The 72,089-nt window shown below is 38.3% G+C and overlaps 4 pseudogenes; all 4 read left to right on the top strand.

The window, feature by feature from the left end:
* Window positions 1–38,522: 38,522 nt before the first annotated feature.
* Window positions 38,523–39,237, top strand: LOC149146806 (uncharacterized; annotated as a pseudogene).
* Window positions 39,238–39,552: 315 nt separating this feature from the next.
* On the top strand, window positions 39,553–39,975 carry LOC149146805 (casein kinase II subunit alpha pseudogene; annotated as a pseudogene).
* A 3,705-nt stretch (window positions 39,976–43,680) lies between these two features.
* Window positions 43,681–44,395, top strand: LOC149146804 (uncharacterized; annotated as a pseudogene).
* Window positions 44,396–44,710: 315 nt separating this feature from the next.
* LOC149146803 (casein kinase II subunit alpha pseudogene) lies at window positions 44,711–45,133 on the top strand (annotated as a pseudogene).
* Window positions 45,134–72,089: the final 26,956 nt, after the last annotated feature.

Below are 72,089 nucleotides of genomic sequence, written 5' to 3'. Positions count from 1 at the left end.
CTCCCCCATTACAAATTGTCGTTCACCAGGGATCAGAAGCCTCAATATCCCAACCTATTCACTCCTCATCTTTAATCCCTTCCCATACATCCGGAATCCCAGCAGTAGTCTCAACCACTGTTGCTATCATAATGGCAGATCCATGGACTAGGCCAGGAGCAGTCAACATGCCTGGACCATTGCATGATCTACCTGATTATCCCGAAAAATGGCTGCCTAAATTCAATCCAGATGATGGGACCCAGGCTGAAGAACACATCAACAACTTTATGTTAGCAGTTAACCTAAAAGGAGTGACAGAGCAAGATGTTGTTGTAAGACTTTTCCCTTACACTTTACAAGGATCAGCAGGATCCTGGTATTTTTCTTTACCTTCTGGTTCCATTACCAGTTGGAACACATGCCAAGAGTAGTTTCTCACCAAATATGGAGATGATAGGTCCCTAGCAACTTTAATAAACGACCTCTCCAATTTGAGAATAGAGAACAGGGAACCAATAAAGGAGTTTAATGCCAGATTTAATAAACTACTGAATAAAATCCCTACCGCTTCTAAACCAAGTGAACAAATCCGAAGCGAATGGTATATCACTGCCCTACCTGCCAACATAGCCATTTTTGTAGACAGGGCTGGGAAACCTACCTTAGCTGAAAACATGAGAGAGGCACTTGCTGTTGAAAAGCGCATCAATGCTCTAGAAAAGAAAGCTGCTCTAGAGGATAGAAAAGCTAAAAAAGTCTCGTTTAAAGAAGATTCCAAGAAGAAAACCCCAAAGGACTCGTATGACATGGAAGGTTTACAAAAGGTCCTTAAAACAATGTCTAACGAAATGGTTGAGATAAAGAAGCAGGTGGCCGAAACTTCAAGCAAAAGACCATTTAGAACTTTTAAGAAAACTGAATCAAAGCCGCCCAATGTTATATCTAACGTTGATTCAGACCAAGAAGAAGAGGAAGAGGAAACATCTTCACAGACCGATGATGAAGAAGAAGTAGCTGAATGCCACGGAATGTGGGATTTTATACTCCCAAACTCTGATACGGAGAATGAAGAAGAAGCCTTTCCGGTTACTACAAGAAGTAAAAGCACTCCTGAACCCGCCCAGGCAACTTCAAAGAAGAGGAGCGCAGGCGCTACTACAGCAAAGGAAAGAGTTCCCCCAAAGAAGTCACCTGTAGTAGTTCCTCAAAATCAGCCTTCAACTTCTAGTTCTCCTTCAACATCCAAGACTCTAGTGGTATCTGATTCAATGGAATATAACATTGTTGATGACATGAAGAAAACTAAGGCAAATATAACCATGTTTGAACTTAGTAAACTGAAACATCAACAAAAGCTACTTCTCAAAGAATTAAATTTTGTTCCCTCTACTCCCCTTCCCAGTGCAAGAGCTGCCAACGATTCAGGCCAGCCTCCTGCAGGTATGGTTGAAATTACCGATTCAGTTTTAATCGGAGATAAATCAAATTCTCACACTCCACCCTTCCTGCTCACTTATGAGATTTATAATAGAAACCTGCACAACTGTTTAATTGATTCAGGGGCCTCATCTAATATAATGCCAGCTTCAGTTTGCTCTAAGCTGAACATTGAACCCCAGAAGTCTGCCATTCATATAGTGCAGTTGGATAGGACTAAGGTACAGGTTGTGGGAGAAATTAATTCTGTAACTATCAGGTTGTCAGCCGACCCCAGAATTGTTCAAAGGATTGACATCTTAATTGCCGACATACCTGAATTTTATGGTTTGATTTTAAGCAGAGATTGGTCCGAAAAACTGCATGGGTATATTTCCACAGATTGGTCACATATGTGGCTTCCCTACAAGGGAAAGCCGAATCAAATAAGGATCGATCGGGAGAAGCATATGACCCACACAGTTACTGAATTTGAGCAAGAAAACCAACCTGTGGCATTCAACAACAATATTTTGGGGAACTATTCGTCCGAATCATTCTTTGGCAACTTTGTTGCCCAACCATCTCCTTTTTCAGTCAATCATTTTACATCTCAAATTGAAAATTTCTCACAAACAGATAAGTCCAGATGTTTTAATGATGCTGAGAAAAATGTAGATATTTTTGTTAATACTCCTTTATTTTGGTCTTTATATTTTGATGGCTCTAAGTCCAGTGAAGGCTCAGGAGCAGGTTGCATTTTGGTTAGCCCGCAAGGAGAAAAGACAATGCTGTCTTGTAGGTTAGAATTTGAGTGTACTAATAACACAGCTGAATATGAAGCTTTGGTCCAGGGTTTATATAAAGCGATCGGCCTTGAAGTGCGATATCTAAAAGTGTTTGGTGATTTGGAAATCATTGTTAAACAAGTCAGAAATGCAATTCATTGCCTTTCGACTCACCTTAAGCATTATCAATCGCTAGTGCAGGATCTTACCTCACACTTTTCAGCCTTCAACATTTCTTCCATTCCTAGGTCACAAAATTCAGCAGCCGACCTACTAGCCAATGTAGCTTCTAAGCTTCTACCTTCCGAAGACTACAGCCTTGATAGATTTTCTGTAGAATTACTTTTTAGGCCTTCAATTCCTGACAATGTCACTAATTGGAGAGTATTTAACCATGACGAAGATATCTTGCAGTTTCTAACTTCGGAAAAATCCTATGACAATCAAGTCATTGAGGAAGATGATCACGATCTACAGATGAAACAAGCCCCTCAAGAAAATTCAATTCCCAAACCCGTGGTGAAGCTTGAAGACCTTTATGATATCAAAGACAGGTTTAAACCTGTAATTAATGCAAAGCTTCAAAGTTCCACCCTTAGGTTTGAATTAATAAATCTAGGCACTGACAATGCTCCTCAAAACATCAACTTAGGAATAGGACTTTCCAAAGAAGAAAAGGAAGCATTTATTAAACTATTGAGAAAAAACAAACAGGTCTTTGCTTGGAAATATGATGACTTAAAGACATATGATACATCTATTATCCAGCATACCATCCCTATGCTTCCTGATCAGAAACCAATTCAGCAAAAATTAAGAAAAATACATCCAAATTTGGAGACCCAGATAAAGTCGGAGCTTAATAAGCTTTTAAAAGCCAAAATTATCTTTCCGGTCCGACATTCAAATTGGGTCTCTAATATGGTGCCAGTCAGGAAGAAGAATGGCGACATTCGAATCTGTATTGATTTCAGGAACCTCAATAAAGCAAGCTTGAAAGATAATTTCTCGTTACCTACTATGGAGCAAATTCTCCAATCAGTAGCAGGCTCTCAATTGATGTCCTTTCTTGATGGATTCTCCGGATATAACCAAGTTTTGGTTCATCCTGATGACCAACTTAAAACCACGTTCAGAACAAAATGGGGAACGTATGCATATCAGAAAATGCCTTTTGGACTCATAAATGCGGGAGCGACATTCCAGAGAGCCATGGATATAGCCTTAAAAGGGTTGATTAATCGATCAGTAGTCGTCTACCTAGACGATATTACTATATATTCTAAAAAGAGATATAATCATTTGCATGACTTAAATCAAATCTTTCAGCGTTGCAAAAGATATGGTATTTCTCTAAACCCAAAGAAGTCTTTCTTTGCTCTTGACCAAGGAAAACTCTTAGGCTTTATAGTATCCAAAGATGGCATCTATATTGATCCTGAACGGATTAAAGAAATTTCTGAAATCCCTTTCCCACACAATAAAAAATCGATGCAGTCATTCTTGGGTCAGATTAATTTTGTCAAACGATTTGTTCCAGATTTCTCTCAAATTGTGTTACCACTTCAGGCAATGATCAAGAAGAATTAAGTCTTCAAATGGGGACCAGAAGAAAAGCAAGCTTTTGATGTTATCAAGCAATCAATAATCAATGCCCCAGCCTTGAATACTCCCAATTTTTCTAATCATTTTACATTGTATACCGTTGCGTCCGATGTATCCTATGCTGCAGTTCTCACGCAGCTAAATACTCACAACTTGAAAGCACCCATTTCATTTTTTAGCTCAAATCTTCAGGGTGCTGAACTAAATTATTCCGATGTGGAGAAACAAGCCTTTGCTGTGTTCAAAGCAGTTAAACATTACAGACCCTTTCTTTTGAAAACTCACACGAAAGTTATAGTCCCTTTCCCAGCGGTAAGGCAACTATTAATTCAAAAAGAACTGGGTGAAAGAAGAGCCAATTGGGTCACAACACTTCAAGAATATAACCTAGAAATAAAGCCAGCAAAGATTTTTAGGGGCCAAGGTTTTTGCAGGATATTGGCAGGAGCATCAAACATTCCTGAATCAAGCGACATGGACCAGACTCAATCAATCAATCAGATAAGTGTCACTGATTCCGAATCTCAATATGCAGATTTAATATTTTATTTGAAAAATGGTTATGCTCCTCCGAATTTATCGTACAAAAATAAAAGGGCCATTAGGTTAAAAGAGAAGAATTTCACTCTCATTGATGATGTGCTTTTTAGACAAAATTATGATTCTATCCTGTTAAGATGTCTTGAGAGACCTGAAGCTCAAAAAGTTTTACAGGAGCTACATGATGGGCCAGCGGGAGGACATTTTGGAGCGGACACAACAGCCCACAAAGTTATTCATGCTGGATATTATTGGCCTACTCTGTTTAGAGATGCTCATGAATACGTAAGAAAATGCTTCAATTGCCAAACTGCTAGTGGAAGACAACGGAAATCAGCTTTCCCCCTGCAACCTGTCAACATTGAACAGCCATTTGAACAATGGGGATTAGATATCATTGGAGAGATTACTCCACCATCTTCCAAACAACACAGGTATATCCTCACTGCTACCGATTATTTTACCAAATGGGTAGAGGCTATTCCTTTGAAGGCAGCGAATTCAGAAGCAATCATCGAGTTCACAGACCAATTCATCATTACCAGGTTTGGTGTCCCCAACGCTCTCGTTTTTGATAATGCTTCCTATTTCTCAGGAAATGCTATATATGATTTTGCTATTAAGAGGGGGTTTAAACTGAAATATTCTGCTAATTATTATCCCCAGGGAAATGGTTTAGCAGAATCTACTAATAAAAATCTCATCAAAATCATTAAGCGAACTGTTGAACAAAATCATAGAAACTGGCACAAATCTCTAGTGTTTGCATTATGGGCTGATAGGGTTACACAAAAGGCTTCTATAGGTTCCTCCCCATTTAATCTAGTTTATGGAAAAGAAGCAGTATTGCCTACCAATCTTGTTCTACCCTCTTTAGCCCTAGTACAGTACATCAAAGTGACTCCTTCTTCCTCTATTCAATTTAGACATGACCAGATTCTCAAATTAGAAGAAGAAAGAGAGAAAGCCAGAATCACCCACGCCAAACATCAACAAATGATCAAAGCATCCTTTGACTTAACCTCATCCGATTCCAAACACTTCCAAGTTGGTGATTTAGTTCTCAAATGGGACAAGGCCCATGAAGATAAGGGTAAGCATACCAAATTTCAGAAAATGTGGCTTGGACCATTTCAGATCTGTGACAAGATAGGCCATTCGACCTTTATATTGCAAGATTTATCAGGGTTGAGAGATTCTCTCCCTGTTAATGGCCTGGTCTTGAAGAAATTCTTTAATTGAGAAGGTGATCCCTTCTCCTCTTTGTAGATTTGTGTAGTTTGTAGGATCGATAGGAAATAAAACTGTAGAGTATCTCCATTGACCTTTAGCTTGGTTTGAAAAAGTTGTCTCACAAAATAATACAAATATTTTCTTTTAGATAGTAGAACCTTCAACCAAAAGGAATAATTTCTAGGGAACTAGATATATGTTTGTTCTGAAATCACCACCTAATGTTTTGAAGACTCTTCTCGAAAGGTAAAAGTTCTGTAAATCATTCTCGGTTTTCAAAAAATGGTCTCCAAAGGTTATTCATTTTAAGATGAAAACTAACCCATTTTCAGCATCTTCAACTCTTCACCTGTCATCCATTTACTCTTAAGGAGAAAATTGTTCACCCCATTCACTAAAGTTTATGGTTACTCAGAGTGTAATTCTAAAATATAGAAGATTAAAGATAAGAGGTCTTATTACAAGCCTGCTTACCATGTTCATAGGAAAGTAGTTTGACTGACATTACCAATACTGCCTATCATAACAGGGTAATGGCTTGAAATTTCAAGACAAGAGGTCTCATCACGAGCCGGCTTGTTCAGTTAAATTATTACCAGTGAATGGCATTGTCAACAGCTGGCCACCAAACCAGGAGAATGGCTTCTTATCTTATCAATGACAAAGAACAAAAAACAGATAAAAAATAAAATATGGGAACATATTTTAGTTTCATTCTGTTAACTACAATCTTATGTGAATGGAAAAGTGAATAATACTATGGTTAAAAAGGTATCCCTGTCGAGACTATAAACGTTTGCTGGCAACAGAGGCTCTACCTATGACAAAGGGGTTAATTATAAAAGCTGATTTGGGAAAATTTTTGTTTTATCATTATAAACCAATGAAGGCCTATTTTAAGACTTAGAATGTATTTATTTTTCTTGAAACCAAAAGGAAAGAAGTTAACAGAATTCACTTGGTTCAGAACGCGCAGATATCCAGTTAAATTACAAGTTTTTCCCTTCTGATTGAGTTTCTAGTTTTGAAAAGCTTAAGTATTTGGATTACTTTCAGAGATAACTGGTTCTTCCAGCGAATCGCCAATTGTTGTGCCCTACAACAACCCCCCATTTCATATCATTCTTATTTTTCAAAAAATTAACATATGGAATGGGTCCCTTTTAAAATTTTGGCATCAATGCTTGCATGTTCAAAAAAGGCCGCATAATCAAATGAGCTTTCATGTATTTAAGCCTTTTTGGGATATTAATGTTTCAAATAATAAATAATCTTTTATTATTGCGATAAAGCGATCGCAAGATCGCATATCGCAACAACATGAGAGATGCATTCAAATGGCATTTTGGTCTCCGCCGATGCGATATCGCTATCGGCGATCGGCAATGTTACATGCACACCACTAACGGCACATAACTCATGTCCCGACGCGACGCGATATCGGCGATCGGCTATCGGCGATACCTCATGTGAAACCGCTTTGTGATTTAAATCCCAACCCGATGCGATATCGCTATCGGCCGTCGCGAACTTCAGTAAGGCACTCGGTTCCTACCCCCGATGCGATGCGATATCGCAATCGGTAACCCCAAACCATTTTATATGCACCTAGCTCTGTTTCCATGCGCTAGCCCGATGCGATATCGCTTATCGGCTGTCGGCACGATCATTTGGTGATAATTGTGCAGCACCTATTCCCCGAAGCGATGCGATATCGCTCATCGGTGGTCGGCAGTCTTAAAAGCCATCACTTAAAGCTTTAATTTTATATTCATATCCGGTTGACAAAGCGCGAATCCCAAAATGCCGTTAATGCAAGGGATAAGGTAATGCATGTGTATTTAAAAGATTTTGCCCCTTCGATTAATGAAAACCTGCGTTTAACCGCCAGAATATCTGTTGCACGCTTAAGTGAGTCATTCACCCGGATAACGGTGTAATCATCACATTTAATGGGTAGCAGGCCTCAAATCACCATTAATGCATCTGCAATATCCTCTCAGCAATTGGATCCGCAGCCACTTTTGAAAATTAATCTTGGCACGCTTCAAATGATATATCTATCTCGCTATGAAGCGTCATTGTTATTGTGATTTTACGATTTCTCTTGCAATTGTGTAGAATTCGTCTTTTGAGAGAAGCTTAAGCATGATGGGGAAAAGATCCAAGAGGGCTACGGGCTCTACTGTTACACCTGTAGCAGGTCAAGCTGCTGCAAATAGCAAGAAAGGCCTCGTTTCAGACACTACATGCACTGGTCTTAACAAGACTACATGGCAGGGCACATATAATTTACTAGAAGCTGAGCAACCAAAAGTTTCAGGGACGGTGGCTACTGCGGACCCACTCAAAAAGTCCGATGCAACTCTTAAAGAGTTGGCCGATTCCTTTCTTCACAGAATTGCGGCCAGAGAGAAAGTTCTTCCCTACACAGATGTAGTGCGATGGGCAATCGAGGAAATTCCAATTATTGACAGAACGTTCCACACCAAGGAAATTGTGGAAGTCCTCTTACAAGGACCATTTGTATCAAATTTGCAATGGTTTTATGGTTCCCATTCATTATTCCATTTTTGATCGGCCTATTCCCAAAATCTCCTATCTCGCTTCCTTCGACTTACCTCCTGTCGCAAGTTGGTTTGGAGAAGAGCACTTTACCTATATTAGGGTTTATGGAAGCCAAGCCAAGCCGCATGTTCTCCCTCTATATGTTCCAGACAAACTGTTAGCCCGAGAGATAGCCTACCAAATTATGGTCGAGAGTGTAACTCAAACTCTCAAGAAAGAGAAGAAGAGGGGCTGGCCCTCTTTTCCCTTGAGGATGGGTGTTTTTACTCTGCATAATATTCAGCATGCAGAAAAAGAGGCTATAAAGATGCAAGCTTTATCCCTGCCCACCATGCCAGCCAGACTCTATGATCCACATAAAAGTGCCTACAATGCCCTAGAACAGGCCAAACTGACTAAGATTGACCATCAAGAGGATGAGTTTGATGACCTGTTCAGAGCTGCCGATTCAATAAGCCAAACCAAGCAGCTTGCCAAGATGAGATACAATGATGAGAATTTAACTGAGTTCAATAAACTTAGAGAGCAGAGGTTGCAAACTCTGCCTCTGGATTTATCGACATTAACATCAGCGTCCTCCTCAAGCGAGCCCGGTTAGAAACAGACAAGCCAACCTCCTGTTGTAAATAAAGAACATAACAAACAACATGAGGAAAGGCAAGGGAAGCAGCAGGCAGAGAAGCAGAGAAAGGAGCAAATGGATAAGCAGCAGAAAGAGTAGAAGGAACAAGAACAGAGAAAGCAGAAGCAGATGGAGGAACAGCGGAAGAAGGAAGAAGAAGAAAAACAAAAGAAAGAACTGGCAGATAGGAAGAAAAAGGAATTAGCAGATAAGCAAAGAAGAGAAGAAGAAGAGAAACAGAGAAAGGAGTTAGAAGAACAACAGCAGAAAGAGTTGGAGGAGCAAAAGAGGTTGGAACAAGAAAAGGAGAAGAATAAATCACAGACCTCCATAGATCCTGAATTGCTGAAACAATGGAATCAATTCGATTCCATTATCAGTGGAAAGGAAGGCTCCAAAGACGCACCAGACACCACTTCTTCTCAGGTTCTAAGTGGAACCAGCGGCCCACCCATTTCAAAGGATCTCGAGGTAATCACCAAAGACCCTTCCAATCAGATTGTGCTCCAGGTGGAAGATATTCCTCCTCTGGACGTTTTCTACAGCCCTAGGCACAAAGCAGTTGTTAAGCGCTCGAGGAAGAGACGAAGGCTTGATCAACCTTCCATCTTTCCTGAGCAGACAGTCACGGGGAATGTAGTCTGGAAGGAAGAATTGGACCCCTCTGATGATCTAACCAAGCTATCGCAGTATGCGGGAGCTTATTCTGCAGCAACTATCGATAAAGCATCGGAGGTAAGTCTTTTGTTAAAGACTAAGGACCAGGAAGCATAACCAATACTTGGGAGAAGCCTGATTTTGAGTTTTGAGCCTCCAAAAGCTCAAAATACACCTAAAAAATGACTTTCTGCCCACTTTTTGAGTTGCAGAAAGTGACCTTGGGAGAAATGGTTTTTGAGGGGTCAAATCAACACCAAATTCAGAAATTCCACTTGGGATGGAAAGTAGACAGGCCAAGCTTTCTAATGAGCCATCTTGCACCTGATTTGGACCAGTGGAACCCACTCAAAAATAGCTGTAAAGGGGCGCGACCAGAACTTCCAGGGGCACGACCAGAACTTCCAGATTTGCCAGAATTGCCATTTTCGGTCAAAAAACACTGTTTTGACTATGGTTGACCATTTTTACTTGTAGATGATGGATGAATGTAATATTTTCATGGCACTTTGATAGGCTTTATCTTTCTTTACTCTTCTAGAAGCTTCTTTGATGTAAATAGTTAATATTTAATGCATGGATAGGCTTCCTAACTTTTAGAGGCAAGTTGTTGTGCTGGCCTATTATCTAGTGACTGATTTAGAATTAGTTGTAACTGCTCCTAGGAAGCTGAGCTCGACCCCTAGAGGTGGGGAAAGGAGTTATATGGTCTATATTATGCCTTCTCTTACTCATTTTTCAAGGTTGGAGGTTGGACTCTTGTGTAAGGAAGCTTCATTGTATATTGTGCATCTATTTCTGCAATTGAAGGCAAGGAAAGCCAGGGTTTTACAGACATCTTTGAGGATTCTTGTGGATCTGATTGTTGATGGTGTGTTCTCTACATGTTCTTGTAAGTTTGTTTATGTGTTTCAAATCTCTCTTATGCTTCTAAATTGGACAGATGAAGTGGTAAAGTTTGAACTCATGTTTTGACATGCTCAGCTTTTTAGTTTGTTCAATTTTAATGTTTTCTACTGTCTAGAGAGGATTCGAATTGTGTGTTTGCCCTCTTTAGCTTCTCCTCTATCATCTCTGATCATCCATTTTAGATTAAGACATCAGCACTCATTCCTACCTTGCCCCTTAGATCCCCCTGTGAAAACTGTGCTCAATCCCCGCACCTTGAATTGCACTTCCACCAATTGCCACCAAAACCCCCACAAATCATCAAATCAAACCCCCTATCAATTTACTAGCCTAAAATCTTTATTCTTAATTGGTCAGCCTAATCATATTGAAAGATCTACCGAATCTGACCCGAGAGAGCCTTCTCATACCTCGTAGGGCTAGCTACGAGGTGAAATGGTTTGATGTAGCCTTGAAGATTTACTTTTCTCAGCCTAGGGTGAAATCTCAAGCGCTAACATATTGGCGACCATACTGGGGAGAACAAACTTGTTTGTGTGTTGATGTGTTTGTTTCATAAGTCTTAGACGGAGCCTGAAGTTACGCCAGAAGCCTTCGAAAACGCTCTTGTTTTACATCAGCGTTAGTAGATAAACGCTGCTTCAGTCAATCTCCGTGAGCTTGTGAATACGACCACTTCATTTGCATTTCACCCCAGTACATGTATCAAGTTCAGATCTGATTGTTGATAGTGGACAACGATCAGACACTTGAAAGGCTGAAATCATTCACTGGCGACTCCTTTCACTGAAGAATCCAGCAACCTATGCTTCATGGTGACTTCACTGCAGGAAGATCAGTAGCTGTGAGATTTTCAAGATGGACCTAATCGCAAGAAGATATGCTCCCTTGAGCCGAGATCACATCCCTGGTTTTCCAAATAAGATTCCAAAGATTGATTGGTCAAGGAATTTGCCTATATTTAATGATGATGGTAAGAAGGATGCTGCTCTACATCTAGTTAGATTTCACATGCATATTCGCAAGTTGAAGGTTGATTTTCCTGAGGATTGCTTGATGAAGATATTCTTGGCCTCTCTGGAAGGTAAAGCCCAATCATGGTATGAAAGTTTGTCGCCTGCTTGTATTTACTGTTTAAAGGATTTTCATGCTATGTTCATTGAAAGATATAAGGGCTCATATCCATCATTAAATTTAGTTCAAGACTATTGCAAGCATGCCTATAGTTTTATTGAAAGCCTTGAGAAGTTTTATGAAGATGATAATTTCATGGATGAAGAGATCATGGAAGCTCTGTATGAGAATCCATTTCAGCAACACACCGAAATCTTAGAGGATACTTGCCAAGATCATCAGGCTGAAGATTTCAATATGGTTGAAAATGGGGAAAGAGCAAATGTTGTTTCAGATCTGCCCACAGAAGACAGCAGCAAGCAACCCATCAAAGAGAGATCTACTGTTGAGATCATAGACAGAGTTTTGGATTCAGATGTTCATGAACAGCAAGGTGAGATCTTTGTGCAAGTTAGTGATGAATCTCCTTTCAATAACTCAGTAATAAATGATAGTTTCAATGCCTTGTCATATGAAGATAATTATTGTTTAAGCAGAAGAAAACAAAAGCCATTGTCTCCTTTGTCTGAAGAGGAGATAGATCAGCTCTTGAAAGGTCTTGTTACAGCCCAAGCTACAGCAGATTTGCAATGCACACATAGTCAGGAAAGTGTTGGGGAAACTTCTTCCTTTGTTGAAAAAGATGGTTGTCTTGTAGATCAGCAAATAGATAATGTTTTCTTTCACAAAGATGATAATCCGGCTGTCATATCATTTGAAGATGACCTACCATACTGTCAAACTACCGCAGATCATAGCATTCAGGATTCCATTTCAGATTCTTCCTCATATGTTTCATGTGCTGAAATGTTTTTCCAAGAAGAGATCTGCTCATCCGTTTGTTCAGAGATTTTTGAAGCCCATGAGCATACTTTTACCGAAGCACATGATGAAGGCAGATCAGAGTTTGAAACAAAGGATACCTTGTTCTTTCAGCAGGAAGTGACAGTGGCAAATCTTCATGTTTTTCACGATCCTCTAGCAAGTTTGTTGCAGCCAGCAGTGATAGTGTTTATTACAGTGTTCAGTGATGAAGGAGATCATGGTCAGCTATGTCTTTGGATGCCCAGTGATAGGTTTGTATTGTTGATCATGAGATCTCATAGAAAGAATCAGTCAAGAAGCCATCTTCTTGATTGGTTGCATTGGCATTATGATATAGTTTGATGTATATAGTCTTGTAAGAAATACCGGTGGTTGTCATCATGATTCCAAATCTTGATGGACTGCTGCCCTTCAAAAAGCTTTGTAAAGTTCTGTTTTAAGTCGGTCATGAGTCATTTGTGTTTGGTCTGTTGAGTAAGTTTTTCAAGTTATTTCAGTTTGCCATCGAGTCAGTTTGAGTCAAGCATCAGTTAAGTTTCAGTCAATTGTCTAAGTCAAATAAAGTTGTTTTTGAGTTGGTCACATGTGAATAAATTGACTCCATTGCCCAATGAATAAGGCACTGGTCTGCTCTCCTAGATGTCTAAGGTTCTTGGCACCTCCAAGGAGCTACCATCCCCATTGGAGCCAATGTTAGTGTCAGTCTTTCCAGCCTTCCTACAGTGATCAAATATGCTCTTACAAAGTGATTTTGAAGTGTCAAGGTCAAATTTTGTCATTTCAGTGAGTCTTCAAGCAAAATTTGGTCACTAAGCATTAGGTCTAGGGTTTGCTTTCACTCTGTTTAAAGTTGCCCAAATGTCAGTCTATGTCATCATTCAGCTGAGTATATCATCATTCAGAGGGTTGTCATTATCATGTCAGTGTCTAATGAGTCATTTGACACCTTGTTCTTGCTTCAGTTGCCACCCAGGCAAGGTCATTTCCCTCTCCTAGGGTTTTGAAGGCAATTTTTCTTGGATGGTCAAATCATCGGCAAAACTTGTTTCCTGATGTTCATACACCTTACCCTACCCTTCACCTACCTTATCAAACACTTCCCAACACTCAGATCCCCCAAATTCCTCATTTTTGCACAAACCCTAGTTTCTAGCTACAACCTGACAATTTTCTAGGTTGGGCCTGTGTTTCGTCCTTTTCGACCCCTTCCCCTCACTCAATCTCTGAGATTCCACTTTCCCCTGCTTCCTAACATCCCTCCCCACTCCCAAAAATTTCCCCAAGAATTTAGAAGCCCTCTATCCCCTTCATTTCGCTCCATTTCGACAAAATTCCTTGTTTCACACATCGGGACAAGTTTCACTCAAAAGCTGTTTCTGAGCAATCAAAGATGAATTTTGCAAAACTGAGAGAGGTTTTTGTCCATAACATGCCAAAGAAGAAAAACATCCTTCACTTTTTACACAGGTGTCATGGTTTGAGAGAAATGTCAAAAATACCGGCGAGAACGAAGGTGCTCCAAGGACGGTTGGCCAAAGCACAAAAACGAAGGAAAACGCCCGATCCACTCCAAATTTTGGTCAAAGCCTCTTTGAATGAGCATGGTACTTTATTGGGGACTCCCAGCCCAAATTTCAAGAAATTTGGATAAAATTTTGTCATTTGTGAATTTTTTGTGCAATTTACAGGTTTTTCCCAAGAACTGGTCTCACCCCGGGTGAGACCAGTTTGAAGGGCTGCTTGGAATTTTGCAAACTTGGCATTTTTGGAAAGGGCATTCAAAAAGAAAAATTACCAATACTTGGGAGAAGCCTGATTTTGAGTTTTGAGCCTCCAAAAGCTCAAAATACACCTAAAAATGACTTTCTGCCCACTTTTTGAGTTGCAGAAAGTGACCTTGGGAGAAATGGTTTTTGAGGGGTCAAATCAACACCAAATTCAGAAATTCCACTTGGGATGGAAAGTAGACAGGCCAAGCTTTCCAATGAGCCATCTTGCACCTGATTGAGACCAATGGAACCCACTCAAAAACAGCTGTAAAGGGGCGCGACCAGAACTTCCAGGGGCGCGACCAGAACTTCCAGATTTGCCAGAATTGCCATTTTCGGTCAAAAAACACTGTTTTGACTATGGTTGACCATTTTTACTTGTAGATGATGGATGAATGTAATATTTTCATGGCACTTTGATAGGCTTTATCTTTCTTTACTCTTCTAGAAGCTTCTTTGATGTAAATAGTTAATATTTAATGCATGGATAGGCTTCCTAACTTTTAGAGGCAAGTTGTTGTGCTGGCCTATTATCTAGTGACTGATTTAGAATTAGTTGTAACTGCTCCTAGGAAGCTGAGCTCGACCCCTAGAGGTGGGGAAAGGAGTTATATGGTCTATATTATGCCTTCTCTTACTCATTTTTCAAGGTTGGAGGTTGGACTCTTGTGTAAGGAAGCTTCATTGTATATTGTGCATCTATTTCTGCAATTGAAGGCAAGGAAAGCCAGGGTTTTACATACATCTTTGAGGATTCTTGTGGATCTGATTGTTGATGGTGTGTTCTCTACATGTTCTTGTAAGTTTGTTTATGTGTTTCAAATCTCTCTTATGCTTCTAAATTGGACAGATGAAGTGGTAAAGTTTGAACTCATGTTTTGACATGCTCAGCTTTTTAGTTTGTTCAATTTTAATGTTTTCTACTGTCTAGAGAGGATTCGAATTGTGTGTTTGCCCTCTTTAGCTTCTCCTCTATCATCTCTGATCATCCATCTTAGATTAAGACATCAGCACTCATTCCTACCTTGCCCCTTAGATCCCCCTGTGAAAACTGTGCTCAATCCCCGCACCTTGAATTGCACTTCCACCAATTGCCACCAAAACCCCCACAAATCATCAAATCAAACCCCCTATCAATTTACTAGCCTAAAATCTTTATTCTTAATTGGTCAGCCTAATCATATTGAAAGATCTACCGAATCTGATCCGAGAGAGCCTTCTCATACCTCGTAGGGCTAGCTACGAGGTGAAATGGTTTGATGTAGCCTTGAAGATTTACTTTCCTCAGCCTAGGGTGAAATCTCAAGCGCTAACATATTGGCGACCATACTGGGGAGAACAAACTTGTTTGTGTGTTGATGTGTTTGTTTCATAAGTCTTAGACGGAGCCTGAAGTTATGCCAGAAGCCTTCGAAAACGCTCTTGTTTTACATCAGCGTTAGTAGATAAACGCTGCTTCAGTCAATCTCTGTGAGCTTGTGAATACGACCACTTCATTTGCATTTCACCCCAGTACATGTATCAAGTTCAGATCTGATTGTTGATAGTGGACAACGATCAGACACTTGAAAGGCTGAAATCATTCACTGGCGACTCCTTTCACTAAAGAATCCAGCAACCTATGCTTCATGGTGACTTCACTGCAGGAAGATCAGTAGCTGTGAGATTTTCAAGATGGACCTAATCGCAAGAAGATATGCTCCCTTGAGCCGAGATCACATCCCTGGTTTTCCAAATAAGATTCCAAAGGTAGATTGGTCAAGGAATTTGCCTATATTTAATGATGATGGTAAGAAGGATGCTGCTCTACATCTAGTTAGATTTCACATGCATATTCGCAAGTTGAAGGTTGATTTTCCTGAGGATTGCTTGATGAAGATATTCTTGGTCTCTCTGGAAGGTAAAGCCCAATCATGGTATGAAAGTTTGCCGCCTGCTTGTATTTACTGTTTAAAGGATTTTCATGCTATGTTCATTGAAAGATATAAGGGCTCATATCCATCATTAAATTTAGTTCAAGACTATTGCAAGCATGCCTATAGTTTTATTGAAAGCCTTGAGAAGTTTTATGAAGATGATAATTTCATGGATGAAGAGATCATGGAAGCTCTGTATGAGAATCCATTTCAGCAACACACCGAAATCTTAGAGGATACTTGCCAAGATCATCAGGCTGAAGATTTCAATATGGTTGAAAATGAGGAAAGAGCAAATGTTGTTTCAGATCTGCCCACAGAAGACAGCAGCAAGCAACCCATCAAAGAGAGATCTATTGTTGAGATCATAGACAGAGTTTTGGATTCAGATGTTCATGAACAGCAAGGTGAGATCTTTGTGCAAGTTAGTGATGAATCTCCTTTCAATAACTCAGTAATAAATGATAGTTTCAATGCCTTGTCATATGAAGATAATTATTGTTTAAGCAGAAGAAAACAAAAGCCATTGTCTCCTTTGTCTGAAGAGGAGATAGATCAGCTCTTGAAAGGTCTTGTTACAGCCCAAGCTACAGCAGATTTGCAATGCACACATAGTCAGGAAAGTGTTGGGGAAACTTCTTCCTTTGTTGAAAAAGATGATTGTCTTGTAGATCAGCAAATAGATAATGTTTTCTTTCACAAAGATGATAATCCGGCTGTCATATCATTTGAAGATGACCTACCATACTGTCAAACTACCGCAGATCATAGCATTCAGGATTCCATTTCAGATTCTTCCTCATATGTTTCATGTGCTGAAATGTTTTTCCAAGAAGAGATCTGCTCATCCGTTTGTTCAGAGATTTTTGAAGCCCATGAGCATACTTTTACCGAAGCACATGATGAAGGCAGATCAGAGTTTGAAACAAAGGATACGTTATTCTTTCAGCAGGAAGTGACAGTGGCAAATCTTCATGTTTTTCACGATCCTCTAGCAAGTTTGTTGCAGCCAGCAGTGATAGTGTTTATTACAGTGTTCAGTGATGAAGGAGATCATGGTCAGCTATGTCTTTGGATGCCCAGTGATAGGTTTGTATTGTTGATCATGAGATCTCATAGAAAGAATCAGTCAAGAAGCCATCTTCTTGATTGGTTGCATTGGCATTATGATATAGTTTGATGTATATAGTCTTGTAAGAAATACCGGTGGTTGTCATCATGATTCCAAATCTTGATGGACTGCTGCCCTTCAAAAAGCTTTGTAAAGTTCTGTTTTAAGTCGGTCATGAGTCATTTGTGTTTGGTCTGTTGAGTAAGTTTTTCAAGTTATTTCAGTTTGCCATCGAGTCGGTTTGAGTCAAGCATCAGTTAAGTTTCAGTCAATTGTCTAAGTCAAATAAAGTTGTTTTTGAGTTGGTCACATGTGAATAAATTGACTCCATTGCCCAATGAATAAGGCACTGGTCTGCTCTCCTAGATGTCTAAGGTTCTTGGCACCTCCAAGGAGCTACCATCCCCATTGGAGCCAATGTTAGTGTCAGTCTTTCCAGCCTTCCTACAGTGATCAAATATGCTCTTACAAAGTGATTTTGAAGTGTCAAGGTCAAATTTTGTCATTTCAGTGAGTCTTCAAGCAAAATTTGGTCACTAAGCATTAGGTCTAGGGTTTGCTTTCACTCTGTTTAAAGTTGCCCAAATGTCAGTCTATGTCATCATTCAGCTGAGTGTATCATCATTCAGAGGGTTGTCATTATCATGTCAGTGTCTAATGAGTCATTTGACACCTTGTTCTTGCTTCAGTTGCCACCCAGGCAAGGTCATTTCCCTCTCCTAGGGTTTTGAAGGCAATTTTTCTTGGATGGTCAAATCATCGTCAAAACTTGTTTCCTGATGTTCATACACCTTACCCTACCCTTCACCTACCTTATCAAACACTTCCCAACACTCAGATCCCCCAAATTCCTCATTTTTGCACAAACCCTAGTTTCTAGCTACAACCTGACAATTTTCTAGGTTGGGCCTGTGTTTCGTCCTTTTCGACCCCTTCCCCTCACTCAATCTCTGAGATTCCACTTTCCCCTGCTTCCTAACATCCCTCCCCACTCCCAAAAATTTCCCCAAGAATTTAGAAGCCCTCTATCCCCTTCATTTCGCTCCATTTCGACAAAATTCCTTGTTTCACACATCGGGACAAGTTTCACTCAAAAGCTGTTTCTGAGAATTCAAAGATGAATTTTGCAAAACTGAGAGAGGTTTTTGTCCATAACATGCCAAAGAAGAAAAACCTCCTTCACTTTTTACACAGGTGTCATGGTTTGAGAGAAATGTCAAAAATACCGGCGAGAACGAAGGTGCTCCAAGGACGGTTGGCCAAAGCACAAAAACGAAGGAAAACGCCCGATCCACTCCAAATTTTGGTCAAAGCCTCTTTGAATGAGCATGGTACTTTATTGGGGACTCCCAGCCCAAATTTCAAGAAATTTGGATAAAATTTTGTCATTTGTGAATTTTTTGTGCAATTTACAGGTTTTTCCCAAGAACTGGTCTCACCCCGGGTGAGACCAGTTTGAAGGGCTGCTCGGAATTTTGCAAACTTGGCATTTTTGGAAAGGGCATTCAAAAATAAAAATTACCAATACTTGGGAGAAGCCTGATTTTGAGTTTTGAGCCTCCAAAAGCTCAAAATACACCTAAAAATGACTTTCTGCCCACTTTTTGAGTTGCAGAAAGTGACCTTGGGAGAAATGGTTTTTGAGGGGTCAAATCAACACCAAATTCAGAAATTCCACTTGGGATGGAAAGTAGACAGGCCAAGCTTTCCAATGAGCCATCTTGCACCTGATTGGGACCAATGGAACCCACTCAAAAACAGCTGTAAAGGGGCGCGACCAGAACTTCCAGGGGCGCGACCAGAACTTCCAGATTTGCCAGAATTGCCATTTTCGGTCAAAAAACACTGTTTTGACTATGGTTGACCATTTTTACTTGTAGATGATGGATGAATGTAATATTTTCATGGCACTTTGATAGGCTTTATCTTTCTTTACTCTTCTAGAAGCTTCTTTGATGTAAATAGTTAATATTTAATGCATGGATAGGCTTCCTAACTTTTAGAGGCAAGTTGTTGTGCTGGCCTATTATCTAGTGACTGATTTAGAATTAGTTGTAACTGCTCCTAGGAAGCTGAGCTCGACCCCTAGAGGTGGGGAAAGGAGTTATATGGTCTATATTATGCCTTCTCTTACTCATTTTTCAAGGTTGGAGGTTGGACTCTTGTGTAAGGAAGCTTCATTGTATATTGTGCATCTATTTCTGCAATTGAAGGCAAGGAAAGCCAGGGTTTTACAGACATCTTTGAGGATTCTTGTGGATCTGATTGTTGATGGTGTGTTCTCTACATGTTCTTGTAAGTTTGTTTATGTGTTTCAAATCTCTCTTATGCTTCTAAATTGGACAGATGAAGTGGTAAAGTTTGAACTCATGTTTTGACATGCTCAGCTTTTTAGTTTGTTCAATTTTAATGTTTTCTACTGTCTAGAGAGGATTCGAATTGTGTGTTTGCCCTCTTTAGCTTCTCCTCTATCATCTCTGATCATCCATCTTAGATTAAGACATCAGCACTCATTCCTACCTTGCCCCTTAGATCCCCCTGTGAAAACTGTGCTCAATCCCCGCACCTTGAATTGCACTTCCACCAATTGCCACCAAAACCCCCACAAATCATCAAATCAAACCCCCTATCAATTTACTAGCCTAAAATCTTTATTCTTAATTGGTCAGCCTAATCATATTGAAAGATCTACCGAATCTGATCCGAGAGAGCCTTCTCATACCTCGTAGGGCTAGCTACGAGGTGAAATGGTTTGATGTAGCCTTGAAGATTTACTTTTCTCAGCCTAGGGTGAAATCTCAAGCGCTAACATATTGGCGACCATACTGGGGAGAACAAACTTGTTTGTGTGTTGATGTGTTTGTTTCATAAGTCTTAGACGGAGCCTGAAGTTATGCCAGAAGCCTTCGAAAACGCTCTTGTTTTACATCAGCGTTAGTAGATAAACGCTGCTTCAGTCAATCTCTGTGAGCTTGTGAATACGACCACTTCATTTGCATTTCACCCCAGTACATCTATCAAGTTCAGATCTGATTGTTGATAGTGGACAACGATCAGACACTTGAAAGGCTGAAATCATTCACTGGCGACTCCTTTCACTAAAGAATCCAGCAACCTATGCTTCATGGTGACTTCACTGCAGGAAGATCAGTAGCTGTGAGATTTTCAAGATGGACCTAATCGCAAGAAGATATGCTCCCTTGAGCCGAGATCACATCCCTGGTTTTCCAAATAAGATTCCAAAGGTAGATTGGTCAAGGAATTTGCCTATATTTAATGATGATGGTAAGAAGGATGCTGCTCTACATCTAGTTAGATTTCACATGCATATTCGCAAGTTGAAGGTTGATTTTCCTGAGGATTGCTTGATGAAGATATTCTTGGCCTCTCTGGAAGGTAAAGCCCAATCATGGTATGAAAGCTTGCCGCCTGCTTGTATTTACTGTTTAAAGGATTTTCATGCTATGTTCATTGAAAGATATAAGGGCTCATATCCATCATTAAATTTAGTTCAAGACTGTTGCAAGCATGCCTATAGTTTTATTGAAAGCCTTGAGAAGTTTTATGAAGATGATAATTTCATGGATGAAGAGATCATGGAAGCTCTGTATGAGAATCCATTTCAGCAACACACCGAAATCTTAGAGGATACTTGCCAAGATCATCAGGCTGAAGATTTCAATATGGTTGAAAATGAGGAAAGAGCAAATGTTGTTTCAGATCTGCCCACAGAAGACAGCAGCAAGCAACCCATCAAAGAGAGATCTACTGTTGAGATCATAGACAGAGTTTTGGATTCAGATGTTCATGAACAGCAAGGTGAGATCTTTGTGCAAGTTAGTGATGAATCTCCTTTCAATAACTCAGTAATAAATGATAGTTTCAATGCCTTGTCATATGAAGATAATTATTGTTTAAGCAGAAGAAAACAAAAGCCATTGTCTCCTTTGTCTGAAGAGGAGATAGATCAGCTCTTGAAAGGTCTTGTTACAGCCCAAGCTACAGCAGATTTGCAATGCACACATAGTCAGGAAAGTGTTGGGGAAACTTCTTCCTTTGTTGAAAAAGATGATTGTCTTGTAGATCAGCAAATAGATAATGTTTTCTTTCACAAAGATGATAATCCGGCTGTCATATCATTTGAAGATGACCTACCATACTGTCAAACTACCGCAGATCATAGCATTCAGGATTCCATTTCAGATTCTTCCTCATATGTTTCATGTGCTGAAATGTTTTTCCAAGAAGAGATCTGCTCATCCGTTTGTTCAGAGATTTTTGAAGCCCATGAGCATACTTTTACCGAAGCACATGATGAAGGCAGATCAGAGTTTGAAACAAAGGATACCTTATTCTTTCAGCAGGAAGTGACAGTGGCAAATCTTCATGTTTTTCACGATCCTCTAGCAAGTTTGTTGCAGCCAGCAGTGATAGTGTTTATTACAGTGTTCAGTGATGAAGGAGATCATGGTCAGCTATGTCTTTGGATGCCCAGTGATAGGTTTGTATTGTTGATCATGAGATCTCATAGAAAGAATCAGTCAAGAAGCCATCTTCTTGATTGGTTGCATTGGCATTATGATATAGTTTGATGTATATAGTCTTGTAAGAAATACCGGTGGTTGTCATCATGATTCCAAATCTTGATGGACTGCTGCCCTTCAAAAAGCTTTGTAAAGTTCTGTTTTAAGTCGGTCATGAGTCATTTGTGTTTGGTCTGTTGAGTAAGTTTTTCAAGTTATTTCAGTTTGCCATCGAGTCGGTTTGAGTCAAGCATCAGTTAAGTTTCAGTCAATTGTCTAAGTCAAATAAAGTTGTTTTTGAGTTGGTCACATGTGAATAAATTGACTCCATTGCCCAATGAATAAGGCACTAGTCTGCTCTCCTAGATGTCTAAGGTTCTTGGCACCTCCAAGGAGCTACCATCCCCATTGGAGCCAATGTTAGTGTCAGTCTTTCCAGCCTTCCTAAAGTGATCAAATATGCTCTTACAAAGTGATTTTGAAGTGTCAAGGTCAAATTTTGTCATTTCAGTGAGTCTTCAAGCAAAATTTGGTCACTAAGCATTAGGTCTAGGGTTTGCTTTCACTCTGTTTAAAGTTGCCCAAATGTCAGTCTATGTCATCATTCAGCTGAGTGTATCATCATTCAGAGGGTTTTCATTATCATGTCAGTGTCTAATGAGTCATTTGACACCTTGTTCATGCTTCAGTTGCCACCCAGGCAAGGTCATTTCCCTCTCCTAGGGTTTTGAAGGCAATTTTTCTTGGATGGTCAAATCATCGGCAAAACTTGTTTCCTGATGTTCATACACCTTCCCCTACCCTTCACCTACCTTATCAAACACTTCCCAACACTCAGATCCCCCAAATTCCTCATTTTTGCACAAACCCTAGTTTCTAGCTACAACCTGACAATTTTCTAGGTTGGGCCTGTGTTTCGTCCTTTTCGACCCCTTCCCCTCACTCAATCTCTGAGATTCCACTTTCCCCTGCTTCCTAACATCCCTCCCCACTCCCAAAAATTTCCCCAAGAATTTAGAAGCCCTCTATCCCCTTCATTTCGCTCCATTTCGACAAAATTCCTTGTTTCACACATCGGGACAAGTTTCACTCAAAAGCTGTTTCTGAGCAATCAAAGATGAATTTTGCAAAACTGAGAGAGGTTTTTGTCCATAACATGCCAGAGAAGAAAAACCTCCTTCACTTTTTACACAGGTGTCATGGTTTGAGAGAAATGTCAAAAATACCGGCGAGAACGAAGGTGCTCCAAGGACGATTGGCCAAAGCACAAAAACGAAGGAAAACGCCCGATCCACTCCAAATTTTGGTCAAAGCCTCTTTGAATGAGCATGGTACTTTATTGGGGACTCTCAGCCCAAATTTCAAGAAATTTGGAGAAAATTTTGTCATTTGTGAATTTTTTGTGCAATTTACAGGTTTTTCCCAAGAACTGGTCTCACCCCGGGTGAGACCAGTTTGAAGGGCTGCTCGGAATTTTGCAAACTTGGCATTTTTGGAAAGGGCATTCAAAAAGAAAAATTACCAATACTTGGGAGAAGCCTGATTTTGAGTTTTGAGCCTCCAAAAGCTCAAAATACACCTAAAAAATGACTTTCTGCCCACTTTTTGAGTTGCAGAAAGTGACCTTGGGAGAAATGGTTTTTGAGGGGTCGAATCAACACCAAATTCAGAAATTCCACTTGGGATGGAAAGTAGACAGGCCAAGCTTTCCAATGAGCCATCTTGCACCTGATTTGAACCAGTGGAACCCACTCAAAAACAGCTGGAAAGGGGCGCGACCAGAACTTCCAGGGGCGCGACCAGAACTTCCAGATTTGCCAGAATTGCCATTTTCGGTCAAAAAACACTGTTTTGACTATGGTTGACCATTTTTACTTGTAGATGATGGATGAATGTAATATTTTCATGGCACTTTGATAGGCTTTATCTTTCTTTACTCTTCTAGAAGCTTATTTGATGTAAATAGTTAATATTTAATGCATGGATAGGCTTCCTAACTTTTAGAGGCAAGTTGTTGTGTTGGCCTATTATCTAGTGACTGATTTAGAATTAGTTGTAACTGCTCCTAGGAAGCTGAGCTCGACCCCTAGAGGTGGGGAAAGGAGTTATATGGTCTATATTATGCCTTCTCTTACTCATTTTTCAAGGTTGGAGGTTGGACTCTTGTGTAAGGAAGCTTCATTGTATATTGTGCATCTATTTCTGCAATTGAAGGCAAGGAAAGCCAGGGTTTTACAGACATCTTTGAGGATTCTTGTGGATCTGATTGTTGATGGTGTGTTCTCTACATGTTCTTGTAAGTTTGTTTATGTGTTTCAAATCTCTCTTATGCTTCTAAATTGGACAGATGAAGTGGTAAAGTTTGAACTCATGTTTTGACATGCTCAGCTTTTTAGTTTGTTCAATTTTAATGTTTTCTACTGTCTAGAGAGGATTCGAATTGTGTGTTTGCCCTCTTTAGCTTCTCCTCTATCATCTCTGATCATCCATCTTAGATTAAGACATCAGCACTCATTCCTACCTTACCCCTTAGATCCCCCTATGAAAACTGTGCTCAATCCCCGCACCTTGAATTGCACTTCCACCAATTGCCACCAAAACCCCCACAAATCATCAAATCAAACCCCCTATCAATTTACTAGCCTAAAATCTTTATTCTTAATTGGTCAGCCTAATCATATTGAAAGATCTACCGAATCTGACCCGAGAGAGCCTTCTCATACCTCGTAGGGCTAGCTACGAGGTGAAATGGTTTGATGTAGCCTTGAAGATTTACTTTTCTCAGCCTAGGGTGGAATCTCAAGCGCTAACAGGTACTAAAGACTATCACAAGGATCAATCAAATCATTTGTGGATCTAGTTTAAATCATAGACAAGTCCAACATACTGGATCAAAGCAGCAACTTTTACTTTGCATCCGGGAAAGATGCAGTTCAAGAGTTGCTGTCAAGTCTATGAAGTAAACAAATGATGGAAACACAAATGAAATGAATAAACAAGTTCTTCCCCAGTGGAGTCGCCAATTTGTTGCGGGGAAAAATGCCTATTTAGGACGATCCTATCCACCTAAGGTGTGACAGCGCCTTAGCAACAAACGAATGCAGCTATCATGACTTCTTCCTTTATGAAATATGAAAGAGAGGAGATCGGCAGACTTACCGTTATCTTCCGGTTGTCCCTCGAACTAGATCCTCTTCTCTTTGTGTGTCCACAGCTACTTGCCTCCTCGCTTAATCAAGAGAACAGCTACTTGAATCCCACGAGATCACAAGAGAACAGCTACCTGTGACAAGAGAACAGCTACTTGCAACAAGAGAAGAACACAATACAAAGGCAAATATACATATTCATAAATGATTTAGGATTAGAAGTAAATCAAATATACTAATGCAATTGTACAAAATACACCAGCATATAGGAAAGAATCAAGATAGCTTTATTGAAAGTAACAGTGTTCAGGAAGAGATACAACCCATAGGGCTCCAACCTAGCATCTCCTTCCCAGCAGAATAGACTTCCTTCTTCAGCTCCTTTCAAAGCATAACACACCCAATATTTCTAGCCACAAACCAACAACAATTCTTTGCAAATACTAAATTCCAGCCCCCCCAGACCTCATGAGAGAGATCTATATATAGGAGTTTTGGAGAAAAGATGAGTCAGCTTGATGCTGGTATGAAGCTGACTAGTGTCCTCTCCCACTTCAGTTCTTGAGTCCACTTCGAGGTTCTTGCTTCCACTTGGAGATTTGGAACCTCTTACTCATCACCAGTCGAATTCTCTGATCCAAGTGTCATTTTGGAAGCTTCCTGGGCATTGACACCTTGAGGAATGACTCTGCCACATGTCCAAACTCGCCCAGCGCAGGTAGCCTTCTTTGCAGTTGACATTCAACGCAGGTAGACAGTGGAGCACTTGACATTCAGCGCAGATGCTCAGTGGAGCAGTTGACATGATCCAGAATTTCCTTGTTTTTGAGTGTTTTCAGGTGGAGAACTTTTGTTCAGTGTTGTGGTTTGCTGGCCTTGTTCCTCTAGGGGTAGGAACAACATGTTTCGGGACTTTGGATCCCTTGATTATTGACATTTCATGCTCAGTGATGCAAGGCACAAAAATGTCTATAACACTAGAGAAAAATTGAACTCCCTCAATTAATTCATTTTAATTAATCATTTTTCTTAAATTAGACTTAGAAAATATTTAATTATTGGCTAACTAATTTAATTGAGGTGTCTCCAAGTCTTTTCTCACGAAACATTTTCTAGGTTTTGGAGATTTCGTGTTAGTTAGCCTCTTAGACACCATAAATACTAGATCACATGTCTGTTGCTACCCCAAACAAAAACTAAGAGGAAGGATTAGTTTAATTCTATTGGCTATCACCTTGGATAATATCTTGAATATAATGTTGCAATGGAAAATTGAATGAAAGCCACTAAGATCATTCATTTTACCTTTGATTCAAGCTATCTATGGAATGAGAATAAATATTGAGAAAAGAAAACATCACAAGTGCATAAAAGAAATAACGTAGAGACAAAAATAATATGAAAAGAGATAAATTATTTTTATTTAATGATAAATATGTAATAAGACTACATCATGAGAAACTTCATGGCTTTTACAATGGGAAAGGAGCATATTTATATTATTTATGATGTCTTTTCACCTAGAGTCATGCACTTTTTTTATATGTAAAATAACATGGATAAATACCACAGGTTACAAAAAACCATGGATGAATACCATAAATAATTATGGTAAAAACTAACGAATGGTCCTCTATAGTAAAATCTAGTTGTGTGATTAGTTTTTTTTATTTTGTTTTCTTCCTCCTTTCAAATACCATGGGTGGATAACATGGTTTAACCAAAACTGGCTTGTAAACCATCAACAATAGTAAACAATTATTAATCATGGATTCGTAATGATTCATTGACATCCACCTATATCAATCCTCCCCCTTAGGAAGTAATGTTCTTGATTGCATCAAGTTCCCTCATCACCCCGCTTAAAACCCTCTATCGGGATTATTTACCTCCTCAGAACCTTCGTTAAACCTTTTTATAAAGCCTTCCATTAGTTCTTCCCTATCAGGACTAAAACCACTTCACAACCCTTTATAAAACCCATAATACTCATGGGCATATCCTCTCCCTCTCAAACCTTGGTTGATATATATATTTATCGCATAAATGCTTTATCAGCTCTTTTCTTCATAAAACCCATTAACAAAGAAAAATGCTCCCAAACATACCTTTTTCCACCCTTCCTATGGATTCTGCATGGATTCCGAGGCTATACCTCCATTGCAATCACCATTGACTCTTCATGGGTTGTATATGCCTCATCATCCCTTTTCTTCCGATCCGTGACTATCGAAACACATGTATTGGCCCTTTTACCTTAAAACCCTGAAAAGGGATCTACAAAGGAAAATCCCGCCAGAATGCATAAGCCAGAACTCAAATCCATTATACCTGCGACTATGAATATCGTCGGGTCTGGGTCCATCAATACTTCTAACAGTGCTGCGACCTCCAATCATCGGATACCTCCGATCTCTGAACCTGGCGATATACAATGGCCGATTTACTCACGACCTTCGATCAGGTTCACGATCCGACGGTCGACGATTAATCGCCCGATTGCAATCGCTGAACCATTGCGCTCAACTCCTCCATTTAAAAGCTCCGACCAGACTTTGGTTTACGGACCCGATATGGATATAGGCCATTCCCTATAAAGTTTCAAGTCTGGATTTTCATTTCAACTGTGTTTTTAACCGTTTCTTAGTGTAATTGGGTTTTCCCGTTGTTTCTTCAATATTGTTAGACTTACACTTTTCACAAGTTTCCTCTGTCTGCTTTGAAGCGACTCAGCTACTATTATAACGATAAGGACCTGATTATACATTAACACTGCAATTCATGATTTAAAGCATAAAAACAGAGAAGAATTGCCTGATCCGTTCCACAAGAAAACATGCAAAAGTAAGCGAAGGATTTCAATAAAATGACACATTCACACACACTAAATCATTTTACTCAATACAATAAGTTTACAGAGTCTCGGCCCTCTGCTCAGTTACAAAATTAAAAGTCTCTATTCAATCTGGAAATCCTTGCTCCCTTTTTCTCGATTCAAACCTATCTAACCAATAGATCCTTCTTCACGCTAACCTATCCAACCTCAATGTATGCCAAAAGATCACATTTTATACAAGAATGGATTCATGAACCAATTCTGGTTCAGAACCAAAAATCTCTCACTCTCTCCTAAAAAGTCTCCTCAAACCCACTCTTTTCTAAACCAAAGATAAATCAAGCTTTTAAAATTCCTCATATCCTATTCAAGCCAAATAAATCTAACTGTTTGGCCTGATCTCCACACAGGGAGGATCAATCAGCCACATATACTATTTTTCTCATATTTGATAATAAATAAACACTCTCACACATTTAAACAGATAAAATTAACTAAACTCTTGTCTTCCAACCCCTTGTTAGTCACAACATGTGATCATGCTATCACATTGCTGACTAGGCCTAAATGCTCCTGCATCAGACTCCCAAAGTTGAAAGTTTCCATGACCTCCTGGTCATGTGTTCCTTCTGCTGTCTATCCAGTATCCCAAACTTTACTTTGTATCTGGTCATCACTTCCATCATGCTGCTGATTCATTTCTTTTGCCACTATCGCTTCTATTATTCCAGGATTCCAAATCTTATGTTTTTTTTGTCCTCTGTTCTTGCTTATACGAATTCTTGTGGTTAATTTATCCTTCTTTCTGTCCCTTTTCTCATCTGATTTTATCTTCCATAATTTGTCAACTTCCTCTTTACAATTTGTTCCCAACTGAACTCTAATGACATCTGCCTGTTGTACATTTCTTTCCACCATAGAAATTATGAAATTTCTGTCCAATTCTTCTTCATCTTTGCCATTTACAAACTTTTGTTTGTACTCTACAGCCTCTCTTTCATTATCATTAAAGATAATCCTCTCCTCTGTGTTATCAGGTTCATTTAATAACATTTCCAGAAAAATACAATTCCCTTTATATTCAATAAGCATGTCATTTGTATATGACTCTTCCTTCCTGTATAAGACAGATTCTCCATCACAATTGTCAAATTTAAAATAACTATGGGTTTCAGTCTTCATATGTAATTCTGTCATCAAATCTTTATATTGTCATACAAATGTTATGAAACTGTCATTATTTCTCTTTCCAATGCTTTCCTCTGCACTATACAGTATTTCTTGTTCTATCACGAGATTATCATCCAATAATTCAATAGCTAGGATTTCTTGGAACATATCATTATGAAGTATCTTTTTATCCTCTATACTTAGACCATTGCAACAAAATGATGTTGTTTTATCTTTTCCTACAACAGAAGAAAAATTCTGGTTTTCTAAAGCTTCTTCATGGTTTATAGATTCATAAAAATGATCTACTTTCAAATCAAAAAATTCTTGAACTTCTGTATTTGTCAACATCATCTTATATTCCTTCATATTTCCCATAATAATTTCATTTTGATTCTCCACTGAAGATATTGCATTCTGGTTGTCATCACAAACTTTCATTTGCTTATCTTCAGCATATTTAATCATGACAATCTCCCTGTCAATACCATCTTTCTCAAAATTATTAAATATATGCTCAAAATATCTTTTTGTTTTAGCCATCTCTTCTAGTAATCTCACTTCTTCATCAACATGCATAAGCACATTGTCTAATTGTTGTCCATCACCTATCAAACCTAAAAACATACACAACAAGTCAGTTTCAAAGTTACAAGGCTCTTCATTTGAAGCCTCAGTGATCAGCTCCTCATGCTTCTCTGAACTATTCTGATAGTTCACTAAGTTTTTGAGAAATTTTTCCTCAACATCTCTGATTTCTTCCTCCTTAAAGAAAACTTTTGGGACTGCAACTTCTTGACTATGCTTGGCAACTTCATCAAAAGTTTGTAGAATACCTTCCCATTCTACACAATCTCTTCCAACACTTAGTTTGTCCAAATAAGATAACAATGCCTCCTCCTCTTCTCTGATAAGACTTTGATCTTTTAAATATTTCCTTGGCTTAACTTCTTCAGCTAAGTTCTCTGTGTCAGCTTTCCTTCTCTTCATTCCACAAATCTGCGATGCATTTGTTTCCTTACCTATTTCCATTTCCCATTAATCTTCTATCCATGCTAAAATTACTTCAAATATGATCCAATAAGTTTTCACTAAGAGAAGACACAACCATTTAGTTATACCTTTTAATTTCTTCCACTAGTTGAAGTCTTGAAAGTCCTTATCCATCTCCTCTTGTGTTTGTCTTTCCTCTTCCTCCTTCACTCTTTTATACACAGGTTCAAATTCATTAAGCTGCATACCTGCAATTTTACATTCACAAAAATAACTAATCCCAAAAATATGAGATCCTCTTGTCTGTGAGGATGCCATCAGTACATTCTTCTCATTCTAATTTGCATAAATCAGTTATTCTTTACTATCATCACTGTCTCCTTCCCCAAGGAGAGATCCTTTCTCTGGTTCACAGATGTATTCTATTCCATCATTCTTAACTATTTGAAGTATTAATTTCTCAGCAAACTATTCCATGACAGGCCATTTAACTCTTATTCCCAATAAAATCCTTGTTTCCATTTTTCTCTAATCCCTTTCAATACCAGCTTCTCCAAATGACTGAGTTCTGCCTTCATCTCAGCCAAGTCTGTGTCCCTTTCTTCTTTACTCATTCCTTTGAGTCTAATTGCTTCAACATCCCTTTCCCTCTGTCTATGACTTTCCTCTATACCCCTGTCATGCTTATTAATAATCAATTCCTTTCCTACCTCTAGTGAACTTTCCTTCTTCACTAGTGAGCTGCAGCTAACCTTTTCCATTTCACCTGTAACAAGTCTCCCTCATGCCTCACCAAACTTTCCTGAGTTTAGCCTTTTGGCATATATTGGTTCTTGCCTTGAACCTTTCACTGACTAACAATTCTACCCAGCACTCCTCTTGCTGGAATTGTTATCTCCTCTTGAATACTCCTTGCTTTAGGATATGCATCTCCAATTGCTCACTTCCTTCTTTCCTTTCGTAAATTCATTTACTGTTGGGTACTATTACCTTTTCTCATCTAAGATCTCTTCTTGCTCTATCCTCTTTACATAGCTCCTATGCTATCATGCTGGTACACTTCATTCCACCTTTCAGCAATTCCACTGCTTCTATTGACCTGCACAATATTATCTCAAGATACATCAAAGTATCTTTCAAACCTACAATATTTCCTTCAAATATGTCTTAAAACTAATTTCCATTCCATCAGTCAAAGGATTCATTTGTTCACTATTTCATTTAGTCTTTCCATTCAAAAGACTCCATACAGCCAACAACTATTTCTCATTCTACTTTTCGTAATAGACTCTTCAGCTTTCAAGATCAATTAAGATTAGATTTGAGTTTCAATTATATTTGCCAATTTATGACAGACACTATCAATTCCTTCTGATAACCTGTTTGTAAGCAAATCCTATTTTGCCTCTACAATTTCCAAAACTCATTTCCTGTAGTGGTTCTTCTTTCAGTCCTATTAAACCCAATCTCTGTTTTTTTTCAATCATCAATATCATTGCCTTAAACAATACTTCAAGCAATCCTCAATCATTCTCAGTTTTCACAAAACTCTTCAAATCATTTAAATGACTTCAATACCATAGAAAACCACTCTTCTATTCCACTTTAGCTTCTAAATCTTTCATCTCAATCAAATCAAACATGCAATCAACTTACCCAGAAATTTCATTTTCCTAAAAGGAAAACATCTTCACCTTTGAAATTTCAGTCCCTTGTCATTCTTCAGACATTCAAACAAATCTCTGTAAATTTATCAAATTTAAACATTCTTACCAGGTCTTCTTCATAAGTTCACTAGTTCCCCATTCTGATCTCAGTGTTCTTTGTAGTCTAATCCCCATCTGCATCAAATTCTTTTCAGTGCAAATATACATATGCTGAGGCTACAATTCAATTTCCAAACCATTCTTTACAGAGCGTTGAGCTAGCTCTAATACCAAAATGAAGTAGGGTTACCCTTGCACATACCCGCAGTATGCCTATAAATGCTCTCACTTAATAATCCTAGGTATTTGACTCCCTAAGGAGTCAAATCTTTAGCTATCAATGGTTAAGGCCTTATATAACAGTTCCTTGTTATCGGAACTCAATCACCCCACTTAAAACCCTCTATCGGGACTATTTACCTCCTCAGAACCTTCAATAAACCTTTTTATAAAGCCTTCCATTAGTTCTTCTCTATCGGGACTAAAACCACCTCACAACCCTTTATAAAACCCATAATACTCATGTATATAACCTCTCCCTTTCAAACCTTGGTTAATATATATATTTATCGCATAAATGCTTTATCGGCGCTTTTCTTCATAAAACCCATTAACAAAGAAAAATTCTCCCAAACATACCTTTTTCCGCCCTTCCATACAGCTTCTGCATGGATTCCGAGGCTATACCTCCATCGCAATCGCCATCTGCTCTTTATGGGTCATATATGCCTCATCATCCCTTTTCTTCCGATTTGCGACTATTGGAACACATGTATTGGCCCTTTTACCTTAAAACCATGAAAAAGGATTTACAAAGGAAAATCCCACCGGAATGCATAAGCTGTAACTCAAATCCATTATACCCGCGACTATGAATATCTTCACCTCTGGGTCCATCAATACTTCTAACAGTGCTACGACCTCCGATCTTCGAACCCACCGATATGCGATGGCCGATTTAATCATGACCATCGATCAGGTTCATGATCCAACAATCGACGATTAATCACCCGATCTAAATCACTGAACCATTGCGCTCAACTCGTCCGTTTAAAAGCTCCGACCCAACTTTGGTTTACGGACCCGATATGGATATAGGCCATTCCTTATAACGTTTCAAGTCCAGATTTTCATTCCAACTGTGTTTTTCACCGTTTCTTAGCGTAATTGGGTTTTCTCGTTGTTTCTTCAATATTGTTAGACTTACACTTTTCATAGGTTTCCTCTGTCTGCTTTGAAGCGGCTCAGCTACTATTATAATGATAACGACCTTATTATATGTTAATGTTGCAATTCATGATTTAAAGCATAAAAACATAGAAGAATTTCCTGATCCGTTCCGCAAGCAAAGATGCAAAAGTAAGCGAAGGATTTCAATAAAAGGACACATTCATGCACACTAAATCATTTTATTCAATACAATAAGTTTACAGAGTCTCGGCCCTCTGCTCAGTTATAACAATAAAAGACTCTATTCAATCTGGAAATCCTTGCTCCCTTTTTCTCGATTCAAACCTATCTAACCAATCTATCCTTCTTCACGCTAACCTATCCAACCCTGATTTATGCCAAAAGATCACATTTTATACAAGAATGGATTCATGAACCAATTCTAGTTCAGAACCAAAAATCTCTCACTCTCTCCTAAAAAGTCTCCTCAAACCCACTCTTTTCTAAACTAATGCTAAATCAAGATTTTAAAATTCCTCATATCCTATTCAAGCCAAATAAATCTAACTGTTTGGCCTGATCTCCACACAGGGAGGATCAATCAGCCACATATACCCTTTTCCTCATATTTGATAATAAATAAACACTCTCACACATTTAAATAGATAAAATTAACTAAACTCTTGTCTTCCAACCCCTTGTTAGTCACAACATGTGATCATGCTATCACATTGCTGACTAGGCCTGAATGCTCCTACATTAGACTCCCAAAGTTGACATTTTCCATGACCTCTTAGTCATGTGTTCCTTCTATTGTCCATCCAGTATCCCAAACTTTACTTTGTATCTGGTCATCACTTCCATCATGCTACTGATTCATTTCTTTTGCCACTATCGCTTCTATTATTCCGGGATTCCAAATCTTATGTTGTTGTTGTCCTCTGTTCTTGCTGATACGAATTCCTGTGGTTAATTTCTCCTTCTTGCTGTCCCTTTTCTCATCTAATTTTATCTTCCACAATTTCTCAACTTCCTCTTTATAATTTGTTCCCAACTGAACTCTACTAACATCTGCCTGTTGTACATTTCTTTCCACCATAGAAATTATGAAATTTATGTCCAATTATTCTTCATATTTACCATTTACAAACTGTTGTTTGTACTCTACAACCTCTCTTTCATTATCATTAAAGATAATCCTTTCCTTTGTGTTCTCAGGTTCATTTAATAACCTTTCCAGAAAAATACAATTCCCTTTATATTCAATAAGCATGTCATTTGTATATGACTCTTCCTTCCTGTATAAGACAGATTCTCCATCACAATTGTCAGATTTAAAATAACTATGGGTTTCATAGGTAATTATGTCATCAAATCTTTATACTGTCCTACAAATGTTATGAAAATGTCATTATTTCTCTTTCCAATGCTTTCCTCTACACTATACAATATTTCTTGTTCTATCACGAGATTATCATCCAATGATTCAATAGCTAGGATTTCTTGGAACATATCATTATGAAGTATCTTTTTATCCTCTATACTTAGACCATTGCAACAAAATAATGTTGTTTTATCTTTTCCTACAACAGAAGAAAAATTCTGGTTTTCTAAAGCTTCTTCATGGTTTACAGATTCATAAAAATGATATACTTTCAAATCAAAAAGTTCCTGAACTTCTGTATCTGTCAACATCATCTTATATTCTTTCATATTTCCCATAATACTTTCATTTTGATTCTCCACTGAAGATATTGCATTTTGGTTATCATCACAAACTTTCATTTGCTTATCTTCAGCTTCTTTAATCATGACAATTTCCCTATCAATACCATCTTTCTCAAAATTATTAAATATATGCTCAAAATATCTTTTTGTTTTAGCCATCTCTTCTAGTAATCTCACTTCTTCATCAACATCCATAAGCACATTGTCCAATTGTTATTCATCACCTATCAAACCTGAAAACATACACAATAAGTCGGTTTCAAAATTACAAGGCTCTTCATTTGAAGCCTCAGTGATCAGCTCCTCATGCTTCTCTGAACTATTCTGATAGTTCACTAAGTTTTTGAGAAATTATTCCTCAACATCTCTGATTTCTTCCTCCTTAAATAAAACTTATGGGACTGCAACTTCTTGACTATGCTTGGTAACTTCATCATAAGTTTGTAGAATACCTTCTTATTCTACACAATCTCTTCCAACACTCAGTTTGTCCAAATAAGATAACAATGCCTCCTCCTCTTCTCTGATAAGACTTTGATCTTTTAAAAATTTCCTTGGCTTAACTTCTTCAGCTAAGTTCTCTGTGTCAGCTTTCCTTCTCTTCATTCCACAAATCTGCAATGCATTTGTTTCCTTACCTATTTCCATTTCCCATTAATCTTCTATCCATGCTAAAATTACTTCAAATATGATCCAATAAGTTTTCACTAAGAGAAGACACAACCATTTAGTTATACCTTTTAATTTCTTCCACTAGTTGAAGTCTTGAAAGTCCTTATCCATCTCCTCTTGTGTTTGTCTTTCCTCTTCCTCCTTCACTCTTTTATACACAGGTTCAAATTCATTAAGCTGCATACCTGCGATTTTACATTCACAAAAAATAATTAATCCCAAAAATATGATATCCTCTTGTCTGTGAGGATGCCACCAATACATTCCTCTCATTCTAATCTGCATAGATCAGTTCTTCTTTACTGTCATCACTGTCTCCTTCCCTAAGGAGAGATCCTTTCTCTGGTTCACAGATGTATTCTATTCCTTCATTCTCAACTGTTTGAAGTATTAATTTCTCAGCAAACAATTCTCTAACAGGCCATTTAACTCTTCTTCCCACATAAAATCCTTGTTTCCATTTTTCTCTAATCCCTTTCAATACTAGCTTCTCCAAATGAATGAGTTCTGCCTTCATCTCAGCCAACTCTATGTCCCTTTCTTCTTTACTCATTCCTTTGAGTCCAACTGCTTCAACACTCCTTTCCCTCTGTCTGTGACTTTCCTCTGTACCCCTATCATGACTATCAATAGTCAATTCCTTTCCTACCTCTGGTGAACTTTCCTTGTTCACTAGTGAGTTGCAACTAACCTTTTCCATTTCACCTGTAACAAGTCTCCTTCATGCCTCACCAAACTTTCCTGAGTTTAGCCTTTTGGCATCTATTGGTTCTTTCCTCGAACCTTTCATTGACTAACAATTCTACCCAGCACTCCTCTTGCTGGAATTGTTATCTCCTCTTGAATACTCCTTGCTTTAGGCTCTGCATCTCCAATTGCTCACTTCCTTCTTTCCTTTAGTAAATTCATTTACTGTTGGGTACTGTCACCTTTACTCATCTGAGAGTTCTTCTTGCTCTATCTTCTTTACATAGCTCCTATGCTATGATGCTGGTACACTTCATTCCACCTTTCAGCAATTCCACTGCTTCTATTGACCTACACAATCTTATCTCAAGATACATCAAAGTATCTTTCAAACCTGCAATATTTCCTTCAAAGATGTCTTAAAACTAATTCCCATTCCATCAGTCAAAGGATTCATCTGTTCACTATTTCATTTAGACTTTCCATTCAAAAGACTCCATACAACCAACAACTATTTCCCATTCTACTTTTCATAATAGACTCTTCAACTTTCATGATCAATTAAATTAGAACTTAGTTTCAATTATATTTGCAAATCTATGACAGACACTATAAATTCTTTCTGTTAACCTATTTGTAAGCAAATCCTGTTTTGCCTCTACAATTTTCAAAACTCATTTCCTGTAGTGGTTCTTCTTTCAGTCCTATTAAACCCAATCTATGTTTTTTTCAATCATCAATATCATTACCTTAAACAATACTTCAAGCAATCCTCAATCATTCTCAGTTTTCACAAAACTCTTCAAATCATTTAAATGACTTCAAGACCATAGAAAACCACTCTTCTATTCCTCTTTAGCTTCTAAATCTTTCATCTCAATCAAATCAAGCATGCAATCAACTTACCCATAAATTTCATTTTCCTGAAAGGAAAACATCTTCACCTTTGAAATTTCAGTCCCTTGTTATTCTTCAGACATTCAAACAGATCTCTGCAAATTTATCAAATTTAAACATTCTTACCAGGCCTTCTTCAGAAGTTCACTGCTTCCCCATTCTGATCTCAGTGTTATTTGTAGTCTGATCCCCATCTGCATCAAATTCTCTTCAGTGCAAATATACATATGCTAAGGCTACAATACAATTTCCAAACCATTATTTACAGATCATTGAGCTAGCTCTAATACCAAAATGATGCAGGGTTGCCCCTGCACATACCCACAGTATGCCTATAAATGCTCTCACTCAATAGTCCCAGGTATTTGACTCCCTAAGGAGTCAAATATTTATCTATCAGTGGTTAAGACCTTATATAACAATTCCTTGTTACCGGAACTCAATCAACCCACTTAAAACCCTCTATCGGGACTATTTACCTCCTCAGAACCTTCGTTAAACCTTTTTATAAAGCCTTCCATTAGTTCTTCCCTATCGGGACTAAAACCACTTCACAACCCTTTATAAAACACGTAATACTCATGTATATAACCTCTCCCTTTCAAACCTTGGTTAATATATATATTTATCGCATAAGTGCTTTATTGACACTTTTCTTCATAAAACCCATTAACAAAGAAAAATGCTCCCAAACATACCTTTTTCTTCCCTTCCGTACGGCTTCTGCATGGATTCCAAGGCTATACCTCCATCGCAATTGCCATCGGCTCTTCATGGGTCATATATGCCTCATCATCCCTTTTCTTTTGATCTACAACTATTGGAACACATGTATTGGCCCTTTTACCTTAAAACCCCGAAAAGGGATTTACAAAGGAAAATCCCACCAAAGTGCATAAGCCAGAACTCAAATCCATTATACCCGAGACTATGAATATCGTCGAGTCCGCGTCCATCAATACTTCTAATAGTGTTGCGATCTCCGATCTCTGACCCGTCGATATGCGATGGCCGATTTAATCGCGACCGTCGATTAGGTTCACGATCCGACAATTGACGATTAATCACCCGATCGCAATCGCTGAACCATTGCGCTCAACTCCTTCGTTTAAAAACTCCGACCTGACTTTGGTTTACGGACCCGATATGGATGTAGGCCATTCCCTATAACGTTTCAAGTCTGGATTTTCATTTCATATGTGTTTTTCACCGTTTCTTAGCGTAATTGGGTTTTCCCGTTGTTTCTTTAATATTGTTAGACTTACACTTTTCACAGGTTTCATCTGTCTGCTTTGAAGCGACTCAGCTACTATTATAACGATAAGGACCTGATTATACGTTAACACTGCAATTCATGATTTAAAGCATAAAAACAGAGAAGAATTGTCTGATCTGTTCTGCAAGAAAACATGCAAAGTGTTATCACTGAAAATTCTCTTGCCAAAAATTTTTAGCCTAGCTTAAAGACAGGGTGTTTTCGCAGCGCATGAATCCTTTAGCAGTTTCGCAGCGCAACCTGTTTTAGTGATTTCGTAGCATGCTACGAAATGGGGGATTTGTTCGAATCCATAGTAGCTGTCATGCAAAATAGTTCTGGGGCGGATACATTTTACAGGTGGCATGTTCTCAAGAAGTCATCATCAATGCTTGTCATTAAGTTTGGTCAGTGTGAGTTTCTTAGAAAGGGTGCAATAATTGGTTCATTGATGGATGCATGACCAATGCCTATCATACAGCCATTTGGGCAGCAATCTTTGTTCAATAGATATGTGGACAGCTATTACAATGATGCTAATGGATCTGTTGGTTCTTCATATCATACAAAGACACTTAAACTCATCCCAGCATGCAGAGGCATAATTTTGTACCTATGGAACCATCATGGACAAAGAATATTAACCTCAATGTACTTATTTTCTATGTTTTGGTTTATAATGATGCGCATACATGAACCAATTGCTTCTGCTTGTTTCAGTCCAGGAAATGATGATATTTTGTATGCAGCATATGCAAACACAGTTACTTGCTTGGATGTGCGCATGGCACCTTCCAGTGGACAAGTGCAAAAGTACACATTCAATACAGAGGACATAAATCAGATTACTATGAACTTTAAGTCATCTTTTCTTGCGGCTGCAGATGACAGTGGAGAAGTAAAGATTATTGACATTCGTCAACATTGCCTTTACAAAACACTCAGATCCGTACACACAAATATTTGCAGCTCTGTGCAGTTTCATCCTTGGCGGCCATGGGAAGTTATATCTGGGGGATTAGATTCAAAAATTGTAGCATGGGACTTTTCAAGAGGAAGTCAACAAATGGTTATAGACGCTGCAGTTCTCACCACAGAAAATGCAGAAAATGCCTCGAGTACAAATCAAATTTGTAATCCTCCTTTTGTTCATGCTTTGGCGGTTCCAGAGGAAAATATGGATGGAAAAAAAAAACTAGGTTGTTGCTGCAGCAAGAGGTGATGGCACCATTGAAATTATTGATCTCAGATTTGAGTCATACGTGACAAGAGCAAAAAGTAAGCAGTCATCACGTGCTAGAAAAGGATTTCAGTCCAAATCATCAAAAAATACAAATGTAAATGAGAACATTGCAAGTGGGGAAATTACAAAGGGAATGAACGTATTCAGAGCCTAGCAGATAAGAATGCCAGAGCCAATGGCAGCATGCGAAATTAAAGGAGATATCTCAACTCTCTCTTTTCAAAAAAGACTTGAAGTCAAAATTGTTGGGCCGGTGGAGATTTCTTTCCGCGGTGGGTGAAACCGATTATTGGCAGGTGGCAAATTCATGGAATAGCATTTATGTCTTGGGCGCAAGTGTTTGATGAAGTGCCAGAGAGAGATTTAGTTCATTGTCTTCGTGGCTTAGCTCCACAAGAGTTCTTTTTCCACGCAGACGGGTGGCAGAGAAGGTTTTGTCAATAGCATTAACAATGAGCGATGCATTATCATGATCTTGAAACCTGTCAAGAAGAAGAAGATCATGAGAGATATCAAAATATTGCAGAACCTTTATGGAGATCCAAATATTGTGAAGCTGCTTGATATAGTTCGGGACCAGCAATTTAAAACTCTTAGCGTGATTTTTGAATATGTAAACAACACAGATTTCAAAGTCCTTTGTCCGACATTATCGGATTATGATATTCGATACTATATTTATGAGCTTTTAAAGGCTTTGGATTACTGTCTCTCACAGGGAATCATGCATCGTGATGTTAAGTCACACAATGTCATGATAGACCATGAGCAGAGGAAACTGCGTCTCATAGATTGGGGCCTTGCAGAATTTTATCATCCTGGCAAGGAGTATAATGTTCGGGTTGCATCAAGGGTTTCACAGTCAACAAGATATGTGTGCAGGGTCTCATGAAAGGATCCCATTGTTGTACAAGAAAGTCCAGTTAATGATGTATCAATGCCGAGAGATGTTTCAAGACGGGTTTTACCTTCTGTAGGGGCATTCACTGTCCAGTGTGCAAGGTGCTTCAAGTGGAGGTTAATTCCAACCAAGGAGCAATACGAAGCTATATGACAATACATTCTGGAAGATCCTTGGGTGTGTGAAAATGCTTATCCTTGGCGTCCAGATGCATCATGTGATGATCCAGCTGATATTTCTCAAGATAAGAGCAGACTTTGGGCAATTGACAAGCCAAATATTTCTCAGCTTCCCCCTGGATGGGAAAGATTGCTTGTCATTAGAGGTGAAGGTGCATCCAAGTTTGCTGATGTGTACTATGTTACTCCATCAGGGAAGAAGTTACGTTCAAATGGCAGAGGTTGAAAGGTTTCTGATAGAAAATCCAGAATATTTAGAGGCAGGAATAAATCTTTCACAGTTCTCCTATCAAATTCCTAAGCCACTTCATGAAGGCTATGTGAGAAAGCGCTCAGCTAGTGCTACATCTGGGGCTGATGTGGGTCCAACGAAGAAAATGAAAAGCATTAGCCTTATAATTACATGTGCGTAAGTACTCTGGCCTCTTTCGGCTAGAAAATTTGATTCATGTATTTGTTGCCCTTGAAAGCATTTGATGCTTTTGTAATCTGTGAACATGGACGCCACTAGAGATTGGCATATGCATACAAAAGAAATATGGCAACAACAACTATTCAATGTTGTGAGGAGTTTAGAGGAAGATTGTGTTTTTTAAATCACACAGCAGTTTCGTAGCGCGCTACGAAACTGCTGTAGGTGATGTTTTCAATGCAGAATAAACAGTTTGACCGGGAAAGTTAGAAGAGGAACACCTGTACATCAATACAGCCTACAGCTCATCTGGAGACATGGTGTTTGGTAGCAGCGTTCCATACTTTGAGTTATTAAAGAGTTGGGAACATGCTGCTACATTTTCGGAGGATGGTAGGAGACAGGGACCTTAAAAATAGGTGTTTTGATCCTGTTAATAAATGATCCATCAACGCTTACAGATATCCAAAGTCAGCGTTCTTTGCATCTGTAGCTCAATCATCTTGAGCCTAACCAACAAAAGACAGCTGTCAAAGATCAAGAAAGGAATCAGGCATACGAGGAGATGAAGTTAGAGTTTTAGTGTGATTAGGACTCTTTGTAATTACAGCTCAATACTTTATGTATTTAATGAGTTTGTTTAAAAATAGATAAGGGTAGTTAATGATAGGTCATCGAGCTCCCCTCATGCTAGAGGAGGAGACTCAAAGTAGTTTAGTTTGTTTTCCTATATATAATGAAAACTCTGATGTAATAAAGGTTGGAGATTTATGAAAAAACAGAGTTTTTATATTGGCTAATGTAAAAGACTTTTGACAGTAATAGAAAGATTACTTTTTCTTCCCAAGATTCATCTTGTGTTCAAAGGCTCAGAATATATATGGTTTTGTCTTTATCCTTTCTGTTTTACATCTCAATAGACATGCAATCACTCTGAATTCACCTAGTGCTCAGACTTCCTGTGTATGTTTATGAGTTGAGGTTCTTTTTGAGAAATGTTCTGAGTGTTTAAACATTATATGCCTTGGCTTCCATGATTGAGTAGTTAATAGTTTACTGCAGAGGTGTTTGACTCCATGAGCCCAATGGAAGAGGTGTTATTCTGTTGTTCCAACCGGCTTATTTTCATGTACTGTTTGAAGAGTTAGCCATCTTTTCTTGTTATTAATCCATATCAAAAATCTGTGAGAGAGCCCTCTCTGACTAAGGAGGCTAAGCCTTAGTCTAAAGCCTGGTTTGAAATAGTTGCATGAGATCTTGCTAAGTAGCAGCCCTTAGTACACGATTTTGTGATAACATTTTGGTGCGTCTGCCGGGAGCCTGATGATTACTCATTCCCGAAGTTTTAAGATTGAATTTCTGAAGGTAGCAGGAGTTCAAAGTGGTTTTCGAGGCTGCAAACCTACCTTGGCGACTCCATTGTTGAAGAATTCAAAGTTCATACATTCATGGTGATTCCACTGGAGTTATGAAGGACCCAGAAGCTGCCATTCTTAGTTCAAGGTATGCATGCATAGATTTCTCAGGAATTCATGGTTTCCCAAATCATTTTCCCAAGGATGCATATTTTCTAAGGAATGGTCCCAAATTCAACGGAGAAGATTTGAGTTTAACCTTGAAGCATATATCAGATTTTTGTGAATTTTTAGAGCTTCTTAGAGTTAAACATGAGGATGTTTGTATAAGGTTATTCTATGATTCACTTCAAGGGAAATGCAAACAGTGGGTTGAATGCTTTCCTGCCAAATCCATTAAGTCATTTCAAGACCTTTGGCTCATGTTTTTGGAGGAATGGATAGATAGGTCAGAGTTGGTGGCAAACTCTCCTTCGGTTCAAGGTTTCAAACAATGGAATGATGATCATAGTAAAGAAGAAACAAATGAATCTTTTTCTTTGTCCTTATCCTCATATCTAAAATCCTTTGACTGCAAGGCAGAGGATAGGATGAGATTTTTGGATGAATTTGCTGAGGACCTTGAAAAAGAAATTGAAGGTTTAGAAGGACAAATTCAGGCATACAGTTTTCATGATCATGATCATTATTCTCAGAAGTTTTCTATGGCAGAACGCAAGGAGACAATGCTGGTTCCTTTCTCTTTCACGATTGAGGAACTGAACACTGTGGTTGAAGATCAGTTTGCACAGCTGGAAAGTTACAAGGAAAAACAAGCTGATCATGTATTCTGGGATCCTGTGGCTGATTACATGGAAGAGTTTTACTCTCCAGTATTTCAGTTTTTCAAAGAAGATCAGAGACAATTTCAGTGGCAGCGGTCATCACACTATCAGATTGGCTCTGAATTCCGATGCAGTCAAAGGAATCAAGTATCAGATAAAACAGAGGATTGGCTACATTGGAAATTTCATATTGATTGAGCAGAAGGAAGTTGAAATTGTTAGGGTAGGTAGGTATAGGTAAATGCAAATAAGCTCAAGGTCAACTGAGCATTTTTCAGTAGATGTAGCTTTCTTTCTCCTACAGTCATGCTTGTCAAGCAAATTTCTGTTTGTCATTAATAGATAAGGCACTGGACCTGCGAGTTCTTAGTGTACCACAAGGGCACACTATCCCAAGTGGAGCCACTGTTATCACTGAAAATTCCCTTGCCAAAATTTTTTAGCCTAGCTTAAAGACAGGGTGTTTTCGCAGTGCATGAATCCTTTAGCAGTTTCGCAGCGCAACCTGTTTTAGTGATTTCGTAGCGTGCTACGAAATGGGGGATTTGTTCGAATCCATAGTAGCTGTCATGCAAAATAGTTCTGGGGCGGATACATTTTACAGGTGGCATGTTCTCAAGAAGTCATCATCAATGCTTGTCATTAAGTTTGGTCAGTGTGAGTTTCTTAGAAAGGGTGCAATAATTGGTTAATTGATGGATGCATGACCAATGCCTATCATACAGCCATTTGGGCAGCAATCTTTGTTCAATAGATATGTGGACAGCTATTACAATGATGCTAATGGATCTGTTGGTTCTTCATATCATACAAAGACACTTAAACTCATCCCAGCATGCAGAGGCATAATTTTGTACCTATGGAACCATCATGGACAAAGAATATTAACCTCAATGTACTTATTTTCTGTGTTTTGGTTTATAATGATGCGCATACATGAACCAGTTGCTTCTGCTTGTTTCAGTCCAGGAAATGATGATATTTTGTATGCAGCATATGCAAACACAGTTACTTGCTTGGATGTGCGCATGGCACCTTCCAGTGGACAAGTGCAAAAGTACACATTCAATACAGAGGACATAAATTAGATTACTATGAACTTTAAGTCATCTTTTCTTGCGGCTGCAGATGACAGTGGAGAAGTAAAGATTATTGACATTCGTCAACATTGCCTTTACAAAACACTCAGATCCGTACACACAAATATTTGCAGCTCTGTGCAGTTTCATCCTTGGCGGCCATGGGAAGTTATATCTGGGGGATTAGATTCAAAAATTGTAGCATGGGACTTTTCAAGAGGAATTCAACAAATGGTTATAGATGCTGCAGTTCTCACCACAGAAAATGCAGAAAATGCCTCGAGTACAAATCAAATTTGTAATCCTCCTTTTGTTCATGCTTTGGCGGTTCCAGAGGAAAATATGGATGGAAAAAAAAAACCAGGTTGTTGCTGCAGCAAGAGGTGATGGCACCATTGAAATTATTGATCTCAGATTTGAGTCATACGTGACAAGAGCAAAAAGTAAGCAGTCATCACGTGCTAGAAAAGGATTTCAGTCCAAATCATCAAAAAATACAAATGTAAATGAGAACATTGCAAGTGGGGAAATTACAAAGGGAATGAACGTATTCAGAGCCTAGCAGATAAGAATGCCAGAGCCAATGGCAGCATGCGAAATTAAAGGAGATATCTCAACTCTCTCTTTTCAAAAAAGACTTGAAGTCAAAATTGTTGGGCCGGTGGAGATTTCTTTCCGCGGTGGGTGAAACCGATTATTGGCAGGTGGCAAATTCATGGAATAGCATTTATGTCTTGGGCGCAAGTGTTTGATGAAGTGCCAGAGAGAGATTTAGTTCATTGTCTTCGTGGCTTAGCTCCGCAAGAGTTCTTTTTCCACGCAGACGGGTGGCAGAGAAGGTTTTGTCAATAGCATTAACAATGAGTGATGCATTATCATGATCTTGAAACCTGTCAAGAAGAAGAAGATCATGAGAGATATCAAAATATTGCAGAACCTTTATGGAGATCCAAATATTGTGAAGCTGCTTGATATAGTTCGGGACCAGCAATTTAAAACTCTTAGCGTGATTTTTGAATATGTAAACAACACAGATTTCAAAGTCCTTTGTCCGACATTATCGGATTATGATATTCGATACTATATTTATGAGCTTTTAAAGGCTTTGGATTACTGTCTCTCACAGGGAATCATGCATCGTGATGTTAAGTCACACAATGTCATGATAGACCATGAGCAGAGGAAACTGCGTCTCATAGATTGGGGCCTTGCAGAATTTTATCGTCCTCGCAAGGAGTATAATGTTCGGGTTGCATCAAGGGTTTCACAGTCAACAAGATATGTGTGCAGGGTCTCATGAAAGGATCCCATTGTTGTACAAGAAAGTCCAGTTAATGATGTATCAATGCCGAGAGACGTTTCAAGACGGGTTTTACCTTTTGTAGGGGCATTCACTGTCCAGTGTGCAAGGTGCTTCAAGTGGAGGTTAATTCCAACCAAGGAGCAATACGAAGCTATATGACAATACATTCTGGAAGATCCTTGGGTGTGTGAAAATGCTTATCCTTGGCGTCCAGATGCATCATGTGATGATCCAGCTGATATTTCTCAAGATAAGAGCAGACTTTGGGCAATTGACAAGCCAAATATTTCTCAGTTTCCCCATGGATGGGAAAGATTGCTTGTCATTAGAGGTGAAGGTGCATCCAAGTTTGCTGATGTGTACTATGCTACTCCATCAGGGAAGAAATTACGTTCAAATGGCAGAGGTTGAAAGGTTTCTGATAGAAAATCCAGAATATTTAGAGGCAAGAATAAATCTTTCACAGTTCTCCTATCAAATTCCTAAGCCACTTCATGAAGGCTATGTGAGAAAGCGCTCAGCTAGTGCTAAATCTGGGGCTGATGTGGGTCCAACGAAGAAAATGAAAAGCATTAGCCTTATAATTACATGTGCGTAAGTACTCTGGCCTCTTTTCAGCTAGAAAATTTGATTCATGTATTTGTTGCCCTTGAAAGCATTTGATGCTTTTGTAATCTGTGAACATGGACGCCACGGGAGATTGGCATATGCATACAAAAGAAATATGGCAACAGCAGCTATTCAATGTTGTGAGGAGTTTAGAGGAAGACTGTGTTTTTTAAATCACACAGCAGTTTCGTAGCGCGCTACGAAACTGCTGTAGGTGATGTTTTCAATGCAGAATAAACAGTTTGACCGGGAAAGTTAGAAGAGGAACACCTGTACATCAATACAGCCTACAGCTCATCTGGAGACATGGTTTTTGGTAGCAGCGTTCCATACTTTGAGTTATTAAAGAGTTGGGAACATGCTGCTACATTTTCAGAGGATGGTAGGAGACAGGGACCTTAAAAATAGGTGTTTTGATCCTGTTAATAAATGATCCATCAACGCTTACAGATATCCAAAGTCAGCGTTCTTGCATCTGTAGCTCAATCATCTTGAGCCTAACCAACAAAAGACAGCTGTCAAAGATCAAGAAAGGAATCAGGCATACGAGGAGATGAAGTTAGAGTTTTAGTGTGATTAGGACTCTTTATAATTACAGCTCAATACTTTATGTATTTAATGAGTTTGTTTAAAAATAGATAAGGGTAGTTAATGATAGGTCATCGAGCTCCCCTCATGCTAGAGGAGGAGACTCAAAGTAGTTTAGTTTGTTTTCCTATATATAATGAAAACTCTGATGTAATAAAGGTTGGAGATTTATGAAAAAACAGAGTTTTTATATTGGCTAATGTAAAAGACTTTTGACGGTAATAGAAAGATTACTTTTTCTTCCCAAGATTCATCTTGTGTTCAAAGGCTCAGAATATATATGGTTTTGTCTTTATCCTTTCTGTTTTACATCTCAATAGACATGCAATCACTCTGAATTCACCTAGTGCTCAGACTTCCTGTGTATGTTTATGAGTTGAGGTTCTTTTTGAGAAATGTTCTGAGTGTTTAAACATTATATGCCTTGGCTTCCATGATTGAGTAGTTAATAGTTTACTGCAGAGGTGTTTGACTCCATGAGCCCAATGGAAGAGGTGTTATTCTGTTGTTCCAACCGGCTTATTTTCATGTACTGTTTGAAGAGTTAGCCATCTTTTCTTGTTATTAATCCATATCAAAAATCTGTGAGAGAGCCCTCTCTGACTAAGGAGGCTAAGCCTTAGTCTAAAGCCTGGTTTGAAATAGTTGCATGAGATCTTGCTAAGTAGCAGCCCTTAGTACACGATTTTTTGATAACACAAAGGTAAGCGAAGGATGTGACACATTCATGCACACTAAATCATTTTACTCAATACAATAAGTTTACTGAGTCTCGACCCTCTGCTCAGTTACAACAATAAAAGACTCTATTCAATCTGTAAATCCTTGCTCCCTTTTTCTCGATTTAAACCTATCTAACCAATCTATCCTTCTTCACGCTAACCTATCCAACCCTGATTTATGCCAAAAGATCACATTTTATACAAGAATGGATTCATGAACCAATTTTGGTTCAGAACCAAAAATCTCTCACTCTCTCCTAAAAATTCTCCTCAAACCCACTCTTTTTTAAACCAACGCTAAATCAAGTTTTTAAAATTCCTCATATCCTATTCAGGCCAAATAAATCTAATTGTTTGGCCTGATCTCCACACAGGGAGGATCAATCAGCCACATATACCCTTTTTCTCATATTTGATAATAAATAAACACTCTCACACATTTAAATAGATAAAATTAACTAAAATCTTGTCTTCCAACCCCTTGTTAGTCACAACATGTGATCATGCTATCACATCGCTGACTAGGCATGAATGCTCCTGCAACAATGTAACTTGAAATTCAACTCTCTATACCCTAACCTTGTCATGAACATGCACTGGGAAATGATAAGTATCAAATTTCTCTAATACCATTGTCAGGATTTTCTAAGGAATGAGACTAAATATTGACAAAATAAAATGTCATAAGTGCATAAAAGAAATAATTTAGAGACAAAATAATATGAAAAGAGCTTATTTTTTATGTTAGATGATAAATATGTTGTAAGAGTACATCATGAGAAACTTCTGTTAGAAAATTATATATTACAGAGCAATGGAACACATAAAATATTGCATAAATATAAACACAGAAACCGCATAAAACAAGAGAGACACAGATATACGTGGTTCACCCAATTTGGGCTACGTCCATGGAGAAACAACTAGTCCTTCCTTTTATATTATCCAGCAAACTGAAGAGATACAACCTACAACAGATCCGTTGTAATTCCCTCTTCTCTCTCGCTCAATCTCCTCTCTCTTCTCGCTCAGAATACAGATCTACATAGATGCAATACAATTCCCTCATATATAGTGAGGGGTTGCCTTCTAGGGCAAAAAAACCTAAATTAAACATAACTTCTACTGCCAGATCTTCACCTAATGAATGACCTAGATTGACTACAAAATTACAACATTTTACAAGGAGATTTTACATCTATTTTTAGCTTCGGGGGCACTGCCCTCAATCCCCCCGCCAAGGGGGGGCTCCCAAAGGTCGCAGCCACCCCCCCTGGACCCCCCATGCAGCGTATATTTTACGGGCGATGTTGCCACCACATTACGAATTGGGGTCCAATGTGGCGATACCTCTAAATAAAGAAGATAATCAGGCTCCACGCCCAACAACTTCATGGATTTTACAATGGTGAAGGACTGTATTTATATCATTTACAATGTCTTTTCACCTAGGGTCATGCATTTTTGTTATATGTCAAATACCATGGGTTACAAAAATCCATCGGTCAATACTATAAGTTGTTATGGTAAAAACTAACGAATGTTCATATGTGATAAAAGCTAATTGTGCAATTATAATTTTATTTATTTTCTTTCACTTTTCAAACACCATGGGTGGATACCATGGTTTAGCCAAACCATGGGCTTGTAAACCACCAACAATAGAAAACATTTATTGACCATGTTGATTCACTAACATCCACGTAGATCAAGCTTGATTTGGAACTAGAAAAGGAAAGGTGGCGTTGAGGGATAGTAGAACAGGTCTCATCTTTTTGGATTCTTTTGCCACCTCCCATATTTTTTTTGTTTAAGAAGAGGCTAGAAAACTTGATAAAAATTAATTATAAAGTCATCTATCCTTGGAGCTTTATTTTTCAACATGTCAAATATCACTCCTCCCACTTCTTCCATATTTATAGGTCTCGTGGGAGCTTCATTTTGCTCTAAGCCCACTAGAGAGGGGATGTGACATGTAATAAAAAATATGGCCTCATTGTGATCCCTTTGTGGTTTTGATAGGAGTGTTTTGAAATATCTGGCCAGTTTCCCTCAACATCATTGTGCTCAAGGAGTTTGGCACCATTTTTATCCTTTAGCAAGAAGATCATATTTATACTATGATGGTTGATCATAAATTTGCAGAATTTTTTTTTTTTTTTTCTCCTTTTATAATCCATCCTTTCTTGTAGTTGTCTTTGGGATTGAAATATATTGCCGAACTCCATTTGATTCCTTTTTTTAATACAATATTTTATATACTTCAATTTCTACTAGAATGATATCATAGCCAAGCTCACACTTAGTGTGGCGGAGGTCCACCAATATTTTACCTTGTCAATGAATGAAGGATCATGAAGCTAGAAGCTCTTGAAGTATAATAGTGCATTCTTTGGACATACCTTTATGTCTAAATTTACGCAAATGGCTAGTGGTTCGAGTCCTTGTAAGGGAGGATGAATGCCTCAAGGAATAGATCTTTCTCCTGCAAGTACTCCAATACCATGAAATGTTTTAAGCAAGAGGCCACTTAATGGGAACCTCAACAACAATTATTTCAAGTAAAGGCCCCATTGGTTGTTTCTAGATTCACCGACTTCATAGTGTGTATTGTGTCCTTGAAGCAGTCTGCATCAAGATCTAGGCACCTAACTCCTCAATTCTCATCCAAATATTTTATTTGGTTATAGTCCCCTCCAACTATCCAAGAAATCCTAAGTAGAAAGGAATTTATACTACTTATCACATGAATGAATCCTTTTATTTTGATAAAAACATGTAGACCATAGATGTTGGAAATTTAACACTCCTCTGTTGATCCAATAGGTTTGAATCTGCATGTCATAATTCTGGGAGTTTCCCAAAAATCCAAAAGGATAACTTCTTGGGGGTTCCAAATAATGGCTAACCCACTAACTTGTCCATTTACATTTATGACCATGCTTTGAGTCCTTTCCCAACACTTGAAGATAAGGCTTGATATTTTTCCAATTAACCATTTGGTCTCTTGGACCATACTTATATTTGGTTGATCTTGACTATTTATGTGTCCAAGGAGCCTCTATTTTCTTTTGCGATTGAGGCCTTGCATATTATAGGATATTAGCTTCATTGAGATGAAGTATTATAAGAGGAATGCCTCTATCATTAGGGATATTCTACCAAAAAATTTGACAATCTCTCTCAGTACATGAAGGAGCTACTCGTTATTTCTATGTCCTCTTCATTTTTCTTCTTTAGCTAGTTTCGTTTGTTATATTGGGTTATGCAACTTAATGCCAAAATTGGAAGGGGAGGGAGTGTTACCTAAGTAATCAAGGGTTATGTAATATTGACTTGAGAATCAGGATCTAATTCTCCATAATGCCTTTAGCGTCCTTTCCTTTCCATTTTGCAACAATTTGTTGAATACCTCCGGAGCCTAATTCCATTTCATCTTATATGCTTTGCAAATCTTTTTGTGAAACCTCTATCATTACTGCTTCAGTTTCCTTGGCCAAATCTATATTTGGTTGCTCCAATTTTATTGATGGTAGTTGAGTATTTGTGAGGTCTCCCTTATGCTTCTCGATTCTTGCTGCCGAGGGATCATTTGGATATTCACTGGATTCTTCCACCATTTCCTTGGTCCTTGGATATGTTAGGGTTTCAAAACTATTTTGGGTAGGAATTATCGTATGTGAGTCTTTTGAAGACTAGGTTTTCAAATGTTTGTCCCTGATGTTTGGTTGATTAAATCCTTCTTTGCCTTCAAGTGGATCTTACTTCTAGGGTAGATATAATTGCACCAAAGGGAAATCTCTAAAGGGGTATCTATAGTCATGGCATCTCCTGTAATGAAAAGGCATGTGTTCATAATACAGTGGTTGCTTCCAAAGTTCATCTTAATAATATATATCAATGGAAGTTGGAAGATGTTGGGATATATCCATATAAACACAATTCTAGCACATGATGTGTATCTCCTTCTTTTGGTAACATCCAAGGCCTTAACATAATGACCCATCACATTACCAATTCCTTTGAGAGTTTCTTCTTCCCATAACTCATTAGGGAGGGAGAAGAGATGGATCCAAATAGGCGCAACAATAAAAATTTCCTTATCGAGCCTAAATCGTTCCATTAAGAAGGGGAGATAATATCCAACAGAGTTGAAGAAATACAAACCTCCATCAATTTTTTTGGTGCAATCTTCTAGATTAGTAAAAATAAGTGTGAATAAGCCCTTGGCTCCCAGCTCCAAAATAATTTGGTTCTTAAGATTCCATTTATTTTAGATGAAGGTTTTTTTAATTGGCCAAAACGCTAAATCATTTCCTATGAGAGAGCATGATCTTGCATGAATTGGATATATGGTCTTATATTATTAGACTTGATCTCAAATTCGGGGTCCTTTATGGAAAAACATCGACCAAATCTTCATGATGGTCAGGGCACACCTACCATCGGTTATGAGGAGGATCTACGGTTTTGTGGGCCTTCCCTAGATTGAGCTCCTGGTTGAAGGTCATTAATGGTAGTGTCGGGTTGGTTTTAAATCCTTAAATCCCCCGTCGTTACATTACATTACATTAGGAGGAGATGGGCCCTCCGCCTACACGTCACATGGGTGATTAGAATCCTATCAAAATGATAAAATTTTTACTTTTAAATATTATTAAAATAATAATAAAAATATATATTAATTTTTTTTATATTCTTTTAATTTTATTCTTTTAATACTCTCTATATGTATTATTATAATGAAATATAACATGATTTGAAGCGTTGATATAACCATGAATAATGTAAAATTTCCAATAGCATTGTTATTGTTTGCTCTCTCCGTGATGCAATCCAAGAATGGTTACTTTTATCCATACCGTTTCGATTGTTATATATATATATATATTCTCATATATATATATATATATATATATATATTCTCGATTATATAGTTTTTCTTTTAGTTTTAAGAAAGTTGCGAGATTTATTTAAAATGTATATGGTTATTTATTATATTTGAATTTTTGAATATATATATTTATATATAATATTTTTTTATTGTTGAAAACTATTTATATAATAAGTGGAATATTTTTTTTTATAGTAAAATGGAAAGTATAAAATATTTATTAGAAAAAGTTGCATATTATAATAAGGATTATATATATATATAGAAAGTGATATTTAGTAAGTATTTATTTTTTGAATTTTATTATAAGGGGTTAAATGTGTTTTTGGAATTGAATATGAGTGTAATGGAAAATAAACTATGCTTCCAACTGCTCAAGTTATTAAAATGAGTTATATTTTTGCGAACTTTGTAGTCAAATTTATAGGTAGATGCATGTTTTTTGTCCCACAAATAAGAAGATCTCATACAAATTTGAGATAGATCTCTTATCCCACAAATAAAGAAGTTTTCTACATCAATTAAGTACTTAACTCCATAGTAACTTTAAAATTTTATTGCAGTTATTATTCCTTATAAAAAAATTAATTATTATTTAAAATACTAACCTGGTTAGAAGCATTATTATAATGATGAATAAGGTAGATATTTCAAAAGTTCTCTTTTCAATGGTTTAATTATTGTTTTTTTACTTACATAATTTAATGATTGTTTTTTTACGGGTATATCTTTTTCCTTATTTTATTATTTATTTTTTGATAATGTGGTATTAAAGCCATTTGTTTTGCTTTGGGGAGAAACAAGAAATTCCTTATGAGGTGAAGATATACATTAGGTGTTTTTTTGGTTATTTGAAGAGAATAAGGCAAAAGGCAAAAGGCAAAGGACAGAATAAGGTGAGGAACCCCTTTACCATTGTCGAAGATGGTTTCATGCACAACATGAAATCATCAAAGATATTATTTCTAACAAAAGGATGATCTCGTTGAGAGTAGCAACTATTGGAAGGATTCGGGAAGTAGCGAAGTCGAGTTTAGAACACTCGAGGAGAGATATTTTAAGGGGAGTTAATGGGTTCGTATCATTGTGGTTTTATACCTTATATGCTATGTTCGTTTTTTTTAAAGGGTAGTTTATGAGGTTTTAAAGTGAGATTAAATTATAAAAATGAGGTTAAATTAAATATCTTTTATTATATAAAAAAAAAAAAAAATCGATCCCTTTTATAAGACATGAGGAAAAGCTATATCATGAATTTTAAAAAATTTCTCCACTCAATGTATTTTTTTTGTAAGTTTAATGGTCAATCTCATTATGAAACCATTGTTCAATGGTCAATCATTGTTTAATGGTCAATCTCATTATGTAACTATATTTTTGAGTAATTTTAATGGTCAATGTATTTTTGGTAAGTTTAATGGTCAATTTTATTATAAAATCATTTTTTTTGGATAATTTTAATGGTGAGTCTCATTATAGAGTTGTAAATATTAGTTTTTATTTTGGCAATATTCATTTTATATCTTGTATTCATAATATTGGAAAATTAATTTTAGCCAGCTATAACACAAGATTGGAATAATAATTTTATGATTCTTTGTAATATTTCAACTTTTTTTATTAATAATTTTATTATTAATTTTGTTATCTTAAATTATATCATAGCCAAACATGTTTTAATCACATAGTAGTTATTGCTCATAAAATAAATAACAAGAAACCTAGCATGATCAACTTTAACAATTAATACATTTATATTTTGAAATATCCAATTATGTTTTTAAACTTCATTCAGTGTTAATCTAATGGAGAAAGTGTTGTTTTTAATTTTCAAACATCATTTGGGGATTTTGATTAAGTATACGAGAAGGATGGGGTGAACAATTAATACATTTATATTTTGAAATATCCAATTATGTTTTTAAACTTCATTCAGTGTTAATCTAATGGAGAAAGTGTTGTTTTTAATTTTCAAACATCATTTGGGGATTTTGATTAAGTATACGAGAAGGATGGGGTGAAAATAATGTAGTAGAAGTGTTGATATATGAATAGTGGAATATGAATATATATGAGTAATGTGAATTAGGATTGGAAAATGAATATATAAGGATAAAAATAAGAAAATTATTAATTTTTTAATAATTTCATATCAATTTTTATAAATAATATATTTAATAATAATGAATGATGTAGGGTAGTTTAATTTTTGTTATTCAAGTTAGAAATTATCCAAGGAAAAAAAAATGATTAAAACATTATAACTTGTATTGGTCAATGGTAAATTAATAATGGTGAATAGGTAAATCAAATTTTATAGTCTTTTTTTCACATGAATTAATAAATTGAGATATGAAGTGGATAAATTAAGGACTCGCATAAATTTTGGTGGATAGTAACCACTAGAAAGTCTACAAATTTATAGTTTTACTCCTACATAAGTGTCGAGGAAAATAGTAATGATGGTGGGAAGTAACTAATGATAAATATGTTATTTACTATCAAGTTAAGAATTGAAGTGTTTTCCTACAAAGATTAAGAACGAACAATAAATACACATATATCTAAAAATTATGTAGGAATATTGCAACCGTATCCATTAATTATGGAATAAAATATGTGATGCAAATGTACCTAATAAATTCTTAAATTGCCCCCTTCTAGGAATTGGTTACTTAAACCGTGATCAAAATCCCTATTAAAATACGTAGCGGGAGGCTTTTGTTGGAAACAATGTTAATATTGAGAGGGGGGTGAATTAGTATTAAGGCTAATTTTAACTTCTTTATGCCAAATTGATTTTCTTATTTATTCGTCCATATATCCTACGAGAATATATAATGTGGCAACAACATAAACTCAACACACAAGCAAACAAACCATAAGCATCATACACATAGACACAAGGTTTTTCTCGTGGAAACCTTTTCAGGAAAAAACCACAAAGCTTGTTGTTTTTATTGATGTAAATTAAGGACACCCACTCTATTACATCAATCTATTTTTGTGAGCACCCACTCACAAGAGGCACCAACTCCCTTTGATTGTTTGCTAGCACCGACTAGCAGGAAGCATTGTTGGACACCTAATCCTCTAAGGGTTGGTTTGGAAGCTTAACAACCAAAGGGAGTCCAAGTGACCACTTGGAATATGAAACCAAGGGTCACTCCTATGTATTATAAATATGTATCATTGTGAATAAGAAAAGTAATCTAATGTTTATCTTTCATATTGCTTCAGCCATGTATGTGTTTAACATGGTATCAAAGCGGGTGATATCCTGCCTTGCTCATATTTGAGCCACTTGTTTTATGGCCTTTCTGTGCAGGTCAGTTCTGCCATCAATTCTGCATTTCATAAATGTTTTCTCAGCTAAATTCTAGCTACAATCTATGCTCACATTTGCACATAGTAACGCTCTTCCTTCAATGTTAATCCTTCTTGAATTGCATTTATTTACCTCTCAATTTTTTTTCCTACTCGAATAGTATGTCGGTGGTCATTTCTTTGCTAGTTTGTCAAGCCTTTTCAGGCCTTTTCTTGGTGACCTCCAAAACGATTTCTAGTTGTTCTCTAAGCAAATATTTTCTCTAGTGAATGTATGACTATTTAGAACCCTAATGCTCTTGTCGTGCTCAGTCAAGCAATAAAAAAAGGGCAACCAAAATGCATGCACCTGAGGGAGGCTATAAGCAATGAGGTCAATCATACTATTCCAACTTGGCTCAGCGTTTTTGCAGTCAGTCAATTCTCTGCTATGCTAATGCTCTTTGTAACCTCACATTTTTTGTGACACAACAACTCTTTACCAGAGTCTTGGCCTTCTCGGACTACTATTGACTATTCCCCTCACTAGTGCAACTTCAATATCATTAGCCCTTGGTTCGATCCTCCCCTCCTACTCCCTATGGCAGCGCTCGAACACACCTCCATGTTACACAGTCCAACACTTCTCACAGTTTATGTTTTCATTGCGGCTCCAGCAAGACTCTTTCGACCACATTGGGGTTCGCTAAGACCACAAAATTGAAGCAATGAGAAGTGCCCTCCATCATCCACCATTCTAGAGACTCGAACTCGCCACCTGAGAATGCCATTCTTAGGCACTAGTATATATAGGAAAGGAAGCCATCTGAGGAATGGATGATCGACCATGCCATTGTAGAAGTTGTGAACAAGCTTTCTGATAGTCAGGAAAGAAAGGTCAAGGTACTTGTTGGTGCTTTTGAGACAGATTGCTGATGAAGACATCATTGGGATGAGGCACTCATACGATATCTCAAACTGGAAGGGATTCAGAAACGCTGCAGGATTGTCCAGCACTGTAACATTTGTAATATTGACGGCGCTCATATTTATCCAATCCCTTGAACAACCTCAGCTCAGCTCACCAAACAAATTGTAGACCCAACAACGACTTGGGCTATGAGACCAACGACGATAGCAAAGATTGTTGTGGTCTGCTTCATCTTTGTGTGCAGGCTTTGTGTCAGAGCCCAGTTGGTCGATGTGAAAGAGAAGAGGTTCATCCATAGCTAGAGGTTTGCATGAACCAGGGTTGGTCGTAGTACGGCTAGACATATTCTGCTTGCAAACTGTGCATTTCGAGTTTGATGTTGGACAAGGCTCGAAATTTTTAAAGTTACAAAATCATAGCAGCATAACTGGATCAAGGGCTGACGTTCCCTTTTCTTGCCTAGTCTGGAGTTCGAAACAGATATCATACACCATGTCTGTAGTATATGAATCATCATCCTTTACCAAATTAGGACCCCAAAGCCAATTTAGCGCCTTCTTTGTGAGTTTCATTATTATTTCTCGCTAGAGTATTTGTCTGGTCAGAGTCGATCCAGTGACTCATGGTTTTTAGCACACTTTGAAGGACAATAGAACCATGGAGGTTTTGAATCCATGATTTGAAGTAATTACAACATGTTTGAAAGCATGAAACTCCATTAGTATCTTATGTGGGAATTGCAACAAAAAAAATAACAGTGACAGAGTTTGAAGGGGTCCCCAGTCTGTGATGATCGACTATGCTTGATGCTACATAGTTTCATGTACAACACACGCGTACAAGACCAGTGATCCCCATGATATTTGCACATAATTCACTGTGTCCAAATCAAGTGACGATTGAAGATGAATTTCTGAAAGGTCAGAATTCATTTGTGCATTGTTTTTTCTGGGATAAACATTGAATGGAGCTATCTCTTCATCATCTGTGCATTCACTAGCCATGGTTATGTTTGACATGAGAGCGCAACGGAGAGGAGATTGATCATGCCTTGTTGGAAAAATTAAGGGACTTTTTGTGGAGTTTGGAATAAATTTCCAGAAGAATCACTTTTAAATTCATCAAAATTTTAGAAATGTTGTATAATATTATCCGATGAAGGCGTTTCAAGATGTTTTCCATGCCAAAGGAGTTTCAGTGAAAGTGTTGGAGGAGGACTATCAGAGATGGCCTGATAGTACGACCAAATTTCAGGGGGCGAGACTCCATTAAACACCAAAAATTATTGAAGTGAATTTAGTGATAAAAGATGATTTCATTTGTGAATCTTGAATGAAAAGATGTTTTGTAAGTAGGCTCTAGCAATGTCAACAAATTTCATTTGCAAAGAAAGTCAAAGATTGACTCTTCTTTTGCACAGTGTGAGTAGTTTGAGAAGTAAGTGCATTGAAGCAGCGAGTCATTTGCTGCATTGAAATTGGTACTGTGTTGTCTGCTACAGTGACTTGGTGATATTGGTATCCTGCTACTCATCTAATAGCTGCAGCTATTTATCATTTTATAGGTCAATTTGTAGTTAAAGATAACATCATATCTCTAATTATATTGGTTTGAAATGGATCAAATGGATGATGTATTGAAACTAATGAATAATTTAATACATTCCATTGTTGATGAGATGGTTAAGATCAACAAAACCTCTCTTTCCAATATTAAAATTTGTCTCCAAAATGCAAAGGAGAATATTGAGTTTTTGTAGCTTTAGACAAAGCTACAACAAGAAGAGATACAACATCATAAGCATCATTCTATTTAGAACATTGAGATAGACTCCCATCAGCAACAAGTCAATATTTTTGACGTTATTTAGATTTAGTACCCAATGAAGCATCATAGTTACATGTAGATGCAAAAATTTAGCCTGCACTTCCCAAGTCGGTCATCAAACCTTGGGAAGAACTTGTCCATAACAAGCATAGAACTAGTCTTGGATATGATAAGGATGTGCCCTTTCATATTCTAGACTATTCCAAGCCCATCTAATTTCATAGTGCATGATTTCTTCATGATAATTCACCTTCACCTGTTCTAGATTCTGCTCCTTCACATTCGCAGTCAAAAGTTGTTAAATGCCAACATTGTGACTGAGTTGGCCATGTGAAAGATCATTGTTTTGATCTTCATCCATGTAAGAATTGTCATAAAACTAGTCATTCTTCAAATAGGTGCTTCAGAAACAAACCTCCTGCAAGAAAAAGATTCATCTTGGATGGATCACTTCTTGGCAATGGGCTTCAACAACCAAGAAGATATTTCTCTCATACAACAGGATTTGTTCACGAATATTTAAAAGTCTTGCAATTGAATTTTCTCCATCATCTCACCTTGTATCTGATAGGGAGGTAAATGATGGTCATCTACAAGCTTCAAAGCCACATCAAGCGAGCCTGAGCCACAATTCGTCATACCAGATTCATAGTTGAAGCCAAAGACAAAGATGACCCTGAGCATGCCTTCAGTTGGTGATTAGCCTTAAACCATATATGCGGGGTTGAGACATCTCTTCAAAGAATTGGGGACACTTCCTCTAGTAGAAGACTTCATCTTCTTGCCAGTTTTGGAAGAGTTCCAGGAATTGCATTAAGCATTCTAGAGTTGGTGGTCATCCTTAAACCATCACAGGTTGAGACCTCCCTTTTCAGGTTAAGACTCTCCCTTTTATGTGGGGTGAGACCTCCCTTTCATGGTTGAAGGTTTCCCTCTCCAAAAAATCAGGAGCACTTCCTCTAGAAGAAGACCTCAACTTCTTGCCAGACCTAGAAGAGTTCTGGGAACTTCACTAAGCATTCTAGTGTTGGTGGTCATCCTTAAACCACCTCCCTTGATACCAACATTTTAGAGAGCACATTCAACCTAGTGTTGCCATGCATTTTTGCACATTTTGTATTACAAATCTCTTCTTGGACTCATACATAACCCTTCAGATTAAGGGGGGAATGTTGGACATGTAATCCTCTAAGGTTTGGTGTGGAAGCTGAACAGCCAAAGGGATTCCAAGGGACCACTTGGAATCTGAAACCAAAGGTCACTCCTATGTATTATAAATATGTATCATTGTGAATAAGAAAAGTAATATAATGTTTATCTGTCATATTTCTTCAGCCATGTATGTGTTTAACAAGCACCAACTCCCTCTTGTTGTATACACCTGTCCAACTTACCAAAAGCACCAAGTGACGCACCGACCTCATAGATTTGTTGCAAGCACCAACTCGTAGCTCCTTGGATTTTTGCAAGCCCCAACTTATAGGAGGTGCCAAACCCCAAGCCTTCTTAAGCACCCACTAGATAATGGAAGCACCAACTTCCTGTATGCAAGCACCAACCCACATTAAAATAAGAACTAGATGTTCTTTGTAGTTTGGCAGCCACTCTACCTAATAACAACTTTGATTTCTACTCACTTTGCTGCACTTTATAGCACTTTGCAACACTGTGATTTGCTTTAACAACATTCACTCATCTCCACTATTGGCTTGAAGGGGCTTGGACCTAGGTTTAGAGTTAGTTGTGCTAACCAACAAACCCTACACTACTGGCCCTTTTGGAAACAACCTGCTTAGTGCAGGTTGGAGTCTGACCCAAGGTAGTATTGGAGGATGCTCGAACCAGGTTTCTGCATCCAGAAGGCTATGTGATGTGGGGTTAAGGCGTTTCCTCAGTTTTAGGCCTAATATGACCTTCACAGACCCTTATCCTTGAAATCCCCAAACTTAAAACAACTTTCAATTAAATAGAGTTATGAACTTCACCTAAGAGTCTAGTCATGCATAAAATAATAGATAACAGTAGATCCAAATCTTCACAGAGTAATTAAGACCATAATACAGATAAATGGCATTCAAATGAGTGTAAATATAGAAAACACATAAATATACAATTTAGACACAGATTTGCTTCAAATACTCTTTTATTATTCCAGATCTTCAATACATATACATTCAGACCCTGCGCACACAGTTGTAGGGGCCCGCGCACTCAGCTACAGACTTACCAAGGTCTCCGTGCAGACAACTGCAGGAGCCTTCCCCTTTTCCGAAATACAAAAAGATCTTACACTTATAGACTCAAAACATATCAAATCTAACTCCAAATTTATCTAATTGAATTGCTAAGGCATCCATTTATATACGCTTTCCTATTACAATACCATGGTCTACAAACCATGGGAAAAGCTCAAAACAATTCAAAAACTAATGGGCTTTGACCTTCCTAAAGCCCCCTGACTCCTAGTAACTTGCGCGTTGTGCGCTTCTCTCCTTAAATTGTGGAGACTTTTACAATATCTTAACAAAATTGGACCTAGGGGACCCCATTCCAGTAGGCCCCCAACACAAAGATGTGACTCGTCCCTGAGTCACTCCAATGTTACGCTCTGTATTTTTTCTTTCATGTTGCTAAACAAAGACTTAAATGGGTGAAGCGCCTCTGTGCATTGTACTATTTCCTGTCAAACTTCTTTGACCATATTTTTGTAGTCGATACTTCTGCTGCTAAGCTGATTGTCCACTGCATTTGATGCATACTATTGAGTGTTCCTTCCACAGTCTGTGAGAGCTGCTCTACTTCTTCTTCCCAAGGCTACATCTGTGCAGTGATAATCTGCATCTTCTTCTACAGTCCTCGATTTGTGCTTGCAGATATGTCCCTTCTTTTAACCGGGCATACTAGGATTAGCATTGTAACCATCTTTTTATTTAGAATATCCAAGATCTTTTGACAGTCATCGTCCTAGCAAAACGTAGCATCCTTCTTCAATAGCTTCTCCATGGGCATAGTGATCTACATGTACGCCTTAATAAACTTCCTGTAGTACCTAGTATGATCCAAAGTTGCTCATAGCTGTTTTACATTCCTATTGGGCTCCAAATTGATAATTACATCAATCTTAGTAGGGTCTACCATTAATCCCTTCTTAAAGACAACACGGCCTAAAATTATTCCATAAGGTACACAAAAATGCATTTCTTCAAGTTCAAGGAGATCTGATACTTTCTACATGTATCCAACATCAGACTCAGACTAGAGACATGCTTCTTGACTATCCCAAACACTGTCCAATCATCGAAGTATACTTCCAAAAATTTATCAATGAATTCCTTGAACGCTATGACTACCACCCTTGAAAAGATCGCAGGAACATTTTTTAATCTGAAGGCATGACTGTATATTGGAACAACCCCCATTCTGTAGCAAAGATAGTCTTACTTCTATCTTCCGGCGCAATCTTAATTTGGTGATATCCCGAAAATCCATCTATGAATTAGTAAGCTTCATGTCCACCAACATTTTCTAGAACATCTATAAATGGCGTATGGAATGGATCATGTACACATGCATCCTTTAACTTCCACAGATACATGCAGATCATGATATCACCCTTCGTTTTCTTCACCTAGACCACCATAGGACTGACCCATTCTGATTCTTCTACGGGCTCAATTATTCCTGCTGCTAGCATCTTATCAAGTTCTTCTCTTACCTTTTCCTTGTATTTTGGATTCAACCAATATGGGAACTGCTTAACCAACTTTGCATCTGGTTTTAGATTGATCTTCATCATACCCAAATCTCCTACCATCCCTTTCAAGTCAAAGGACTTAGTTGGAAATAAATCATGATATTAATGTAATAATTCAACAACCTTATCCACTGTCTCTTCATCCCCATAATCGCCATTGTTCGTGAATTTCGGTTTTGCTTCTGAGCCAATATTTACCTATTTTATGCACACCAATTGTGAGATATCAGGGATATCCACATTAGGTCGAACAATTCCACATCGTCCCTTTGACTCATGGATATTAATATGTCGCGGATCCTCATCACCTTCCTCCGTAGTAACATTGTAACATTCCAAAGCATGTTGTAGCTGCATAATCTAGTCAGGTTATATCCAAGTGGTAGGCTCTACGGGAGTTTGGAAGATTATTGCTTAAATATCCTGAAGTGCTTCATCAATACATTCAAACCCATCTTCAAAATTGAATGTCAGTAAGAAACTTTCCTTCATTTCATCCCAATCAACAGTCCTGTGTCACAGCTCCATCTCTAAATACCAGTTCCTTGGGATAACATCCAATGTATGAATAAAGATATTCACCCACTCTGGTTGAGTTACCTTACCCCACACCTTAGTCCATTGATCCAGATGTTCGCGTGGATCATCCTTTCCTGTGTATGTTTTAGTGAGTTGGGTGTTTGTGTAGCTAAATATTAGTCGCATCATTCTACGATATTCCTTCGAGTCAGAAAAATTGTCCTTGTGCGTACCCCACCATCTTGTAGGTGTAACTCTCAAAGTAGATCAAAGGCTTAGAACCAATGTTCCTTTGGTACGTCCCTTTCAAAATTTTCAAGAAACATATTGACATGACCCAAGCCATCATAATAAGGCAACTTATGCACCTCAGTAGATATGCAACCTAGCGACTTTGTAAGCCAATTACATCACAGCGTAGAGACCTCATGCAACTAATTCTGCCAGTTTTCTAACTCTTCATCGGAATATGATTAGCAAGAAATGTCATACTCCCATCCGATCCTTCCATCCGTAGTAGGGTTGATCCAATCTTAATTTCAATAATTTAGCTTATATATGTGCTCAATGTATTCATCTTCATAATAATCATGGTTCAGTTCTGTGTATCGCACACCTTCTGCTAGATCCAACAGAAAAATCACTCAAAGATCATTCTTTTCAAATACCATGCTTTGCTTCTTGTTGTAACGGCTACAAACACCCTCCAAAATTTTTCCTTGGCTTCTTTTTAGAGCCTCCCTACCAACCTTTCACAACAGCATGTCTTGCTTTGTCAAGTACACAAGCTTCAATGATTTTCTTGCAAAATGACAACCCGTTCATCAAGGCTCTTTGCATTCCCCCCACAGGCTATGTCTCTAGACTTGGTCCAACTGTAGGCTGAGTAGCTCCCTCAAGAAATTGTGCAATTCTAGAGGGAAAATAGCCTTCCCTCCATAAATTGTGCAATTCCTCCTAACAGGAATGCTCAACCTATAATTTGTGCAATCTTGGGAAGCAGACAACTTCTTTTCCCATAAATTGTGCAAGTCTTCAGGGTAGCCAGCCTAGCTCCCTTCCATAAATGCACATTTTTCCCAGTAGTTTAGCAGGCTCTTGCATGTGCAGTTGGGTTGACCAATTCCACTTGGGACCAAAGAAACTTGACTTGCATGCATGACTTGCTTTTTCCTGGAATAGAAAAAGGAAACATCCAAAAAGCTTCCCTTGATTCAAGGAGCTATTTTTAGTAGCTGGAAGTTACATGCAAATGTCATTTTAGAATCTTTCCTCCAAGTGTAGCTTTTTCCTAGATTTGTGGCATGCGCATCATGAGACCAAACTTATTTATTCACCGCATCAGAGCTCATTTCTTCACATCGATCTTGGAGCTCGGACATCCCACAACACATCCAGGACTCTTCGACACATCCAGCTCATCTATTCATGAGTAAGTAGTGTCAACTTGTCTTTTGTAGCATTTCTGTTGCCTTTTGTGTTTTCGCTTGTGTGAGTGTTGTTTTCTTGATTTATTTGAATGCTTTCTTTCGATTACATGCATACTACCTTGTACTAGCACGATTTCAGTTTTCGTTGGCATCTCACTATTGTCGCATGCATGAAATTGTTTTACATGAATGGTCATCAATTCGGCAACTCGATTCACCCACATGCATGTTGTTTCATTTTCTGAATCTTTCATTAACTATTTACATGCATGATTATTTGCTTCTACTTACACTCAATATCACCATGCATTCAGTTTCACATTTGCTTTCACTTGCCTGACGGCGGGTCTGGCCAGCCTTGGTCCGGACTCTGCCTCACCAAGACAGCATTATGCAATCCTGAGAGGGAAGGCACTATCTTCCCCTTAGGAAATTCACATTTCTTCCAAGGAGATTTCCTTCAGTCTTGCATTGTGCAATTCTGAGGGATAGTGGCTGCTGACCCAAAAAATTGCACAATGTAGTCACTAAGCCTACACCCATTGCCAGCTGAAATTGTGCATTATGTAATTCCAGCAGCCAACAGTCAACCTGGATTGCGCATTGTGCCATTCCAGCAGCCAGTCATGCCTCCCATACAACCTAGACTACCTTTTTCGTAAGTCTGGTAGCTAGTCTCCCAACCTCCCAGAAGAAATTGTGCAATCCTTGCTTGCCATTCCCCAGGTATGTGTTATATCATTCCTCAAGTTTTCTTTGGTTTTCACTAACAGATTTCTTTCCATGCATGTCGCTTTGTCTCCAGATATAACATGTGTTTGTATGCCTCTTAGCAATTCAGGATCAATGGTCTCCAAGAGAGTAGGATCAAAGGACACTGATGAAAGTTCAACTAGAGCAACAGTTGAGCGAGTGTCCGCAAGTCTACCAAATTATGAAGATACCAAACGGATTTTAGACAAGGACATCAAGTTGAAATGGAAAGAGGTAAATGATGCATTTGCAAGCACATTTGGGGAAGACCTTGAAGACTCCAAGTATATGTGAACATTCACAAGTCCAGCTTGTACCAGATTGCATGCAGATACTCTGCATTCCCTTGTGTAGACATGGTACACTGGATCGTATCGCACACTAATCCCGAGACGATTACTTTGAGCAGTGTTAGCAAGACGAAGATTGCAACCTTTAGGGCACACGATTATGATGAGATGTATCAAATTTCGGATCCCGTGACCATCATGGAGACTCCCTTCAACTTACCCAATAGCAATGCCAACTCTAGAGACATTTTGAAGAACTAGGTAAAGAAGCCAGCTAGATTTAGGATGACACCCAACCAGGTCTACAAAACGAAGATACAACAGAAGGCATATCAATACTTGGTCATTTTTGCATGTTGACTGTATGGCTAAGAAAGCACAGAAACCATCCCACAAAGTTGGGTGATCGCATTGGATCAACTGGCCAGAGAGGGAAAACCATGTAACTGGTTCAACATGTAGGCTCATCAGCTGAAGGAACAAGTAACAAGGGCTCGACAGCTACCCAAAGGTATGCAATCAGAGATCTACATGTGCACCTACATCTTGGATGCAATTTGTGCCAGACAGGAGTTTGTGGGCTTGAAGTGGGCATGGTCACTGGCAGAGACTTCTGTGAACAATTATTGTAAGATGTTGTCTAAATGCAGCTTCAAAGGAGTTATCACACAACTGCCCAATAATTTTGTCACCTTAGTTTACAAGATGATATTTGAACAGGATCCACCCTGCATGTTGAAGGAAGCAATGGAGGAACTAATATCCATAGATGATTGGTATGCCTCACTGTCCGACATCTTCATACGGATGTATAGCAGTGAGAAGCCTCCACATGTTCTACCAAAGTTTTCCTTGGACATACTCGTCATGCAGGAAGTAATAGATCACATCTCGGTAGGATTGAAAGCTAGGTTGCACCGAAAGAAGAAGGTACCTTGGCCTGCTCTTTCGCTGCGCATTGGATTATACGAGATTCAGAGTTTCAAGCAAGAAGATGTCGAAGCAGAACATATGAAGAAGTATCCACTCAACCTCCAAAGTTAGAATCCATATGACCCACATTGTCTTGTGAAAGAGCACCACGCGAGAGTACAATTCCAATGGATGCACAGGGCATTTCATTTGGCGGAGGAGGACCCATGGAGATATTGCTACAACTCCTCCAGACTCAATGAACTGGTTGGCCTCGCTGTGGAATGGATAGCGAAGCAGCATCCTGGAGAGCAGGAGAAGCAACAGCAACAATAGAGGTGAACATACTAGTGCGCGACAAGGGCAAGAGGAAGATTGTCGATCGCGTGGAGGAAGAGAAAAGATGCAAGTTCCAAGTAGATCCACTTGTGTAGAAAGTAGCTACGACTATAGAGGTGAAGAGGCAACAATGCGATAGAGAAACATGCAAAGAAAGAGAGAGAAACAGAGAATGGAGTAAACAAAGAAGGAGTTGCATGAGTTGAAGGAGCAACTCCGGAACGAACAAGAGTTGCGCAACCAAGAGAGGGAAGTGTAGCAGAAACAGGTACAGTAAGGGGCACAACATGTGAAGAAGGATGAAATAGCACCCATATAGGTAGTGGACTTACCAGAACAGCTGGCATCAGAAAAACATGGTGGACCATCACAGGAGCAGGACCTCGCTCAATAGATAGAGTGAGCACTTGAACAGATGGATATGGATATGGAGTAGCAAGAGTTAAAGCAGGACATCGACCTCATGCCTCACCACCAAGAGATCGACCATCATCTTCACCACATCTAGAAGACGAGAAATTCCCAAGCAACCAAAGAGACACTAAGATCCTTGGAGATCAGCCGGAAGTAGAGATGCACAAAATCTCATTCGATGAGTCTCACCATAGAGTTGTCAAATCTTGAAGAGTGTCAACACTGGAAGATCATACATCTCTCGTGCAGTATGAGGAATGAGTGATTGTGTCTGACGTGCACAAACATCCAGTAGCCTTGGTTAATGCTACTAGAGCATATGCCGAAGCCACTAGCTCAAGTGTTTGCTTTCTAATAGTTGAGAATGAGTGAATGGCTAAGGAGCTACAAAAGGCCAAGCAAGGAGGAGAGTTGGTAACAGTGTCCACCTGAGCAGAAATAAAGAAGGAAATACTAGATGAAGTATTGTCTCTTGACACGGTTATGTGGATGTTGTATTCAAAGTTTGGTACCGTTCATAAGGCAGTCATCCATCTCAATGGATTGCAGCAACGATGTGTTAGAAGAACATGTATCTTGTCAAACGTGCATGTTGTTGTTGATTACATGCAAAAATGGACGATGAGATACAAGGGAGACCTGCTTCACTTGCCTAAGATGATGAAGCCTAGAGAGGTCGGGCTGAAGGCACGTATCCAAAGTCAGATCCAAGAACTATGAAGACCTCTCGCAGCTTATCACTAGAATATAGGCTTCCCATGCACGTGTATTCAAGAGTATGGATGTTGTGGTGTGCGCACATGTGATCCCATCTATTGGGACTCTCACCCAGGAGAAGGCAAAGGCATAGGTCCAACTAGAGCTTGACTCGTACTTTGACGAGCTAATGTGCATAGCCACTAGCCCAGACTTGTTAATCACAGAAAACACCATGCACAAATATGTTACTGGTCTGACCACATTGAAGAAAATGATGCACATGCTTTCAGACGAGTTCGATAGAGGAGCCCGAGCAGTGTACCCGGATACTATGGAGGCAAGAGTCAAGTTCCAGAAGGATGTCACCTTGCAATACACAGACACCATCATGAATTACCAATCTTGGCATTAGTTCACTATTGTTGATCATCACGAAGATGTTGAAGAGTGGGACCTCCCATGGTTGTCTGAGTCATAGTGATGTCTTTTATGGCTTGCTCAAGCCATTTTGTCTCACATGGGTAAATGTGTATTGTAATGTAATGTATTGTCAAGTGTAAGTCTAGTGTCAATAGTTGGATGTAGCAGTCATAGAGTATATGAAGAGTCATAAGGGTAGGTGAATTGTCACAAAGGGGAATATCAACGATCACCCCACCCTTTTCTATAAATAGTCCCTCATAACTCATTGTGGAGGCTTTTGGTCAGCCAAGCTTCGATAGGAGTATCTTAGAGAAAACTTAGACAATATTGTGATGCGCCTTGACTTCTCCACTGCGCAGAGCTAGTATATCTCTTTAGAGGAGCAGGCGGTTGTGGCTGTAACGTTCCATTGTTGGAACTAGCGGGTGTACATGGATGTATTGTATGACTGGAACTTACACTTCTTAATATAATAAAGCTAACACGTTTTCATGCATATGTTGTTATTGTAGTTGGACTATTCTGGTTGCTGTAGTAATGTATGTTATTTAATTTATGAATTTGTGTATGAACTATTTTGTATGCAATTGTATGAATCTTGTTGCAGATGTGTTGTTAGTTTGAACATAACTTTGGATTGCTCGTTATCTTGCTTTCTATCCGGTGATGCATCTTTTCTTGCGTGTTCCCTTCCAAGCTTAGTACTATTACAGGTTTCCAAGGGGTGCACTCACCTCACTCTTCATGTATTAGAACCTTTCATGCACCTTCCTAGACTTGCCATGACTGTCACACCCTTACTACCAACAGGGACATCTTACTTGCCTCTATGCGAAATCATGGTCAAGGCATTACCGTATGACCCACCGTTGGGACTCATACACCACACGGTGTGAGGTCTAATTGAGATTTCTTACTGGGAAGATCCCTTGACATGTTGGCAGGTCCAACACTATCAACATTTCTGGCGCTAGAAGGAGGGGAAAATGACAAGCTGTGTCCTCTCATCTTGTTTTGAGCCTTTTCATATCTATCATGGAGTCTTGCACTCTTCTCCCTCCATGATGTTTTTCGCATGCTGAATCTGTTACCATCACGAGGGAGTTTTTTGATCTCTTGTCCACTTACAAATATTATGGTGAAGGTGAAGTGACCTGACCTGAGTTCTTACATGACTTCCTTTCCATGCTTCATGAGGAAGATGGATGTTCTGACGAACAAGCAAATTTGCTGCTTGCATACACACTTCGCGAATCTCCACATCGGTGACTGTGCAGCCTATTGGCTGACAGTGTGCACTCACTTAAGAACTTGTGTGATCTCATTAAAGACACTTTATATCATTTTGATCTAGAACACCTTGACCAAAAACTATTACAACAACGGAAGGCTCTACATGAATCGCCTATCGATTTTTGGCAGCGCTTCCGTGATTTGCAGTTTCAAGCTCCCAAGAGCCAGATGAAATTTTTCTATCTTTGTGAATGATTAGAGTATTGTCTTAAGAAATATGCCTATCCCAAGAAGAAGTTTGAACTCAAGCCTTGCTCAGTATTCTTAAGTGATGGAGCTGCACAATCACAAGCAGATACGGTCATTGTCACAATTGATTGTCCATTGTACCCTCATCAAATAGTTCCACCATTGCAAAGTGATGTTGGAGATCATTCTCACACATTTGTTCAGTTGTCACATCTTCCCAACATCACTCTACTTAATTTTTGTGCAGATTTGGTTGTGAGTCCATCAAGTTGTCCTATGCATTTTGTTCCACAATGTCCGTCTTCGTATTTGGCTAATCCTCTAGATGATATTGTCTTATGTTCTTCCATTCCAGACTCTACACTTGTTGTGAACGAGGAACAATCCACTGACAGAGTTGGTGTTGCACAACCAACATGCATTTTCATTCATGAAGAGTATGATTGGGAGCTTGAGCATACACACTCCGAGAAGGATGACTCCCTTCGGTCCGAGCCTCTTCCCTTCTTTCCTGAAATCTTTGGTGAACCTTCCATCTATTATTTTTCATGTGTATCTTCATCTACAGATGCACCCATTGTTGATCACTTGTAGGACACACTGGATGTCAGTCCATCATCCAGCAACAAAGAGGATAAGTTATACATTGAAAATCCACTTGATCTTTCATCTGCCTTTTCTGGAAACACAGAGGATGAATTTGTCCTATTTTCATCTACCCCTCTGTTTGATTCATCAGATCATGAGGATGCCGATGAAATCATTGATTTTCTGATCGTGGCTATCATGATTAATTTACTTCCATAGTTGATCATAATCATGATTCTATCGCAGTTGATTTTTCGAAGCCACCGGTTTATGATGATCTATTTGACGATGAAATTGAAACACCCAAGACTATCAAGGCATGGAGTTGATGGCTATGTCAGGCCCTCACTCTCCTAAGGTTGGTTTCACTTTCAATCAAGAAATTGTTCAGTCACCTGAGGCTCCTCATCACTCATATGTATGCATTAAAGATCAATCTCACACACATATCATGCTTCCTCCACTCGAACTGCATGCTCCCATCGCTCATGCATTGGAGAAATCTTACATTGCAAGCACACATGCACGATGTAGGTTGTCTTTGTTTCTTTTATTTGCTTGGATGTCAGATTCAAGAGTGTGCATATGCTTCAAAGCTGCACGTAGTGACGCACAACATTGTGACAAGTTCACGGACCACATGCCATGTACTTGAACTCACTTATGTCATGTGGACACTTTGAAACATGAAGTGTGTTTGTCTTCATTGTTATATCTTTCTTGCTTGCTGGTTTGCACAACTGGGTTGCTCATGGACCAATCCTTCACCAACATGGGTTAACCAATGCGTGTGGCTACATTGGAAATATCACTTCACGTGATCAGGACCATGCACCGTTAGCTTAGGAGTAGGAGTAGTGTTTTCTTTCAGTTTGTTTGTTTGCATGCTTGTTTGCTTACTTGCTTCGCTTGTTTGTTTGTTTGCTTGCTTGTGTGTTTACTTGTTTTTCATTTGCCTCTCCTTCTGGTTTTCTTTGTTGTTTGTTTGCTTGTTTTTGTTCGTAGGTTAGTTTTGCATGAAACCATGTATGACTCTTGAAACAAGCTGGGTAAAGTACAAGAGGCCTTGTTCAACTATTAGTACTTGGTTATCTATCATCCTACTTCTGTATCAAGAAATTTTTACTTTTAGTCCATGATACGTCGAAGGAAAATACATCTTGTTCGAAGTGAACCTCGGTGAAAAAACAATGCTTGCACGTTAACTAGTATCACCTACTCTAGTCAGTTGTTCTTAGGTTAACCTTTTTCAGCTCAATCAAGTAGAGTAAGGTGAGGGGGTGTTGTGGTGAAAACACAACCCCCCCATTATTGAATTGTTCAACTCAAATAATGGGGACCCTTTCTATAAAATTTTTGGCTAAACACCTTTTTGGATTTTTATTTAGTTGATTGCCCTAGGCTTTTGTTAATTTTACATTTTCTTTGGATTCTTGTTTTGATTGCTTTGTTAGAATCGATTTTTTATAAGCTTCCCATTGACACTTGTTTCGCCTCATTTGGTTAATTGGTTTGAAAATGACACTCCTTTGAAGTCTCATCATTTATCTAGCCTGGGTTAAAAATGCATAAAATGTACAATATTGCATTTTGTAAATAAATTAGTTCAATAAGACATTCATTTTAAATATTAACCCATAACGAGTTTTTTCTAACATTTTTTCGATTTTTAGTTATGCAGCCAAATCATGAATTATCGGGATTTTATTAATTTACTCCAATTTCCCAAATTGATTACCAATATCGAAAATCCAAAATTTCAAAATGGTTGTAGTTTAAATTTTATTTTTTAAAGTGGCTATAGTTTAAAAAACTAAAATTAATATTTAGTATTAAGTTTTAAATTAATTAAATTAATTAATATATAAAACATAATTAATTTAATTAAAATAAAACTTAATACATGAAAAATAATAAAAAGAAAATTTTCATCGCATCAGAGCTCTGTATCGGATCGGAGGTTTAAATGGGCACATGCCATAACCCAACACCTCCATTCCTCCGATCGCTGAAAAGCAAAATGGAATAAATATTTATTTGAATATATCGCGTCGGGGCTCTCATATGACACAAGTTTAACGAGCCCCTCCATCCTTCCCGATCGCCGATATTTGATGACGAAGACCTCTCCTTCATATCCCCGATCGCCGATCATTAAAAAGTTCTTGTATCGCATCAAGATTTTGGCTTGACACATTTTAAAAAGGCCCCGACACCTCCATACCCCGATCGCCGATGCGATAAGTCAAACATTGATTTTAGACTCATGGGTTAATTCGATTGTTTTTGAAATGGTTTACGTTACCATATCAGTCGTCACTTTAACGGTTTATGTGAGCATGTTATCATATGAATTCTATGTTATTTTTTTTAAACCCATTCGAATCAGAGTTAAAATGAATGGAATAAAGGTGGATGATAGTTTGTATTTTGTTTTTTTTTATATTAATTTAAATATTAATATTTAAATAAT

This window comes from Pinus tabuliformis, chromosome X, assembly GCF_031772625.1.
Source record: "Pinus tabuliformis cultivar Carrire ecotype Pingquan chromosome X, CPIR1, whole genome shotgun sequence".
In the NCBI taxonomy this organism is placed as follows: Eukaryota; Viridiplantae; Streptophyta; class Pinopsida; order Pinales; family Pinaceae; genus Pinus; species Pinus tabuliformis.
The sequence above is the reverse complement of the archived record's forward strand: the minus strand, read 5'-3'. Positions and strand labels throughout refer to the sequence as shown.